Source organism: Brugia malayi (genome assembly GCF_000002995.4).
Source record: "Brugia malayi strain FR3 genome assembly, contig: Bm_v4_ChrX_scaffold_001, whole genome shotgun sequence".
Taxonomy (NCBI): Eukaryota; Metazoa; Nematoda; class Chromadorea; order Rhabditida; family Onchocercidae; genus Brugia; species Brugia malayi.
The window spans coordinates 4,552,209-4,608,683 of record NW_025062479.1 but is presented as its reverse complement, the minus strand read 5'-3'; the positions used below and the strand labels follow the sequence as shown (position 1 = coordinate 4,608,683).

Genomic DNA, 56,475 nt, shown 5'->3' with positions numbered 1-56,475 from the left:
TTTCCCCATCTGTTACAATTCCATCAAAAAATCAACAGAAGTTCAGATCATAATCGTAATTATTATTAGCCATATAATTCTTGTTTATAATCATCTTAAGTATTAATTGTATGGCATATTTATTGAATGCTTTGTTCTCGAGTTTTAAAACGTTTTAACTCGAAAAAAAAAAGTTATTTGACAAAAAGAATTAATGCGAAGAATAACAGAAAAGAACGACGCAAGAAACGAAGCGATTATAGCGTCTATTCAACTTATTAGATGCTTCGAGTAAAAGTTTAGAAATTGTTTCAATCTTTAGGCATTAAGTTTCTGATATTCATCTGGTCGTCGGCACTTACATTCCATCATCTTACTATCATCATTGTCATCATCAACATTATTATTATAATTTTGCTGTACCGCCATGTTGCATCACTCACTTTCAAACAGAAATATTCTAAATTCTTTCTGCTTTCTATTGCAATCACTTTAAGTACTGAAAAGAACTTTGCAATTTTCAGGAAGGAAACAAAAGATTATCGGTGAAATCATTCAGTTCACTGAATATCAACCAAAAGAGTAAATCGTATGGTTGAGTTATTGTTGGCAGTGCTAGACTAGTTCACACAAAAGCATAAGAGAAAATTCCCCACGGGATTTTAGCTTGCAATTTCTTGCGTCTAATCAAATCTATTCGGAAATGAAATCTTAATGCATCATAAATACTGACCAATTTTAATATTGGCCTAATCACTGTATATGATCATTGTTTGCAGAACGAAGTACGAGATAACTACAGCTTAAGAATCACCTGAAATATATGAATAAAAAGTGTTCTAGGAGTCATTCTCGTCACTGTCGGAAAATCGAAAAGTGAATAAATTTGAAAATAGGGAATGTAGATTTTCGGTGATACATGTTCTAAAAATGATAAGAATGCTGCATCACTCTACATGGACATACTAAGAAATCTATGACTTTGGTCAAGAATTTCGAACAATTAAAAAGTGAAAGAAATTGTTTAAGAAAAATAAGGTGAAAATGTAATAACCTTATCCTGCACTCTAAATTTTACCATCAGTTAAATTATTTTAGACACAGTAATACTAAAAAACGGATAACTTCAAATGCATAATTTGAACAAGAGGGTAGATGAGACGGATTAGGGCAAACATTTTATTTTTATATGAGATTCTTCTGGCCGTTTAAATTGCCTTATTTCTTGCAATGAAAATATATTAATTATTTAAAATCAGAAAACCATAAGCAATGCAATTAATGAGAATTACTGAGAAAAAAGAAACAAAAAGAGTTATAGGTAGTAATTGAATCTGATATAATCACTGAAATCTTTTTCCTCAGATTTGCTTTTGTTGTAATTTCTAATGATAAGTTAGGAACTAAAAATTAGCTATTACTGACATATCGAATGGGAATATTTCTAATAAAAACGGGTTCGTCACGGGATCTATAAACGCAAACAGACAAACAATATCGATCCAGTGCAGAAGTTTGTGTTTCAGAAATATTTCTAAAGAAAAATATAATAAAACTGAGATTTAAGATTGAAATGTTTTATATACGGTTTATAAAAAAAGAAAAAGAAGATAAGCGCAGTTATCGTGACGATGGCACTTGCTCTTCTACTAATATTGAATTGACAAGTGATTTTTTTATTTGAAATGCAATTTCAGAAAGATTTGATTTGCATATTAACATAGTGAATGAGAGTAGAAAGTGATGGGATGAGTGATGAATAGGAAGAGGAGACAGAAAGGAGGGAATGATGTGCAAAAGAGGGATAGCAGCCAAGAATGGCAGGCAGGCAAAACTGAAGTACTGCGCTAATGTCGCGATTGCCTAGATGGGTTCTTCTTAAGAAAACTGTCACAATTCTATCGGATGTATAAATCATTAAGATTAATATAATGAGTGAATCATTGCCAGTTTGCAACGAATCATTTACCATGCTGTACCACCACTTAGTGCAATCTATGCGATTAAAATTTGAACTCATACTTTCCCGAAAATTTAAGTAATTTTTGAAGTGATAAGCTCCTACACCTTCCCATCATCGTCTTCTAGCTCTCGTCTTCAAAATTTCTAGGTCTTGAATTGGAATGTTTTCAAAACACCTCAAAATGTTTCTAACAAATTTATACACTGGATTAGTGGTAAAAAATTTTGAAAACAGCTCATATATTTTCCCCTCAAACGATATCATGAAATTGACAGGAACCAAAATAAGACTAAGAAACGGCCCCTACTCATATGTAGTCACCAACACGTTTATAACTTAATAGAGATTAGCTAGCCTCAACGAATAATTTCGCATGCATATATTAATCACTGCATGGTTGAAAAAAAAAATTGATTCTCTTTTCTTGACCACTGACATTTGGTCTGAACGATAATATGTAGTATTTTTGCTCTTCATATTATCTATCAAACATCTACTTTTGACCTTTCGCCCATTTCTAAAATGTTAAAGCTAACTTGAAAAATACAAGATATGCATCCAGTTTCTCCAGATAAATCATGTTTATTCAAATGACAATTATTGTCTTATCCCATTGTTGTGACTAAGTTACATACCAAACTTTCCTAATTATCAGATATGCTGTCGTTCTATTAAAACCTCACGTGAATTACCCTCTTTCGAGCAATAGTACTGAGAGCTTATTGTCATAATCGTTATCCATCGTATCACATCCAGAAAAAAGGCAGATAAATGCACTACTTGAATGTCCAGACTTTTCTAAAGAATAAAATATAGCATATTCCGTTATGGATCCTAATTTTCGAGCAGCTTGGGATTCTTGAAAAAAGGGCTAATTTTTATTAATAATTGGGTCATCCCAATTTATACAACATTTGATTATCTACGATTAAATGAAATTTTTTTTTTTAATGATGTCAGTACCTAGATTGGCTTCAGCAATACTAACAGCTACATTTTTGCATCCTTTTCTGTTATTTTCATTTTCTATTTTAATGAATTAAATTGAATACTACATATTATACCACCCAAAGCATTATTATTTAACGAACACTACTGTCAAAAAGTAGGCAGAGTTGAGAAAAAAAAAATGCTGTTATGATGTTGAAATGATGAATCTAATTAGATAATGAAATAGTCTATGGTAAAAATCAAGCTGATAACATGATATTCCTAGTCTGAATTAAAATGAATTGAACTATATCAACTACTTTTTGCATATCATATTAAATAAATATTACATCCAGTAATTCAATATAATTCTGACAATCGTGTGACACTTATTTCCATAAAACTATACCCGAAATAGCTCAATTCCGTAGCAGAAATATAGAAATGATAAAGGTACACATAAGTTATTTGCAAACTGTATAAGATTTAAATTAATGGTTTGGATTCTTGAAATGTACTCATAATATTTGAATGAGTATATATAAAATGCATTTTTAACTAAATGATATCATTGTATAATGGAATAACTTAGTGATTAGTTATCGTCTTGGTGACACCTTGCATCATATCGTTAAAAACTAATCTATATTTAATTGCATAATCAGACAGCTTGTACGATAAATTCATGTAGTCCAATTATTTATGTTGTCGATATGATCGTGTATGATATCCAAGCGAATATATGAGACTAGTAAAAGGAAAACCAATTGTTCTAATAAAGAAAGAGATTTGAAATATTAAATCAAGACGGTAACAAGTTCATGATATCGTCAAGAATGTAGTATATCAATTGACGGTGATTTTTTGTTATTGTTGGTTGTTTTTGGCATTTCCAAAAATCATCACATGCATGCTGAGCACAGCACAGAAACTTTGTCACTTTCATATGGAATAAATTCATCAGCAATTTACATGTTAAGTTAATAAATATTTTCCGATACATAAAAGAGTATTATTCGACTTCTAAATTTATGAATTCGTAAAATTCATGTTGGAAAAGATACTTGCTATACAATATTGCAATGATCATAATTTTTCCTCTACAACAGTACCATTTAAACAGCTCAAAGTTTATGGTTATTTGCAACACTTATAGAAAGATTATACAATAGGTCGACAGGACAATGAAAAGAAAGGAATTACCGATGTTATCGAAGAAAATGCGCTTTGAGATGAATGGTGACACATGAATCAAAGAGAATAAAAATTGGCGCGCGTGTAAGATAGTTGTATTGTGAAATTGTGGCGAGCAACATAGTACATTTAAATTAGGTACTAAATAACTGCGACAAATAACAATTCGTTGTTTTTGTTAATCGTAGTCAGTTCCGCTCTTCTACAAAGCAAGTCTTATTCAACAAATCTGGATATCTTATCTAGCTCTCCTTCTGATAGATCTGCTTTTGCTTCAGCACTTGCAAATTTCTTGCAACACAACGACCTTCTCATCATGTGCTCTCTTTGTTCACCTCATCGATAGCCATTTCCAGTGAATACCGAGAGGCCGTCCAAGACAACATCGTTATTTTAAGTGTCGAAAATGTCCCATTGTTATTTACAGGACCTGATACCTGCTGGAACTGATTTCGTTATCACAGAATTAAAGATCAGGAGCAGATTTCTTTATTTTCTTGAACCTAAATGTTAAAAAACATGGTAAAAAGAAGTTTCTTTGAAATTAAGATATAATGAAGATAATATCCTTTCGGTTGGTTCAGATAGAACTGGTTCAATGGAATCTGGACGAAAGAAAAAACTGATCAAATATGCATAGGTCGTCCATCTCGTTTCTACATAAGCTCCCTTTTTATTAATGAATTTTTCTGATTGAATTAGATGTAAAGACAAGGGTTAAGAAGAGAAATACAGGGAGAAGAGAAGGAACGGTAGTGACTTGTTTCATATTTCCTTACTTGTAACCATTATTTGTTTATCTCTTGTCCAATGACTGTCAATCGATCAGGACTTAGAAATAGATCCATAATGCTTTATCAGCTGCAAAGAAAAATGAAGTGAATATTAATTATAAGAAATTTTTTTAGGATTAAATGCAATAGATTATTAATATCATTTATAACTTTTTGAACTATTCTAAAGAATTTTATATTAAAAAGGTTCATTTCTTCAACTTTTAGATTTTGCTTCAAATTTTTCATGGTAGTTTTTTCTAGATAATGAGTGGATTCCTTCCGATTTATGCTGGTAAAATCAGAATATTAAACATATTAGGATGATATTTTGGAATATTGAAAATGTTAACATCGTTGTCACCAAGATAAAATATTTGGATTAAGTATATTATCATTATTACTTCCATTTAAAAACCAAAATTTGAACGATAATGATATAACAACATTTGCCTTTAGTGAATGTGTGCAGAAATGTGTTTCAACGTATACTACTCTTATATTGACATAAATCGAGCCATATGGGTCATTTCGCAGTTCAAGTGACCCTGTATAACACACAACATGCATTTTGCCTATAATTTTTTCTAAACTCCAGGGAAAACACTTCTTCACTAACTTTATTAACCTTTAGAATTCTTAAGTCATACTTAACTCCAATTTTCAAGTTTATTATCGGTTACTCACGTTGTACTCGTGAAAAATTAGGAATAGGAAAGCTACCAAAAAGCAAATGACCTTGTTACAAGATTTATCTAATGATTTTCATTATTAATTTTACTCTATATTGAAGTTTGCTTCATATATAATTCATTAATGTATAATTAATAGTAATAAAAATATTAATAAATAAATAAATAATAACAATAATAAGTCTCTTCTTTAAAGTATTATACCTTCCACTGCAGTTGGTATTTCGCTGGATTATCTAAATTCTCACATTGCTCTAACTGTTTTTGCAAACACAGTTTGGTGCCCACCGGAAAATGCACTACTAATATTTACATAAAATTCTTTTACAGAAGATCATAACAGTTAATATAAATGGTGTTTGGAAGTTATCAATGCTTCCATTTTATTCAAACGTAAAATCGTCCAAAAAGTTTCGGAATTTTTTAAAAAAAAAATCTATTTTATTATTGTGTTAAAGTGAGGGGAAATATATTCTGGAACGGTTAGAAATTTATTTTACGAATGTATTGTCAGGAAGTGAATGTCATTGTATAGAAAATAAGGATGCGACAATGATCAACTTTGTCCCATAGAAAAAACAGACAACAAAAAGACATCCTTAATGTCGAAATGTCCTAAAGCTTTAATATTATCGTTTCGTTTGTATAATCACGAAATGAATCACAATCGAAGATATTTTTTTGCAAATATATCACCAGTTTGAATTTTATTAAAGTCCATTTATGGTAGAAAAAAAAAGACCGGTTACTATTTAGATTCATTTCAAATGATAAATTATTCAACAGTTTAAATATCAACCAAATTCTTTTTGCCAAAGTGGAAACAACCAAAGAATCTTGTGAAATAATTAAGTTCACTAATAAATCATGCATTTAGAAACTGCTGACGCAGTGCAAAATAAAAATTTTTGGGGCACACGAAGGTTGAAACACCATACCTATCGTAAACTGCTGCTATGTGACGATCGATCTTTATTTGGAAAAATGTCTATAAGCCATTACTTTTGTAGTAAAATTTTGCTTATTTCGATGGTTTTTGTGTCAAGAATCTAAAATTAATAGTTCAGTACACGAAAAAGGCAATTGGGAAGATAAGAATAAGGAGATAAAAATGCTAATAATTAAGACATATTAGGTTTAGTTCAATAAATACTATAAATTCGGCACAAACCTTCGTCTATCTTGACGCACATTGTATAAATTGTTGGGAATTAAACCTCGAAGCTCAACAACTGATGGTATTTTAAATGTTTGACCATTTTGAATATATGTACAAGAAATTTCTGCATAAAAATTGTTTCGGAATTTTCCAGCATGCCATCCAGGTAAATCTCGCTCTTCCGAAAAAAATCAATTTTAGGACTGAGAAACATGGAAAAAAAAAGATGAATCAGATATGTTTAAGAAGCGAAAGTATGGAAAATCAGTCATGCTATATGAAAAAAGTGTGCTGTAGCCACAATGGCGAAGCTATAACCTAATGAACAAAGGCTATTGTTTTAAATGATTTTAATCCACTTTGTAACCTTAACACCCATAAAATCCCTCACAATTTTCTTCCTTACAAAGCCATTCATCGTAGTTCCTTGTTTGGTATGGCTCGGTTGCCAGGTATCTAGCTTGCTTATATCTTTAAATGTTTTATAATTTATATTTGTGTATTATGTACCACCAGAGAACAGTACCGCACTGCAAACATGACAACTTTATGAAACCCAACTCAAAACAAAAAGAACAACGATGGGAAGATATTATGAACACTATAGGAAAAGAACAATTAAAGGAGGAGGAGCAACTATATGAAGAGGCCCAAAAAGAGGGTTTTCTACACACACGAGAAATCGGACGCGATGCACTGTTTACGTTAATATCAAATGTACAACGACTGGAACAAGCTATACAAACCACTGATAAGGAAATAGGTAATATGGAACCTCCAACTCCAGTTCCAACCGCACCACTTGTCAGTCAAATGCAACTTCCAAAATGGGAATGAAGACTTTTGATGGCACCCTTACTGCATGGCCATTATTCTGGGATTGGTTCCGAACCGCCGTACATGATCAACCAATCCTTCCGCTAAATAAATTAACGTACCTTCGGGGCTGTCTTGTGGGAGCAGCAGCCTCAATCATAGAACCTCATGCGCTACGCACCCAGAATTATGAAGTAGTTATCACAGCACTAAAAAAGCATACGAACGGCCAGCAGCAATTAAACAAGCCTTATACAGACAATTGGAAAGATTACCTAGGGCGAAAGAAGGTAATCTACGAACCATTATAGAAGCTATTGATCGAATAATAAAACTACTTCGATTTCAAGAGAAAGATGTTAATTTAATCCATATAATCTATCTCATAAAATAAAAGCTTCCAAAGTCCATATTGGAGAAAATAGAATACGAGAAATCAGAATGGACAGTACCCATCTTAAGAGAACGCCTAGCAACCTTTGTTATTGCTGAAGAAAATGTGGCAAATATATTAGGCTATGCCTCAAAAGAACCATACAGTCCGCATTGGGACACAGTGGATGACATCAACGCTAACAGCAATCAACACGAAACATAATCCCCCGGCAAGAAAAAATGAGGCACCCATCTAGAACGAACAGAATGTGTCCACATCGTGCTCATGAATGCCGAAAATTTTCTACATCTGATGAACGCTCCAAATGAGTGGTAGAACTATGTTTTCTGTGCTAGAAAGAAGGACATAGATCAAAAGATTGCAAGGCTTCACAATGCTTCAAATGCAAACGAAGGCACCATCCAGCATTATGCTCACCTACAAACAACACGGCAAGAAAGTTACGAGGAACACTCAAGCAATAATGAATTTTTGTCCTTTGACCGTAACTGATGACGAGAATATGCAGCCACTACGACCTATGGATTTTCTCAGCTCACAAGGATACGCAATATCACCACTACCTATCCAACGAAAAGAACTGTCCACCGATTCGCATAATCGAGATTCTGTTGAATTGGAAGGAAGGTGCAATAATAGCAGATAAATTCGGGGAAAAGTGGCAAACGCAATACCTTCAAACACTACGAGACCGCAAACAAAGAGAAAATAAGGGACACGCGCAGACTAAACGCATTCCACAAGTGGGAGAGATTGTCTTGCGCACAGGAGCAGTACCCAGAGGATGCTGGCCTCTGGCGCGTATCACAAAGTTAGTAGTACAAGCCGGTAATATCCGAGCGGCACAACTTAAAATGTCCAATGGACACATTTGGGAAAGATCATTGAACCACCTCTACCCCTTAGAACTGAGCATCAGCCAAAACAAACAGTATCAAGTCGTGGACCCGAATATCGAACTAGAAGATAACGAAGATGAAAAAAAATTATCCATCCGTCCTCGATTCGGCGGAAGGAAAACGATGCCAAAGAGCTAAGAGAAGACTGATAACAAGTTCAGTCATTTTGTTTGCTACTCGAATCGGGAGTGTCGCCACAGTGGCGAAGCTACAACCTAATGAACAAAGGCTATTGTTTTAAGTGATTTTAATCCACTTGATAACCTTAACATCCATAAAATTCCTCACAATTTTCTTCCTTACAAAGCCACTGATTATAGTTCCTTATTTGGTATGGCTTGGTTGCGAGGTATCTAGCTTGCTTATATCTTTAAATGTTTTATAATTAAGTTATATTTGTGTGTTATGTATCAATTCATTATTGTAATGTTGTATAATTTTTAATGTTAGTCTGTGGTTTAATTACCCAAGTTTGAGGTTTGAATAATAAAGTATTTCACGAGGACTTCCACAGTACACGTACACAGAACGGAACCAGTACAGATTCGAGATTCTACTAGTATCGAGGACAAAGAAGTCAACGATCTGAACCATCAAGAAAGGAAACCTACTTTGTTTCACAAGGAACATGGCAGTAAGAAAGAAATTCTAAATTTGCTTTTACATATGCTTATGATGTTATGTTTTTTCCTTTAGATTTATTGATTTTGTAGGAAAATATCTCAATTACCGGTAGATTTGGTAGTAATGATTTTTCAAAAGCAATTTCACTACTGCTATATATATATATTTTTTTCTAAGTATTTACTTTGGAATAAATTAGTTTGATATCGTTTAAAAAAAAAAAAAAAAAAAAAAAAAAAAAAACTAAAGAAATTACTAGAGCATCAAATATGTTAAAAATGAAAATGTGGAAGCACATGGATGGTAATGCTGACTTTTAACCACTTTTATTGGCTTTACTAGATGACAAATGGATCTAAGCAGTCAATTTATTCACTTTATTGGATCACAAAGGACAAGAACTTTTTATACAAATTTACCTACAGTCATTTTTTCAATAATAAATCTGCATTGTTCCCGGTGGTCTGAAGTTGAACCTTTCACCTCTGCTATGTTGTCTTTGAAATATATTCACATCCTTTGTTGATAGAAATATCTTTTAAGAAAAGAAAAATGCAAACTTTATGAATTTTAACTAACATGTGCTATAGTATGGTAATTTAATGGTCGAAGCAAATAATTCTTTGGTTTCCTTCGTTCTATTTTGTTATATCCACTTAAGACGCTTTCCTACATGATTTCTAATGGTGGAAGAAAAAAAGTATTCTGGAAAAAATATTTACAAGTAGTGTCATTCCTTAAGTTTAAAAATTTTGACTGGCGAATAAAAATGAACAAGTAAAACAAACCCAAAAGTGGGTTGCAAAATGTATACGTTAAGTTCGCCGGTTTAATTGCCGCTTGAAGAAGAAATCTCTGCTGTTCCGGTAGTGTTCAAAAAAATTTCGGTTTCATTTTCATATGACGTACTATTTCCAGTACATCTGATTGGAAGAGTTTTTTTTTTTTTCTTGTTAAAAAGTAATGATGGAAATTTAAAGAATTGTATTTTGTGCTAAAGAGTCTCACATGATCCGACAATAAAATCAGTAGAAATGGAAATATTAACTCAGAGACCGTTAATTTTATTGAACGATTATATATATATTAAATGTCATTATCTAACTGATAAAAACTTATTGAATGATGAATTTACTCTGATGCTTCTGTCGAGAATTTATAAGATTGCGACACTCTAAAATATTATATTAAAAAAAAAAAAGAAAAATATGTCAGCAGTAAGCTTTATCTGAAAACAAATGAAAAATGATAAGGGAATGTCATCCTGCTTGATGGTCATATAGCTAAGCAACTGGGCATAAAACCCAGTGGATATGGCTCACTATTCGATATAAGTCACCTCGCACATAACTCATTGTTCGATTTTCGAAAATATCCGTAACGACGGTAATTTTGGTGAACTTTAGGCAAAAGATCTTGTTGTACGAATTGCTCCATGGGAAAACAGGGAGATGTGATGAAGAAAAAGATGATTCTTGGATTAATCTCTGCTGAGTCTATTTGAGCTTTTCAGCTTTTCTTCGCAACTATGAATTTATCCTATTGAGATTTTCTGATACTGTTAGTTTATTTAAATTTTAATTTAAGCTGTTCGATTAAAATCTCATACTTGAGCCTGAAACCTCTAAAAAGCTTTAAATGCATGAATGAAAAGAATTAAAAAACGGTCCACTTCAATTTTATTTCAGTCCATCATTCCATCATTCCTTTAACATCAGTTTTATCCCGAAGAGGAATGCACTTCTACTTGCTAAGTTCATTTTTAATTCGATGTAGTAACAGCCATCCACAAAGTATCACTGCAGTTTTCCGGTAATTTGCTACGAAAATACCCAAGCGAGCACGTGCTAAAATAACAAATTTAGCTGTTTACAACATAACCTCTCCTAAAGCCGAGAAATGTGATCTTTCTTTCACGTCAAACTTGTTTGATTTGTTGACAGAATGGAAAGAGAAGAAAAGGCAACAGAGTTCTCATATGACTGCATATATTTCTAAAGAAGGTCTGAAACAATCAGAATGATTGAACTCCCATTTCATCGGATTTTTGCCAGACTTCTAAAAAGTTAATCGAATTCCTCATGAAAATTGAATTTCTCAAATGCACTTATTAAACCATCAGTATTTTCATAGCCATTTAAAAAGTAATCACAATAAAATAATGATCAGCGTAACCGAAATGGCAACTGCTTGAGAGTTTCTTCAGCCAAATATTTCCTTCATTCTGCAGTATCCTCTTCTCGACACCTTTATTTGCTTTTCGATGAGCTGCAGTTGGTGTGTAATTCATGAAATGTTTAAAATATTTCCTTTAAAAACTATCATTATGTAACTAACATAATGATTTGAATTTTAAGAACCATTAATCGCAAATAATTTGGTGAACTAATTGCAAAGTGAGAACATCTAATTATTCAAATTAATTTGATATGTTAACTAGTAATATCATTAGAATCTAATTTCATACTGTAAAAAAAAAAAAAAAAATCACACAGAAACTGATATGCAGAATCATGATGAATGTGTATTTTATTTTTGAAAATGTATGTTTTTGCTAACTTTTTTTTATAGTCACGAAATTTGACAATTGTTCCAGTTCTTAAACTATTGCCACAAAGTGAGCATATGTAATTTCTTTGATACTTGTGTAATTGAGTTCTCTGATATAATTCACTATTTGATACCTTCTTCATTAGAGTTTAAATTAAAAATTTTACGACTAAACTTCTTCCATATTTCCAGTTATATGTTTTGTCAAAAAAACAAACCTTTGATTTTTATATTTTTACATCCCTCTTCTGCAAAAAGGTAAGCAGAAAAAGATCTAACCACATCTATTTACTCGCCTCCCACAAAGTTTTCTGTTGACGTACCTCCTCCCTTTGCTCCTCCTGTTTAATTCACCAACTATTATTATATTACACCAATTCTTCAGTTGTACACGAACCATTAGTCTTGGTATGTTTTTTCTGTATATCTCATTTGTATTTTTCATTACTTGAATACAGCACTCACACCTTTTCAATAAGTTTTTCTTTACATACACAGATTTAAACCTCTAAAATTAGCATAGATGGCGCTTATTTTGTCTCCAATAATTTCATGCGGATTTAATCATCAGTTGTATTTCATTTCCAAAGCTGTTGTTTTTGAATCATTGAAAGGTCGACTTGTATCATTCCTGAGCAAGTAAGATAATTTGAGGATTACTGTTCGTATTACGCTATTTTGCTGTAATATAAAAACACATGCTGAAAATGAATACACAATTAGCTGCTGCCTTTAGTGAAATGGTGCTTCATCTAGCTAGCTAACTATCTTACTAAGCCAGTTTCATCTAACGAACTTCCAATCTGGACCAGTCTTCGTCAACTTTCCCACTCTATTTCTCTGGGTTTTCCTATGGATTCTTTTTTCTTCAAATAAATTTTCCATCTAAAAATTCGACCCCATCCCTCTTTTCCATATTTCTTTACATCTCCTTCTAATAACCACACGTGTCTGCATGCTTACACAGCCCTTGCTTTAGTTACCCTAAGTTTGTTTAATAAAAAAGCCTTGCGCGCATTTCTGGAAATGCATGCCTTTTATGAAACTCAGCTTCACAAATGGATTTATAACGAACCGCTCAATGGCCTTATTTCATGCAAGTTTTGCCCAAACAATTTAGTCACCTTAAAATTTTCAGATTTGGTGCGATTTCTAATCCTCCAGAAGTTCTGTTGTTACAGCAAGGAAGACGCAACTGAAATTAGGCAGCAAGCGTGATGAGCGCAAGAAGTGTACGAACCCTCATACGCAATTCTTCTTCATTGCTTAGTATTGCTTGTAAGTTATTTTTTATAAGAAGTGTAGAAGAAAACAAGGCCGAGCCCTCAACCCTCAATCCTTCATTACTTAGTATTGCTTGTGTGTGTATAAGTTATTTCATGAAAAAAGGATGGCCAATTGTTCTAAGGATAAAACAGAAGCGAAAACATTTCCAAATTTCAATTCGAAAATAATATTTTCAAAATCATATAAGTCATTTAAAAGCAGCACTGAAAACTTGGTTTGAAGCTTAGAAAGATTAAAGAACCACGCTAAGTTCACTGCTGTTATGTGCTTTTTTTCAAAAATATTTCATAATTTAACTTTTCTTTTCTGCCAGCAAAAAAAAATTTTTCCTCAAACTTTCTTTTAAAATTTAGAGCCATGTTACTATATTTTTTTCAACAGAAACATGAATGATCTGACATTGTTAAAAGAGATAACATGGTTCTAAAGTACATATTTAATAAAAGTAATTTATTTAAGAAAGTTGTAGTGAAATCTTCTTGTTGAAATGAAATCGTTCGCACACTTAATTGTTCATTGGATGAATTACTTGTATTGAGTTATTTTACAATTCCTTCATTAACTGTTTTGAATTCATGAAATAAAAATCCAAGACAATATCTATTTTAGATGAATATGGACGACCATTCCCATTTACTTCCATACAAAAACGTCTCACTCGGCGTTCAATTCGTAATGACCAGATGTTTACGAGTCATTTTGTACAAACAGTTGCACCTATACGATGTCAAAAAAATGTGTGTTGATTTGTTATTTTTTTAATTCATTGATTTTATTTGTCTGTTTTGAATTCTAAGTTTTTGGTAACTGACCATTGAGAATTATGCTAATATTACTCTGCCAAACTGCGGAACAAGAGAATGAATGACTTGACTCATGAAAACGTAACTAGTTCAGAATGATACAAGTTCAACTATAGCATGCAAGTGACAGCTTGATTTGCATATTAAACAGTTAAATTGCCAAAAAGTTATAAAAAGTTATTTCGAGAATTGAATAAATTTGCTTAGCATGAGGCTCATTTTGCTGACATCAAGGTAACATAAGCTCTTAAAAGATAAAATAATGATAGTAACATAGCTATTTATAATTGTCGGAAATAAAATAAACTAAAATTTGTTGGAAATGATTGGATTTCGCTTTCAGAGCAAGGCTTCACTTGTAATTTTCGACAAAGATGGCACTTTAATTTGTTTTCATTCCACGTGGGTTCCATGGGCGATAAATGTGGCCAAGAAGTGATTCCTGGTTTTTCTTGGACAGTTTAAATTATTTGAAGTTGCTCAAAATAGTTTTTAGCAAAAATTTAAGGCGGAGAAACAAACTACAATTTATTAACATATTCCAGAATAAGTGAAGCAATAAATATGAATGTTGAAAAAGAAATATATTCATTGCTGGGCTTGCATGAGAAGGAACAGAAGGTGAAATCTGGGCTTCTCGCTGAAGGAACTATGGCACAAATACGTGATGCCATTGCCCGGTTGCTGATTAATCGCGGAATTGAAGCTACTGATGCTGTTAAAGTCTTTGTTTCCTGCAATTCCAAATTTAGATTTGGATATTTTTTTTGCTGAGATAATTTTCCTCTCTCACATGAAATGAATGTAACAGGATGATTTTTTTTTTTTTCATTTTTCAATTGTGCAAAAATCGTTATCACTTCGATTTTATTACTTTTTTATTAAAATGGCATTATCGGTTGATTTGCGGCCTAAAATACGCTTGCAGCATATTATGGCAGCAATCCTAGAGTCGAATGAATCCAGTGGTCAAGCTGCTAAAGAAATTTCTGATTTGTGTTCATTATTCCGGCAACTACGAGAAAACGGAATCAAAATAGCCATTTGCACCTCAGACAGCCGGTGAGTTCTCGCGGCACTTACATTTTTTGAAATTTCTGAAAACCAACTAAACTTCTAATGATAACTAAAATTCAGCTCACGCATAATTTAGCTCACGCATTCAATCGATTACAAATAGAAAATCATTTACACTGAAAGAGTGTAATCATGCTGCTGCTGCATATTGCATAGAGTAACGTAAACAGTTGTTGTGGATAACTTTCGTCTGCTTTATGCATATCCTCTGATGACATTATTTAATGAAAAATGTGCCAGCATAATATTTCCAGCTTTTTATTTTCGAAACTTTTACTTGTCAAATTCAAGTAAATTTTTCCTCAGAAAAGGGACCTTAACTACATTACGACGATTACAATTGGAAGATCATGTTGATGTAGTAGTGTGCGGTGATGATGCTGGTTCCATACCAAAACCGCATCCTCATAATGCACTTTCCATATGTCGTGCGTTGGATGTTGATCCACAAGTAAGCTTCATAAAATTGGAGGTTCAGAAGTTTTTCTTTATTTGTTTTATTTTCAATGAAGTTTCACTTTCATGAAAAGTTCGCTTTAAAGTATCACCTACAATTAATTTGCTAAAAATAGAATGGTGTCATCATAAGGTCTGTACCAGATTTTGAATGAAATTGATTACACTTATTTAGTGTCCTAAAATCTAAATTATTTAATTTTCATACAATATGGGAAAATTATTTTCAGGATACACTTGTAGTAGGTGATACTTTAGCTGATATGGGTATGGGACGTTCCGCTAATCTTGGTAGTACTGTTGGAGTACTTTCCGGAGTATGTGACATCAATGAACTGCGACCACAAGCTGATCACATTGTAAGAACGTGCAGTGTGAACCATCTTATCAGATTATCAACTAATTGATTATTCATTCAATCGTTTTAGGTTCGCGATGTTAGTGAGCTGTTACCCATTGTACTGGATATGAGGAGATGGTCACTGTCATGATTGCTGATATCCGCCTTTGATAAATTATTCACCAAATTCTTTCACAGTTTTCCTTCTTCCATTAATATATCTAAATGAATTAAACTAAAAATTCATTGGAGTTGATTTGTTAGTAACGTAATTATAAGACACAGTATTATCATTACGCCACTTTTTATTTGCAGTCTCACGATTTGAAATGCCACTCGTTCCAGTTATGTCTTGAAATGCTTTTCAAACTGATAATACTTACTTGCTTTATATAATCTTCAAGTACTCTATTACGACACGATATTCTAGAATTGCTTAGGAACATCAGTGATAGAGGATCATTTAGTCACCTGAGATGACTATTTCTTGATGGAAATAACTACGACAAATAGTTATTATATTACAATAAATAGTTGTAACAAATTTTCCTCTGCACATGAGTGATCACTAAAGAACAAGTATTACAATAAGTAGTGCAAATAACTGTATATTCCGGCAGCACATTTCGCCTATTGCAATGTAATTCCTACACACTTTTTTGTTTGTTGCAATGAATTAATTCCAACAAACTTCGTATTAAAGATTGTGACACATATAGTGATCAAGTAGGATTTAATAAAAAGTACAGGTGAAAAGCAAATTTTGATTTTAAAATATTCTTAACAATTAATGTTATTCCTCTCGAACTACTATTATCAAAACAACTTGATTAGATAGTCAAAACACAAATGATATCTCATGCAAAACGACAACATATAAAATCAGAAATTTAATGGCATTCTTGATTCTGCTTTAAAAAAGTCAAAACAGAAGATATCAGTGCAAAAAAAAACGAATTCGTCAAATGGTGTTTTACTACACAAATGATGTTTTAAAGCTAATTTGGTATTTTTAATCAGCTGATTAGCTGATTTCTCAGATTTCAATTCCTTTTACACTACTCCAATTTCTTATGTTACAACTAAAAAGTAAAGTATTCATTTATCTTGAAATCAAGCATCCAGATACCTCATGCTAGTAAGACTTTAAAAATTCCTCATTTTCTCACAGAGGGTATACAGTATGAGACGTGAACTTGTAATGCAAGTAAATTAACCCAGTATATTTATTTAGTTATATTCAGAATTTGCAAAACATGCTAATAAACTTTTATTTGATTAAGTGGAACATTGTCCTGCCAAACAGGTTATTCCTCATACTCTAGCAACTATATCTTTCTGAGCGAAAATTGTTATCATTTGGCTCTTTTTCAAAAAAGTGAAGGCGGAGAGACAGCTGTAATGATATTGCTTAGCCACTATAGTCGAAATATATATACATAAACTTTAAAGACATCAATAAACATACACTGCAACATCAGTAGACATATCTGCATTAACTGAATTATTGTTGGAAAGTTAATTGAAATTGTGACGATCGAGACCACCCACGAAGCTTTCATATAGGTCTATGTGATGTCATTGTCTCTCGTTGCTGCAAGCTACCTACATCAGACTATTGCTGTTGATTACTGTAAAAGAAGTTGAGATTATTTGAAAGTACGCCGGAAATGTTGCGTGAATGGAATGTGGAACATGATAACACTGATCTAATCACATAATTTGATAAGAATCATTTAATATTATTAATTCAATCAGAGCATTTTGGAATGTTTAGAAATGCTAGCGTTTTAATATTTTATGCTCCCTCTGCTACAGTATTTTGATGGAGCCATGCGTAACATGTGAGATGGTTGTGAGAGAGACTGTTGTTTCAAATGATAATTACAAAACTTCGAAAACATATGCTTTACAGGTTGTCAAGCGACTTTTCCCTCGCTATGAAAGTTTCTGACCTCGATGTGTTTGTTCTGAATTCTTTTCTTTGGATTAGGAGACCCCGTCCGACCAAGCACTGCTTTTATTGCATTGATTTCCATTAGTGTTGCATTTGCTTGTTATAACAATCTAGCTAGAGGAAATTTCAACAGATAATCAAGATAATGCATTTTACAACGTATACAAAAAAGATTTATGCATTGTACGATATGAGATAGGAAGTTTGTAAAATGAACAAAGGTTGGCGACATTTAATTTATGCTTCAAATATCACCAAATGTAGTGCTAGAATTACATGCAGTTATCTCTCTCACACAGTCACTAGAGTTTAAAGTACACATCATTGCAGAAGTTAGACCACAAATTTTCTTTTTCCTAACATTTATGGTTGATGACAGGCTGGTGGCTAATTATCGACCCTGTATTAAGCGTACGCGAGTTTCAATAACAAAGGTCTAAAAATCTCTCAAGCCTTCCCCTTTTCCCTTTCGGCAGAACAGCCTAATCAAGAAGGGATATATTCTTCACTAGCTTTAACTCACTTTTCTCACCTCATAATAACATTAGTTACTTCACGTGATCGGGAACCAGTTTTTCCATCGGACCTGCTTAATTTTAGTTTGAAAGAATAATAAGATCAATATTTTATAGATTACATTTGCAGGATGTATTTGTTTAGGCAGGCCTTGAATTAAATCATTTGGATGCACACGTTACTGCTGAAGAACGCTAATACTTCCATATAACGTATTGTCCCCTGCAGACTCTAAAGTATCATAAATCATAAGGGATTTTTATAATAACGACAAATTTCCTCATAACTAATAGGCCTTCCATTCCGGTTTTTCACAATAACGTGGTACAAATATTTAGGGTCCCGGTGAATGGCCTGTATAATTCACATGTGCTCCCATCTCCGTCTTCTCTTGCTCGTTCGATTAACTGTTACCAATGATCTTTGTCCATTCCCGTGCTCTCTTCCGATGTATCAACTTCGTGGTGATATAGAGGATATGTTACCTGCTAGCAGTAGCTGAGAATCATAAGGCAAGATGCCTTTTGTAGCACAAGCAAAAACATTTAATAAATATGCATTGCGGTGTGGCACAATACTTTTTTTTGCAAGCCTTTTTGCAATGCTGTCACTAGATTCCAGCGTCACGCACTGGAATGACACCACTTGTTGTGAAAATAGATGTTCGTTCATAGAGTGCAACTAGCTATAAATATTTAAAAATTTCCAAGCGAGAAAGGTGGCCGGTGGCTAATTATTTATATGTACCTCAAATATCGACTTTTTTTTTATCCTCAGCGCTATGGTTCAGCTACTTTTAAATGTGAGTAACCAAAACTGTAAATGTTAAAAAAGAAGACGTAGGGCAGACAGTATCTAAATTCTTCCTTGTCTATTCGACGTTCTATATTGTCTTAAAGACTTATAAACGCGTTTCAGCTTGTATAGGTAAAAACCAGAAGTTTTAAAAAGACGTGAGGTGTACATAATGCAAAAATTTAAACATGAGACGCTAAATAACCTAAGTTTTTTACCATTAATCTGCAGACATTGTGAAATAAATAGCTTCAGTCTCATTATGAGATTAACAGCGAAAGTTGTCAAGTAGTTTTTTTTCGCATATAATAAAATTAGTTTGGTACGCGAAGAGTATATTAACACTGCGTTTAATCTGGAATAGTGGTAAATAGCAATGTTTAAAAGTATGTTCACCTTTTTTTTTAGTTTTTTTTTACAGCTATTTCAAGAATCTCAGAGCTAATAAGGGATATATTAATTGCAATGGTTATCGGTGCAACCCCTCTTGCAGATGCACTTTTCTTTTCGTTTCGCCTTGCCAATCTACTTCGAGTGCTTTTTGCAGAACGAGCGTTCACTCTCTTTTATATTCGCTATATTCAGCAGAACCAGATGATAATAAAAAGGCATTTAGGTTTGCGAATAGCGCAATATCTCTCACGTTTAATATTTTATTGATTTTTTGTCTTATTGCGCAGACTTCCTTTCCTTATATGATTCAAGTTCACTCCTGAATTTGACCAAAGTAAACTTGTCCTCATTGTGACTTTATTGAGAATTATGATGCCTTACATAATTTTTGTTTCAACAGCATCACTTATCGGGGGAATATTGCAAATAAAGCAACATTTCGCTTCAACAGCTATTGCACTGATCATTTTGAATCTCTGTCAAATTGTTAATTTATTCACGCCTTACATAAAAACACCAGCCCACAATCTCTCCATAGCTGTCCTGGTTGGAGGGATTTTCCAATTATTATTGATGCTATTTTTAGTACATCACAAATTAAAGGCTGCATTTTTTAAACATAAAATTGAGTAATAAAGTTTTTTAAGCGGCCAGCAATTATCAGCAACTGTAACTCAAATAAGCCTATGGATTGATATAATTATGGCCAGTTTTGTACCAAATGCATTGTCCTATAAATACCGCAAAGAGTAATTGATACTGCAATTGGTATAGTGCTTCTTCCTTTAATTTCAAAACAAGTAAATGATACTGAAAAAACAGCCAAAATACAAAAATCTCAGTGTAGAGTTAATACAAATTGTGCCAACAACTGCCGCCTTTACTATCATTCCTGACATAATTTCACTTACGCTTTTTTCTCACGGTAAATTTGATCACTACGCAGTACAGCAGACTGCTGCCACATTACTAACCCTGGTTCCAAATTTTATCTATGCTTACACTACTTTTGTTTCGCCCCTTTTCCAACTCACTCTCTCTCAATCCTTTGTTTAACAGAACTCTACGGTGATTCCTGTCAAGATGGGAAATACGAGTGTGGAGTAAAAACGATGGCAAAGAGCAAAACCTATTGGAACTAGTCTTAAAAGAAATTAGCCCGAGAGCTCCGTAGCGTTTCGATACTAGAACTATGCGGCTGGCGGCATTTTGAAACTGTCCGTCTCTCTTGGCGAATCAACCTGTTATGTTATTTCTGAGGCAGTGAGGAAGGGAAGAGAACTTGAGGATGTTGTCAGTTTTTGTTCGGAAGAACTGGTTGGTAACAACGACAACTCGAAATTACGGATGGGGTCGGTACCATGGCGCCATAGATCCAGAATTGGGTGACAAGAAGCCAACATACATCATCATCGGAGCTGGTTCAGCAGGATGTGTTCTGGTATATCTTTAACAGACTTGACAGAAAAGTCATATGGCAGTTACTGAAGAATACACAAAGGAGTTATAATAACGTCCTATTCAGGCTAATCGATTGACAGAAAATCCTGCCAATCGAGTGTTGTTGGTGGAGGCTGGGCCACGAGATTCAAAATGGAATTGGAAATTTCATATGCCAGCAGCACTCATGTACAATCTGTGCGATGACAAATATAATTGGTAAATTCCATTCTTTCTACCATAGAGTCAAACTACAAACAAATGTACCTGATATTGCATCTCATTTGGATGTAGAAGTGATAATACGTAAATACTACTGAAATGTCTCTGGAAATTCCAGGACATTTGATAAGCTAGGTCATGGATATATTCATATAATAATGAAAAAATACTGTGAACGATGATTTGGGAATATTATTTTAAATAGAACGTTTTCTTTACTTATTATGCATGTAAATTTACAGGTTTTACTACACTCAACCGCAAAAAAATATGAATGGCCGAACAGTTTACTGGCCTCGTGGACGTGTTTGGGGAGGCTCTTCCACTCTTAATGCGATGGTATACGTCCGTGGACATCCGCTTGACTATGATCGTTGGGAGCAAGAGGGGGCTACAGATTGGTCCTACAAGTATCCTTAAAGTTCATGTTCTAGTTTCAGATTAAAATTAGAGCCGGTTTATAACAATTCGAACTTCTCGCTGGAGAAACTCATCATTTCAGGAATGTACTTCCTTATTTTAAAAAGGCTCAGACTCATGAACTGTCAAAGGGACCATCAGATCTTTATCGTGGTTGGAATGGTCCACTTCATGTTACGCAGGGAAAATGCGAAAATCCGTTGCACAAAGCTTTTATTGAATGCGGTGATCAAGTAATAATATTTCAGTTATATAATGTTATTTGCAGTTTCTTCGTAATATAGATTTCTGGACAATTTTGGACTCAAGATATAATGAATAATTTCTTCAGTTTGGCATTGGTATTGTGGATGACATGAATGGATACAAACAGGAAGGAATAGCCCCAATGGATCTAACTATTCATAAAGGCTTACGGTGGAGTGCATCGAGGGCTTATTTGTGGCCTGTATGTAAAGAAGTTTTCACTTGTTATTTGTGTTGGTGTTTCTACGAAAATAAATAACTGTTATAGGGATGAATTAATTATACTCCTTCGTATTCTCTTTTCCAGGCACTTTCGCGCCCAAATTTACATACCTCGTCGAATATATTGTGTACACGCATATTATTTGATAGGAACAAAGCAGTTGGTATCGAGTTTATAAGAAAAGTGTTTTTTTCATTATTTTCTTAGCATTTTGATAGATTTTGAGGGATTGAGTACGGGGAGCAAAGCTAACTGATAGTAATTTAGTATTCTTTTGATAATAAATAGTATCTTAGCTTCAAATATTTTATCCAAATTCATATACGAGGTCAGTTTTTTTTTTTTTCTTTTGTGTATTTAGATCTGGTGAAGCATAAGCAGAAGCAATATCAAAGAGATTAGAATGTAATAACTTTGTGAAGTTAAGTATTTTTAACCTATTTTTGTCATAAAATGGTAACTGCACCTGAAGGTTTTCTATTTTGCAGAATGGTCCACTTACCGATACTATCAATTCGTGGAATCGTGAGAAAGTATATTGTGAAGAAGGCGTAATTCTTGCCTGCGGTGCAATTAATACTCCACAGCTATTGCTTCTTAGTGGGATTGGACCGGCAGATAACATAAAAGTAAAATTTTCAGTTCATGACTGTATTTAATCGGATTGATTATATTTAATAACTTATATTTAATAATTTCAGGCTCATTCGATTCAAGTGGTCGAGCATTTGCCAGGAGTTGGTAATAACTTGCAGGATCATCTTGAGGTTTACGTACAGCAGGTTTCTTTCCTTAAGATCTCCATTTTTACTGCCAACCTTCGACGCTCGTGTTTTTAGTGTAGTTGCAAAATAGATGAATTCAGGTAAATTGAAATTCAAGTTTCAAGTATATTAATGATGCTTAGCAATGTACGCAACCAATTACACTTTACAACAAGAGTTCCTGGCGTTACCCTCATAATATGATCAAAGTTGGCTTGGAATGGTATTTATCTAAGACTGGGCTTGGAGCGAGCAGTCATCTGGAGTCTGGTGGTTTTGTGAGAAGTACGCCAAGGGTTCGTTCGTTTTCTTCTGTATGTGTTTTTCAGTGCTTCACTTTGTTATTTTCAAATGAACTTGACCAAGGTGAATTTTCTAGTAATTTTGTTTCCAGGTTTCTCATCCAGATATTCAGTTCCATTTCCTCCCTTCTACGGTGCATGATGATGGACGCAGTACTGGTAAATGTCACGCTTACCAGGTAATCATTCCATTCCTAAATTTCTGAAAATCACTTGCTTTCCATGCTTGGAAAAGTCAATTTTGTTATGCACTATAATTCAGTGTTTGATTAATTTAGGTACATGTTGGTCCACTGCGATCCAAGTCTAAGGGTACAGTAACTCTGGCTAGTAATGATCCCAGGCGACATCCGCTTATGAATCCAAATTATTTGGATCATATAGACGACTATGTCGAATTTAGGCTTGCCGTACGAATTGCAAGGTTTTATTTGAGATTTTTTGATAAATAACTTTATGCTTTGAAGAAATCAAAGTAATTTAAGTAATTTAGTTATTTCCCTAATTGTTCTAGAGCACTGTTAAGTCAACGAAGTTTTGATAAATACCGCGGCGATGAATTATTACCCGGAGAAGATTGCCAGAGTAACAAACAGGTACGATAGGCTCTACTATTGCACTGATTGTGCTGACGGATTCATACTACATGAAATGTTAGAGTTTCAAGGTACCACCATGTCAAATATTTTGACAGATTGACGAATTTGTTCGAACGATGTCTGCTTCTGCTTATCATCCATCCTGTTCATGCAAAATGGGAATTGAATCCGACAAATTAGCTGTGGTTAATCCGAAAACAATGGGCGTCTATGGAATTGGGAATCTTTATGTAAGTTTGCTGTTTCCACTGCAAATGAAAAGACGTAGAACTACAAATCCTGATTAAAGAAACAATTCAAAAGTAATCAGTTGAAGGTAGCAGACGCATCAGTAATGCCATCAATTGTAAGTGGGAATCTTAACGCTCCAGTTATTATGCTAGCTGAAAGGGCAGCAGATTTAATACAAAGGAATGCACCACTGGCTGAGGAAAATGTACCAATATGGTCTTCAAGTGCAGAAGATTCAGCGAAACATATTTCCACAAACAATTCATAGTTCAAAAATCATTACTTTGCTCAGTTGTTAGACTGTTACCGTGGTTCATAGCTTTTAAGTAGTTCATAGCTTGTCTTATTTACTAGTTTGTCATTGGTTTTGTGTTGTCTCGAGTTATTAAATGCCTGATTCTCCATTGATTTTTTAACTTAATCCATGTTAGCCCTTCTAGTCCTTGGAAATTAAGACTTTATTGGTTTTTCATGATAGCAAACATTATTATATTGTAAATAGAATATGCAGATATCCTTCAGAACATTTCCTAGTTGCTGCGAATAGTGTTTTTCAAAAGTAAGTTTGTGTTGGTTCTCAGAACAGCATTTCCGGACACCAAACAAATCTTCAAATCAAATCAGCAGCAGTAATGTCATTTTTTTTCTACCTAATCGGAGACTCGTATTTTCGTAACTCCTTTGTTTTTATTCGCATTTACTTCTTAACCATTCTTTTCTGGAATCATTGCATCCTACTATATTAATGGGTGTCCTTTTTGATCATTTCAATCATGCATATATAAATATACTGTTATCCACACCTTATATATTGTGTTTTGTCGTCTGATCTCAATGATCATATGGGTACAATGCATTTTGTTATATGGTTGTTTACAGACACAACTTTTTAACCTTGACAGTACAGATTATCTGCTGAGGTTAGGCAGGTATCGGATTATTTTTATCAAGGATGTGGAATTAATGTATACAGAAATATTTCATCTTTCTTATAAGTTATAAATGATCTCGAATATGTCATCGAATATATAGTACAAGACAACTGTCCTGATTTTCATTTCAGTAAATAAATTATTTACACTGAATAACTAATGCAGAATGTTTGGTTGAAGTCTGTAAATCTAAGCAAATCAGTTTTTAACATTTGTCAGCATGTCTTCATTTATCAGCGTTTTGTCGTTCAAACAAACTAAGGCACTTGGAAAAATCTTGAGATTAACGGTGATCGAGGCACCTGCAATACTGTAATGTCCAACATTTTCACTTCAATCGTCTAATTTGTATTCTTTAAAATATGGTGGATGACGTCATTTATAAATAGTAAAATTACACCATAAATACGGTCCTGTCGGTTGGAAGGCTTGCAAATATTGTGGTGCGCCTGAAAAGTTGCTGAAATTCACCCTTGCATTGGTAGTACTGAGAAATACTAAGCAAAGAGTTCGCTACAAATTAAAGAATATTAAAAGATGAAGCCTACATCATTTATGTGATAGAAAGCGCCTCGTTCCAAATAAGCACTTTCCGGTGGCACTAATATGCCTTTCTGACGCATTATAAATGGCGCTTTCTCCGTTTCTGCCACCGAACTTATCACGGGTACTGTATCAATAATTTTAAGAAAATCTTGATGAAGCTGAAATAAAGCAATTAACTCGCTTACCAGGGATTTGCTTACTCACATAAACTATGGACACTTCAGTAATTACGGACTGTCTGTACCTGTCTGTTTATTGTACTCTGCTGGTACAAAAGTTTTACATCATCAGATGGCCGCACGCCCAATGGTGCATACATTGCATAGGGACTGCCTCGGTGCGGCGTTGCCATAAAAAGTATCCCCATCGTGCTGCGACGTATTTCTGAATCATCTAATAAAATTCGCTTCACTAACAGTCCACCTGAAAGAGGCCTGCAGAAAGTAGGAATCACCTAAAACAACAAACAAGTATGATAAACTATCGTCAAAAAGAATTCAAAATATTTACCCATGCTATGACAAATGAACAGAACAGGTCGATCACCAATACCAGCTGTTCTGAGTTCCACCGCAAATTTTCGAGCCCTTGTGCTCAGTGTTTCAACAACTCCTACAAAATGCACAAGCGAGGACAAGTAATCAATAGCAAGTATTCGCATTGGAACAGGAACATCCTCTGGAAGCCATGCCTGAAATAAGCAGCTACAAACTATGCTATCAAGGATTGCTAATTTATATCAAAAAAATTCTCGTAAAAATTACCCTTGGCCAACATCGGGAGCGTAGTGTCTTTGAAGAATTATCTCTTTCTCGCCAGGTCCAAAAAACGCTACCGCGGATACCATGAATTAGCACTAGATCGACTGTCGGTGGTTGGTCATCTTCAGGACGAAAAAGTTCATATATATTAGTTTTTAATGGCTTTCTACTGCTATCAAAAACACTCAAACCATTATTGCAGATCTGGAAACTTGGCTAAAATTATAAAAAGATTCTTGTGAAAATCCTAAGCGATATAATATTCAATGGCATATAAATTATATGTGAATTTAAACAATTATGGAAGCGCATAAAATGTTCTAAATATGCATATTCAGAACAATCCAGGCACTTCCTTGTTATCATGAGATAAGCCAAACTCTACAATATGGATGATTTATTTTCCTATTGTATCCATGCTGAACGTTGATTTTGCTAAACAAGATGAATATTATAAGCTTTCAAATTTATCGGAAGAAAAATTTTAAGTAAATTTATTATAACAGCAATACGAAGTCTAAAAGAGGGGTAATATAATGTACCTTCTCAGCCATTAGAACTTCTTCAAAAACCTGTGAATTAGCCATAGCAGCGAGCACTGGAAGCCATTCTGAAAGTTCAATTTCATTTTTTAAACCAAGAAGAAAGCAACTCGGTTTAGTAAAGTAACAACGATGGAAATAACCTGAATTTGCAACTGCTGTTGCGCAGTAATCATTCTGCATGACAATGTTTGCTAATATTTTCAATGTATTTAAATAAATGCTATGATTCGTCTCTCGATAATGGTTGCAAAGTTCCAACAGTAGTGCAAGAATGTCTTGATTAATAAGTTCCCTTCCAAATCCAGTCTGAAATGCAAAATTTCGAATTAGATAAATGTGAATTTCACACTAATGTTTAACAGAGTGAAATAAATAATTAGTACTACGTGAAACTCTTGCTCAAGGTACTTCATCAAAACTAATAACTACTTCTGGAATAGAATGAATAGCGAAATTTGCAACAGAAGAAAGTGTTGAATGAAATCAAATGTGAGAAACTGTTACCAAAAAATAATAAGAAATACCTCGGTTATGATAACAAGCTGGGAAAGAAATCGATTCAAGCGTAGGTCTTGAGATCGGCGTCTTTTTAGAAAGTATTTATAAGATGAAGGATCATCTTCGTCACACATATGCGGAATTAACCATTTTACAGTTTCTTCCCACTTATCATCGATTATAAGCTACAACTTTGAGAGTTCTTCAAAAATTACGTTATAAATACAAAAATCCAACCTTTATTTTTAATAAATAGGGTAGTTTGCGGTATGATGTGAGGTAATAAAGGCTTCTAACCCTTTTTATAGCATTTTCCAACATTCCAACTGATTTAACAGATTTCTCAGCTAATGTTGTAGCAGTTCGATTACATAAGGGACTACCACGCAATGCGAGACGAAATCGAGCTTGTGTATTTAGGATGCAGAATTCGACGTCCGCTTCTGGAATATGTGTGGACTCTTCATTTATCTTTTGAATTACAATGGTTAGTAAAATTTAACTTGTTTTTTCGAGATACTCCACAGCCGCTTTAGTGTTCTTATTTTGGTTGAGCATTGCGATGGCTTGAACAGTATTCTGGATTTTTTCATCTCGACGACCTTTGAGTGTCGCGAACAGACTTCTGGGAAAAAAATTTTTACTCTCGAAGCATATGCTTAATTGCATGTCTATCTGAATTATGTCTCATTCCTTTTCTTTTTTCGAAGAGTATAAAGTAAAATAAATGAAAAGTGCTACTTAAATTATAAACAGAATTTAACAAGTGACGAAAAATTACCCGAATCTGTCCTGAAGTCTTTCTTATTTACTTCGCTGAACCTCGTTTTCTTTCAAAATTCAATTCAGTTGTGGCTGCAAAATTTGGGTACACAAGGTTTGAAAGGGTAACTCACCCGAGCGAAAATGGAGCGACAAGGCGCATCAGCATTTTCAACTGTTTCGGTGTGTATACTTGTTAATCTCTCCTTTTAGTTCAGAAATTTCATGATCTAAAATGACGGCTAATGGAAATATTAATTCAGAGTAAAATAGATTGCAGTAGAACATTCAGACGAGAATGTTCAGCAGCGACCTTTCAATATCATTCGCAACTGCTCTGTGGCTCCTGGCATAAAACGGTCATTCTCTGACTTGAATGTAATACACCCAAACTCCAGCAATTATTTGACACTTAGTGCGTGACACATGGCGCTAACGACACTCACGCATGCAATGATTGCAATGGTCAGAATGCAGCAGGAATGATAAGAGTTGAAGAACGTTGTGCAACTATCATTCTACACAACACACTATTTCTCTTCACCGTCAATTTCTCATTCACGTCTTCGCATTATAAAGTCCCAGTCTCTATTGTATCTCTGATTTTATATATTCAAATAATAGCACTGGTTCGTGAGTTTTCATCTGCATAAAAGTATGAGGCGCTGAAGAGAGTTAGAGATTGGGAAGTGCGAATGATGGAGAAGTGAGGAGAGAGAGAGGGAGAGATAGAGGGGACTTTCGAGGATCAGTAATTATTGTACCCTTAGTTGTTTTGTCCAATTATTTTCCCGCTCTAAACCTATTCGACGTAGTCAATTTTTCTTTTCCCTGATCGTATTCTGATAATCAGATGGTATTTTTTAAATGCTATTTCCGGAAGCGATAATTATTAAACTGTAATTGCTGACTAGAAGTTATTTTACAGATGGTGATTGCATTTAGCATATGATAGAGTAGGAAGAAGTTATAAGCTCTTTTTAATCAACCAAAGGAAGCAGAGATGGAAAAGAGACTGAAATTCAATATTTCACCATTTGTTACCAATTTATTTCATGTGAAGTGGTGCTTAAGATCGATACACTCCAAATTTTTATTACTGATGATGATTCCACATCTATCCATCACTACCGATATGAATAACTGAAATGATCAGTGGAATTCTTCACATCAATATTTCAGTTAAACGTAACTTATCTGGCATTAAACTTTTTTGAGAAGTGGTAAAGAGCAATATCAAAACTGAAGTTTTCTTGAGGTGTCAGCTTGGAAATGATATCCTGCATTTGATATACCTAAGTTGATGCGCAGCTGGCGTACTGAAACGAAACGTATTGAAAAAAAAAAAAAGTGGCCTGGGGATTAATCCTTCTTGTTACTGGAAAGGTAATCAAACTTGTTGAAGTCATACATGTTCAATTTCGAAAATTCGAATTCGCAGCAGGTTAAAAGAAACTTTCGATATGCATTCATCCTCAGCTACACTCTTACGGATCATCTCCGACAGGAGTAGCAAGCTCTTTGGATCGTGTCTGTGTTTTTGTGATTCGCTCCTCCTTTAAGTAGTTGCATTTGCCCACTTCATCGATAAGCTTCTCTTAGGCACTTACTCCATCCACCTATCTGTCTGTCCATCCATCCCTACTTTTACTTCCACTTTGTCTATCTGAATGTAATCTGCTGAGTAGCAGTGATATATCACTAGCTAATTAAGCGTATGACATCACCTTAATCATCATCCTTATTTGGGTACAACTTTTCAATACATTTCCTTGACCATCTCTCGCTCTATTATGAAAATCTTTTTTTTCTTTGTTTTTCTGTTATAATGCGCTTTTGACGATTATTGTGAGTTATTGCAACTATCTTAGGAGATTATCAACATAAGCTGAGTATGGCATCCGATGGGGCTTATTATCATCAGATGTCGTCCTCATATGCCAACAGTGCATAACTGAAAGTTTGCATGCGTTCAGGTAAACACTTGTCAATTTTTTTTTCCTTGACATTAAATTTCTGCTTGCTAATAACAAGTTGCATATTGCTGTTTGACCATTCTGCGTTTATAATCACTGAACACCAGTGGACTGGATGAAGTACAAATTGTGGATAATTTCTAAGTGATTGATAATTCTTATAAATAAGTGTGTGAGTCAGAGTTGAGTTGTTACTTGGTATCCGAATTTCTACAAGTAATCATATTATCTAGTGATTATTCAATGGCTGGTTTGAAATGTTATCGGTGTCCAATAAAATAATCAGATTTTCTAATTTATGACGATGAAAATTAAAATGAATCACAGTTTTTTTTTAATACATTCTTGTTTCTTTTGCATCATAAGTAAAATTAATAGAATAATGTACACTATTGTATACAGGGCTCCTTGCATTTGAAAACATTCTCTTTAACAATAGAAGTATTGCATTCATTCTTATTTAATCGGATCTTATAAAACTTCCCTCTTCTTCCTCATTTCTCTTCCTTCATACGTTCGAAAACTTTTATAAATATCTCTCCTCGAAATATTTACCAAAAGGCTTTCTTCTAATCACGAATTTAGTTGATTATATATATATATATATATATATATATATATGGGAAATAGTAAAAATGCACATTCAAAGAAGAAAACTTCTTTGCCAGTTCATCTTCCAATTCCGTTGGGGAAATCTCACAGCCAGCTGCTCTGCTATCGCCACTACCGAATACTCATTACGAGCTTGTGAACAAAGCGATTTAAAGTGCCAAATAGTAAAATGTTTCCGGATGAAGTAATGGAGTCTAATCTCATTCCTTTTTTCCAAACCATGTGAAGGAATGTTGATATTAGATGGCAAAGTAACAGATGCTAACAGATCTTATGCTCATTTATAAATTTGAATATTAGTATCAAATAATCTCTCGAAGAACCGTTAAGTAATATCTGTTACAAATTTTATAAGTGAATAAGCCATATTAAATTGTATTTTCATAGTAATTGTAAAAAAAGCTGAAAACACAGTTTTTGGGGTTGGTATTGAAATGTTGTTAGGGACAAGTAATTTCCATCTAAAAATATCTGAAGATTTTTTAGGAATATTTTCCTCTTTAATAATTTTTCGTGAAATATTGCTTTCTTTTTGTGTAAAGATCGAAGTAAATTTTTATTCATTTTTTTTTTTTTTTTTAAAGACGATCGCTATTTATTCCTTGATGGTAGTGGTAGTTGTAGTAGCAATAGTAAGAGAAATAAAAATGATGAAGCGGTATTCTCCGAGCGAAAAGTTCAGAAAAAGTGTTATTATTAAGCGGGGAGAGGAGAGGGGAGGAAAATGTTATTAGTTGAAGTTGGCAATAAAGACTAATGCAAGCCAAGAAGTGTTTCCGTTTTGTGTGTGGTTGTGAATATTGTTGAAGAGATCTTTAGTTGGTCTCCTTAACTAGGTCCATCATCATCTGTTATGGGGCAGTTCATTCTTTTAAAAAAGAACTGATTCCCTCAAGCCTCATTAAGCACGTAAGTACATCATGTTCTGTATCTCATCATTACTTGTTTCACTTGAATGATGACTAACTTTTAATTTTATGTTGCTGTTCACATTATAACTGGGAAAATTTTTATCAGTGATATCAACATCAAGCATTTACCGTAACGAACATTTAATCTATTAATGCTTATTATTTTCGCTATTGTCATTGCCATCTGTCATTAAAATCGTCTTTGCACTATTTATTCAAATGATATCGAAGCCTTTAGGTATCTCTTATACGAATTTTTGATATAAACATCTGAACATTTTAAGGGCAAAACTTAAAAAATTCTGAAGAACATTTAGATTGATTCAAAAATTTGCTGTTTTTAAAAAAGTGATGTTTCGAAAATAAAGCGCTCTACTTAATTATAGTTGAGAGTCTAGGTTTTGATTTTCTCAGCTAGGAAAGAAAGTGTAAAAAAGTTATCGAAAAGTTTAAATGCTCAAATGACTGATACATTTTTTATGTTAGATTCTGAACAAATGATCACAGTGACGTATTTAAGTACAAAAGGAAAAAGTGACCGTTATTATTTTGAAAGCGATTCCAAATGAAATATGAAATAATACATATAGCGAAATGTTTATATAACTCTATGATGAGTATTCTTTAAGCTCATATTCATTTTCATGCTTGCTTTTCCTTGTAAGTGCTGTTTTATATTTCGTTATTTCCTTCTAGGTCATTTTGGAAATGAAGTCCAATTCCCTTTCAATGTTCCTTCCAAAAGTTCAGAAATCCGACAACACTAAATTGCAGAAGTCAAAGAGAAAATGATTGAGATTAAAAAATATCGATCACAGAATTATATAAATGTTCAACTAATACTATAAAATCCTAAACAGCTATTCAAAGTTGATGTAACCATAACCACTTAGTTTGCTTTTCTTTTGTCATTTTTGTCACAAAAGATGCAACATTTCATTAAGAAATTAGTTCGTCTCACACACTGACTTCATTTCATCAAAACTTTTAGCCAAAATCACTAAAATGCATTTCCTCCATTAAGATATGTTCATTTATGATCCATTCAGACTGACACAGTGATGCAGTAGATTAAAGAACTTAAAGATTTAATGTTAATTATTTATTTTGAAGCTGGAAAAAAAAGCAGAATATAAAAAGTGAGGGAGACAGGTTGACAAAATTTTCTCCAAAAAATTAAATTGAGATCTTACTACTTTTATAGTGAATTCTTTCTTCATATTTTACATATAAATTAGATAAAAATATCTGTACTTGCCATGAATTCTCCAAAATTTACGCTTAATGGTATACTCTAGGAGATGTATAATGATCTTTACTATTAGAAAGTTTGAAATAGTCAAAAAAAAAGTAGTGAAACTGTTTCAAAGATCAATCAAATTGTCGGTATCATTCGTTTTGGACAAAAGTCTGCATGAATTTATAAGAAAGTTAAATTAACAACTTCGGAAATAATAAGTATGAAAGAATTTCATATTTCGTTTTTTAAATCTATTTATTATCATTATATTATCATTAATTTATGTTGCAATATCACAACTACATTTCTATTAGTCATTTCGAATATCACTTGCGTTCAAAAATTGTTTGAAATTATGAGTTATATTCATTCGTTTTGAATTTAATTTCCATTTTTAATTTACTTGTAGACGAGTTAAATTATACTGAAAGGCTTTGAATTAGGGTATTAGTTAGAATGGAACACATATCTCCTTACTTTTCTCTATAATCAAATTTATCTTTCTTCTGTACACAGCAAATGAATTTTATAGTTTATAAAACCTAACTTTTTTAATTATGAGAAAATATAATTCAAGCAATGTCATTTGCAGAGCCAGTAATTTGGTTCATTGTACAAGCAACAACGTCTATAACAATTGTTGCCACAGCGCTTGGCTATTTTGATTTCAGGTATTTTGATTATTTCGGTTTATTTCAGCGTTAAATAACGAATTCATTACTTAACTTTCTAATTAAAGATTGAGGTGCTTGACTACATAATACGATAGTCCATGAACTTAAAAACTCAAAAAAAAAGAGCTTAAATTCAGCAGAAAATCTTCTATATTACAATAAATTGATTTCATATTATATTTTCGCATCATTTAAAATTTTATATATTCAAGATTTTCAGTTCATCTGGAAAGTACTGCTACAGTTGTATGTCGGAAGCATTTCAAAAGCACTGGTCATTTCTTAGTCAAGTAATTTGTCTTTATTTATGAAATTTTATACTTTTTCTTAATTTATAGATTAAAGCAATTTTTGGTTTGGAAAACGCTTTTCAGTGATTTACGTTTATATTTGATTATAATTTTATTATTATAAATTTTGACTCAATTTTCTTCAAATTTACTTTAACTTTCATATTTCGAAATCTTTCTATGTTAAGACAGCAAAATATTTATGTGTGTTTGCAGCGTTACGACTTTTCATTATCAGATTATTCCCAAAAACTTTATCCTCAAAAAACTATCAAATATTTCGATTGAGTGTATGCATTTTTGAATTTAATGCAGTTTGGAGAACAGAAATACCTCGCATCATAAGTTTTCAGTAGGACAGTTTCTACAGACTGTTTGAACTGGGTTAAACTAAAGTGAGAGTTTGAACTTAAAAATGTGTCGCTAACAACTGACAATTTTTTTAGAGATTAAATAATAAAAAACAGCGCTGATTTTACACACCTTTAATTTTATTTTCAAAAGCATTGTGACTTTGTCAACAAGTCATAACATTGCAACCAAATAATCTCTTGAATTAATTTAAAATTAGGAATAAAAAAAGTTCTCAAAATATATCCTGCAATAAGAATAGATGTGTTTAGCAATGAAACTGTATTTTTGGGTCGAGAAAACTGAATGCAAATTTAAAACGGCATCTATAGAAGTAAAGAGAAATGTTAGAGACGACTTAGTGTGTTGGTGAGGCGTTTTTTATGCTTCCATAATAAAGAAGTTTTCAGTGGGCAAAGGAGGAGACATATGTATTTAGATCAATTCATAAAGTGAGCAAATATGGACTTGAAAAGGAGATAAAGAGATCTGATTTATACGACTGAGCAGTGAGGTACTTTTGGACGTTCATCCAAAATATATAATGTTGATGTCTCTAGCATTAGGACACTAAATCAATTTAAGCCTAACACTAATGCTGCTAAATCCTATTGTCCCATCCTGTTCATATAAAAATCGCTGCTAAATATGCTTAAATTTAAAAAAAGAAAAAAAAAAATAAAGAAATTGTTGATTTGGGAAAAACCCATTTTCGTTTTTCTGGAAATTTCAAATTTCGCATTTTTCAAATATTGGTGGAAATAGGATTTTTTTTTTTCCATTTCACATGGTAATATAAAGGAGATTATAATATGATATACAACAAAAGGATTTTTTATAGTAACAATGCTTGGGAAAGCAAATTGCACCAAATGCTGCTGTGTGATTGGGGATAGAAGAAAGCCTATCGGTTCAGTTTTGCAAGTAATTGAGTGAAGTTTTTTGTACAGTTGTTTAAGGATTTGAAGACATACACATTTCTGATTGGAATAAATAGAACATCGGAATTATAGAATTTGGGTGCAAAGTTATCAAAAAAAGCTGGAAATAAAGAAGCTGTAACTTTTTTTTTTTTCTAAAATTATGTGGCTTAGTAGAAAAATAGCTGAAGAAATATTTTAGAAAATTTTGACTACTTTGTGAAATTTTATGCAGTTATAATTATAAGCAAATGTACACGGAGAAATGTATACTCACACTTACGATGATATATAGGTTAAGTTAGCGATCATATAATTTTTTTTAATCGTTATCTTGGTTTGCACCAAAATATTAAAATTAATCACTTAATTTTGGCAATACGAAAATCTCCCAAAAATTCTCCAGCTGTATGTTATTACTTACTGAAAGGGAATCAGCTGAAGATTAAAGGCATTGGTGTTTGAACCCTTCCAGTAAGCCAAACAAGTACTGCCATGTGACAGCAGCATTTATGATCAGACGATCTTAATCATTAACTGTATGAAAACATTACAACTGCAGCTGAAAAGTAAAAAGAAATTTAAGTGTATTGAAGATAAGAAGTACTATTGCAAATAAAAAAGAATTCTTTCGTAAAAATGTAAATTTAGTGGGTTTTAATTTCTAGATTTACTTTATGCCGATGAATTTTACCGATTACTGCTACGATATGCCACCCAAAGTACATATAGGTGTCACAACATGCAGTCATTCCCTATGTGTTACTGTCATCGAACCTCGTATTTTGGCAGGTTTGTTTTTTGTTTGTATGATAGAAATTTTGAATCATCCATTTTTGAAATATTGCTTTGGAATTCATCAAAAAGAATGCGTTTATCAATGACAGATATGTTTAGTCATATTGTATTTGAGAAATTTCAGGGCATCACATTGGAAACAATGTTATCCGTGGATGCTTTTCTTCTGTGTTTAAATACGGCCCCACGCCATCCAATGATGGCTTTTCTACTTCAGGTAATTTTTTGCCTGTTCGCAAGTTGAAGTCTTTTCTTATTTTTAATTTATGCAAATGAGCTTGACCTTGATTTTTGAGCTGTAAAATTTTTTTTTTGAGCTGTAAATTTTTTTTGATTAAGTTTTGAGGAATCATGACTGTTTCGCCACTGTGAAGTATTTTAAATTCACTTTATTTATTCTGAATTGGTGTAATATACTTCTTAAAGAAAAATATCCTCTTATAGCCAAGAGAATCATCTTTTTATTGCTTTGTATTAGGGTGAATTCATTTTTTATGAGAGGAAATTTCTCAGTATTTCCTTGCAGAAGAAACTAACCGATGCACTTTATTAAATTTAGAGTAAAAGAAAAATTTTTCTTTCTTACTTCTTATTCAGTTCTTTGATTATTGTAGATACCTCGTGTAGTAGGATGCCTGCATATAAACTATTGCCGCCACACTTAGCAAGACGCGCTTCAAATCGCACTGTTGAATTGTGCTGGTGTTTTGGGCAGTTGTGCAATGACTATCCGTCAGCTGAATCTGCTGGATTCAGGAAACAGCTACCGTTGTCTTCATCCGTTTTTGTCTTAGCATTTTTGGTACAGATTTTTTACTGGAAATTGTTGATATGACAAATTTGTTTACTGGCAGTGTTGAATGAAAAAATTTGTAGATTTCACCAGTTCAAATGATAAATGTTTGTTTCAAAGAATTAGAGTAAATCAGTCTATCAGATTCATCGTTGGTCAGACCAAATCATTTAATATAGCCGATTTCTTAATTATTTTTAAATTTTTGTTTGAAAATCTGAAGTATTTTTTCATTTTATGTACTGCCTTATACGTTTCACAAAAGAAAACGGAAAAAGCAAAAACGCAAATTATGCAATTAATATCTCCCCTACATCGTTTTCGTCATCGTATGATCTTGTCCAAGTCAAGAATTAAGTACCTTTTTCTTGAGTTGCATGCAACTTCTATTCCTTAGTTAAAGATAATTTTATTACTAAGAACAAGCGAGCTCATCGAATTTCTTGAATAGAATATTTTTTGTTTATATTTAGGATATGTAAAATCGATGCATTTATTAGTGCCTTTCCCTTTGTGGATTTTAATTTAAAAGGAGGAATTTCAAAGTACTTTAGCTAATTAAACATTTGTATTTGTTCTACAAAAGATGCAATAGTTTCTGCTGTTATAAAATTGAATGAATCTGCGGTTTTTGCATTTGCATTGTATCTTTTAGGCAATTCGAGTAATTTTCTTCCGATAAACACGTAAAAGAGCGAAATTGCTTTCATATAAATTGCAGGTCTATTAATTTAAATCTAAGAAATTTAGTATCAGAAAGAATATGCCAGATTTTAAACAGTAAATTTAATTGATAACGATTTCGAAAAAATGTTCGAAAATAAAAACTGCTATACTTAAAAAAAATCCTTATTATACTTTACTTGAATTTGAAGGTCGCTTTACTTGAAATACCAGGTCATGTATTAGAAGTTTACACGAAACACCAATACCTCTTCAATTATTCAATAAATGATAATGAAATATTTAGCAGAACTATTTGAACTGCTAAAGTAAAAACGCTGAGCACACGATATAGTGAAGACAAGCAAAGCATTGCTGTAAAGTTTAATAAAAATCTATAAAGATAAGTTCCACTTAAATGTCTTACTTCGTTCTACTTAGAAGTTAGAATAGGATTAACAGTCAATTTTTTTTATTCTATCGAAAAGTTTTCAATCTTATTTTAGTAGTGGCGTCTTTCTATCTGGGTACAGGAATGTTTAACTGTCACTATTTTCTTACTGATAAGTCTATCTGTATAGGTCAGCAACAAACTTATGGCAATTGGTAACTAGAAAAATGGGGAAATAAGGATGAGTACCTCGGGATTAGATTTTTGCTAAATCTTGTATATTTGAGCATATTGAGGTGGAATTTGACAAGAGAGCTCAGAAAATTTTTAATTAACTAAGAATAAAAAAGCGTAATTTAACTTTCAAATGTTAATTTTTGTTCTAAGCTGACAGGCATTATTTAGATTTACTCAACTAAAAGAACAATGTGCAATCTCTAACAATATTGCAGTGTAAAGATTTCAGTGGTATCTATTTCAAAGTATAATTTATTCTACAAATTACGTCTGAGTTTTCAGCAATGATGAGAGTCATCAAAGAGAACAATAAAGTATAGAAAAACAACAGTGAAGAAAATGATAACTAGAATAAAGAAATTAGCAAAGAGTTGGAGAACTGATAGAAATAAATTTTGAATTTAAATTGGAACCATTTTGTTTCCAGATCATAATGAAATTTCCTTGACTTTTTTTGGTAAAACAATGAATGTAAATTGATTAGTTCCTAAGATAAATGAATTCCAGATCGGTCGTCGAAGACGAGTGTTCAGATTTCTCATGCTACAACGGGTCTTTAAATTTATATTGGCTTCTCTATGACTTTATTTTCTTTCCGCAAAAATAAGTAAAAGGATGATTTATATTTTAAGTAACAAAATTTCTTCATGCCATTAAATCATCACTAGTTTGTGGAGCTAAACAACAAAATTTCAAAATCTTGATTTGATCTGGTGACAAGTGCTAATATTATAAAAGATGGATCTATATATGATTAGTATATCACAGATGTCAACAATAATTTTCTTCGTTGCTTATGTTTCTTATTATCCTTCCTTCTTGTTCTACTCATTTAATTAGTTTTTTTTTTTATCCCTCAAATAGTTTCATTGAATAAGACTAGCAATATTTTCACGATTACCAATATCGAGAACAATATAATCGTCATTTATATTATTTCTTTAAATGATAAGCATTATCTTCATCACTGCATCATAGCAAAACAAGATATTCTATTTAAAGAAAAACACATAATAAATGAAGAATATTTTACGTTTCAATGCGTTTTCAAACGCTTGGATATGTCAGACAAATGAAAAATTGGACAGTCTTAACAAGAATAGTTAGAAGTCAATTAATTAGAAGAACTGAAGAAATCCAAATAACTTTGCTAGAAACTTATCACATGAGTTTATGTTTTCTTGGACGAACTTAAAGTGTGTTTATATATCTTTGAGAATTGGAAATCTGATTTCTCTTCGATGAAATTGTGGTAAATTGTTAAACAGAACTGTTAAACATTACGGAAAAGCAATATTATTCATACTTTAGGGGAAAATAATGCAAGGGAGCGAGAACACTAATTATTTGAAAAACCGTGAAGTGTGTACTTTCCTGAAACTTCTAATGCTTAAACTAACTTTCTAGACTTAGAATTGGTCGGTAATAAGCAAAAATTTTAAATGCAAAAGTTAACTAATCATAAAGTGTATATTACATTAATAATTCAATCTTTATATGCATAACTGACCATAATGTGGAATAAATGGTATGAGAGATAAAGTGTTTATATTGTTTTTAATATTAATATTTATTATTGAAGTCGCTTTAGAAAGAATTCGAGATGAGGTAAACTGGATGACTTAACAGGATCGAAAGCCTGATTTCTTTTACTAACTTGAAGTTTGCGGTACATCTGTAATGATGAAAAATTTGCAGAAAGAGAATGAATCGTTCGCCATTAATATAATATTATATCAAAATAATGAGTAAATTAGGTTGTTTAAAATATTACTTTATAACTACATTTTGTCGGATAAAAAAAGACGTGAATTTTTTTCTAAAATTTTTTCGACAAATAAAAGAAATTATTTGACGGAGAAAATCATTCAGTATATGCAATTAGAAGCACAACATTAAAGGTCGATTGATTACTTTTTAAGTAATCTTAGAAGTCTAGCGTTTCCTAGTTTCCTTAGTTTAGCGCTTTTTTTTAGTTCTCAGTTTTTCATTTTCTTTTTTCCTAATCAATATTATTAATGAGAAGAGAATTTTCTTTTTCCTTTTCATACTGCATTGCAAAATATATGGCTTACTCTGGTTACAACTAATAACAATCGTTATTTTGAATTTTGCATCAACTCCTTATGTTAAAATTGTTAAATCTTTATTTATAAGTGAATAAACAAAAGAAAATAAATTTTCCATCCTGGTAACACCAACTGAAAATTTTTGACATAGTTACTGAACAAGCAGTCTGAAAATGAGAAAGTTTAAAAGTGATAATGGATTAACAGAAATTAATTAAAAATTAATTATAGTTTACATATTGCATCTTTCACCTTTTGTGAGACATTTTCTCAAACTGATATAAATATTTGATTCTCAGCTTGCTGTTCATTAATTTACCCAAATATTTATTGAAATCTGCCATAATCTAGCAGATAAAACTTTTTAAATAAAATTAACTGAAATTATAATGGATAAAAACATCCTGACGTAGATTTGGTATACATTGTTTTGCTCAAATGAATTAATCATACAAACGACTTACAACAGAGTGAGTTAATCACAATTATACAAATAGCATTTCGACTATCAAATCATCAAATTAACCAATAAGATAAAATGATAAGCAATTCTTACTACCTCACTATTTAATTGATACGTAAGTTTATCTAAAATATAATGGAGTTTTCATATTACTGTGGGAAGAAATAAGAAATAAACGTGACGAGTTAAAATTCTGCACCATCAAGACAAAGTGGCTGCAGTATTGGAAAAACTGCAATAGTCGCAGCTTGTTAATATTCAGACCTTAATTTCTAGAACGTTGATATCTTTCATAACGGACATCGTTTGGATGATATGGTCCCATACGAAACTCTCCATTCCATTTAAATAAAGTGCGTGTGTACCTAAATTAATTTTATCTTCCAAAAACATTGTTATTAAAAGTATTATATATTAATCAAGCATTTGACTCCCTGTTCAGATCGTACTAATCTTAGAACAACATCTCTTTGAGTTAAATTATCAAACAGAGGGTTCATTATCACTACATTTCGTCTGTATCATATTCATCCCAGAATACAACATCGCGACCATTTGTTTCTTCAACTCATTCCAATTTTCATTTTAAAATGCTTTCTGGATTTGGCTTTAGAGAAGTACTTCAATTTCTTTTCATAGAAAATGAATTCAAGAATTAGCCTCTGAAAGAAATATGAATGTTTAAAACTAATTATTTATTCGAAACTGTATATACTTACCAATCAGGCCATTCATGCGGTGCGTATCGTCCAACCGTACCGGTCATAATCCTTGTTCTTGGATGAGGTCTTGCATATTGCTTCAATGACTCATCATAAACGTATGTTTGTCGTTTTGAACGGGACACTGTACTTGGTATTGCACCGATGAAGCACATGTTACCTAAAACACAATACGAAGTGTAACATACAAAGATAACGTGCTTCCTTACTGGTAAGTGTATACAACAAGTGTCAACTTAATTGCAAATCCGAATAAAATTTTGAACTAGAAGATCAACAGGACCAGTTTTCTGTTCATCAACAGCAGAATAAGTCAGGATTGCAATAATCTCTTATTAACGTGAGTGAGTTTGTATGTTGTATGATGCATCTAGGCGTTTATGATTACGTATACATGCATCTATGTATACACGAATGTAGGTATGCATGTACGTACGTATATATTTGTATGGGACAATTGCACTGATGAAACAATGCTGAATTGATTTATGTTTTTGGATCATATTGGATGAAAAGTCATACCATTGTTTTCATTATTTGGGACGTAGTTTCTTCTGCGAATCAGTTGTTCACTAGTGAAAGGAATTCAAATACTTTGTCGTTATAATTGATAACATAGATAAAACAACATTCTGATTTATAAATTTCTCAAATTTTACCTTTTTTGAAATATGAAAAATTGAGAAGTTTTTCCAAAAAACAATTATTAATCGTCAAGTGTGAATAACAAACTGTTATTTATGATCCACGAATTCATAATTTAAAACTATCTCAATGTTACAAGAAAATTTTTGACGGTGAAGCAGTAAATGGTTCAGTTATGTTGTATCAGCCTTATCTAAAGCATTTAAATTTTAGGAAATTTTCTTAAGGAAGTAAAATTGCTTAAAAACATATCAATCAAAAAAGCTTCTAAGCAAATTTTGACTAGTAGCTATCATGAATTAAAATTTTTGAATTAAACAGGATTGAGCAGCAGTATCGTTGTGAAGTAGCAAACATATTGCGACAAAAAGAATTTTTGCTCAGTAGAAAAAACGAATTCGAAAGTTGTTAAATAGATCTCGGTAAATAAATATGAAGTTTAACATTGAGGTATACACTAAAATACTAACATTATGCGAATAAAACTTCGGTTTTCAGCTGTTAAGTAAAACATCAAATAAAATGAACTCGTCATGAAAAGATGTTAATTAAAATGTTTAAGTATGCATTTAGAAAGCGCTCATTTATTTAGTTGTTTTGGAATAATTACCTTTATCAAATTCATTTATAATTGGAACGTGTTTGAGTAATTGCCGATTCATTTAAAGATCATAAAACTTTTATCTGGTGTGTGTGTGTTTTTTTTTTTTTTTTTTGAAGTAAATCCATCGGCATTTCTTAATAAAAAAAAAACACATACCTAAAATAAGAAGCAGCATGGTAGTGTGCAGTTGGTTCGAAGGCATGTCTATCGACGATCTGTTGGTGTCCGTAGGTAAGGGTTTTGGGTGGGTTATCTCCCTTCTCACAATTCAATTCTTTTCCGGTTAGTAGTAGTAGTTTCTGTGTCAAAGTCAGTTTGCTACCCTTTCAACGCCCTTTTTTATTTTTCTTTAGGGTTATATGAATGGCATGTACATACATACCACTGCTTCTGACGTGTGCGATCGCTGGATAATGGACGAATAAGGAAGCAAATGGGCAGGTAAATGAGCAAGTAGTAAACGAGCAAATAAATTTCACATTAAATTGTGGAAAAGACTGAACCTTGTACATCTAATTCGAATCTCTTTGAAAGGAGAAACTGATCTTTTTGTATAATGATGATTAAGCTGATCGTCAACATTTAAGATAATTTATTTGTTCATTTATTAAGGAACAAGATACGGAAGAATTTATATTCTGCGAAATTTTATAAGTTTTCCAAATTATATGAACTTATCCAAGTAAAAGAATATTGAACGCAATGCATATTAAGAGTGGTGAGATATTTTAAATTTCAATGCATGCAAAGGAAGTGTTTTTTATTTTGACACGAATATTGCTGCGAATTTGTTCGACTTAGTGAGATGAAAGTAGTCTACAATTTTCAACATTATCTCTGCAATTTCGGTTACTGTGTGAGGAATTATTTCAAACACGATAAAAGAAATTAGCCGATAAAATCAATTAATTAAAATTGGCAATTTCCTGGAATTTTTAATTAATGAGCAAAGTTGCGTCTTTTTTTCTTTAATTAATCCAATGGATAGTCTTCTAAAATTAATGGGTACCAGACAAAGATGGCTTTGTGTTTTGAGAAATGTCTGGATTAATGGTTCTATTCGTCTTTGTTATCCCTCAGAAAAAAAAAAAAACTGGATCCCTATGGTTATATAGGTTATGTGAGCCAGCGACTCGTGTCATTTTTTTTTTTAACTTTTTAATTAATAAATCCTTCGAATTCTTTTTAATTAATAAATTCATATGTGTTGGCCGATAAATTCAATTAATCATTAATTTTAGAAGGCTACCCATTTTGGATCAATTAAAGAAAAAAAGACGCAGCTCATCAATTAAAAATCCCAGGAAATTGCCGATTTTAATTGAATTTATCGGCTAGCACACGTGATTGGATTTTTAGATACAATTTTGTAGAAATTTATCTTTAACTGAGATGATAATAATTTTCCAATATGTACAAAGCGGATCCATTAGAAGTGGATCAAAAAGAGAATCAAATAGAAAATTCAAAATCTAAAAATTAAAATGTAGTCTGAAGACAACGGTTGAGATCAATACCATCAAGTGTGGAAATTTAAAAAACTTATTAAAAATTTATTTTCAATAGCGTTGGGAGGTGTTTCGGTTGAGAAAGTGTTTCAACGAAAGAGGCAAAATATTCATCAGAACCAAAACACAAAGGACGAACAACGAAGGGGGAATGGAGTAATTTGATTATGGAAAAAAGTAGAATTCTTTTTTGAAGCTGGCATTTTAGTCCTCTTTTTGCTTTTCTTGAACTGATGGGTGAATTTTCTTCCTTAATGTGCGCCACTCAACCCAAAAGTGCAATGATTTATGCAAATGATACTATCCCTCCGCAGAAATGTTGCCATTTTGGAGCACTTCTTTATCTGACAAAGCTTTTTTTACAGCAGCGATGTTTGGCGTACCAGTTACAGTGAACGTTGAAAGACGCAACAGCTCATCTGTAGCTTTACAGCACAAATTCTCCTGATTCCAATCTCTCATGCGCAAATTATATTAGCCTGTCGGTCTGCGTACTTTTTTTATTGTTCATTTATCTGTATATTTTAATTTGATCAAACATTGAATGACTTTTTCAACTCAAAATTTGTTCAATATTATCAAAAATCATAAATTTTTCAAGTCATTCAATCACTGAAGGATTAGAACGATTACTTTGTGTTGTAGATATCTTTTTCCTGGCATCCATCTTTCTTCATTAATTAATTACCAAATTTGGCTGCTTTTTTAATGAAAATATTAAGTAAACCTTTACTAACATGTTTCACTTTTGTTCGCTACCAGTTTATAAATTCAAAGCAAGCAAAAACTTTAACAACAATAATAACTTATAAGTAGGAAAGTTTGAGCTTGGATGATATTTGTTGCCATGTAAGAAAGCTTAAGTTTCCCCGTTTTAAAAGTAATTACACTCCATTTATTTCGTCAAGTATGCTATCAGCTATGTTTGCAACTTTCAGAAGTTCTTTATGTCTTTTATTTCTTTTTCCAGAATTATCGTAATTCAACTACTGAAAGATTCAGATGAAAAGATTCAACAAGTTCACTTGTCTTTTTGCCATTTGCGCTTTTGAGCTTACAGTACTGATACATTGTAACTGGACTCGGTGTTCTTATTTAGTAGATACCGCTATAGTAGACTGTTCTGGACTGAATCTTGACGTAAGTCTTCTTTGCACTTTTCCCTTCATAAATAGCTTATTGTATTATTATAAAAAATGAGAAATGAAAAGAATGAGAAGAAAATAGTTAAATTTGAATTATAAAAGTTCTTTAACACAAATATTTTGTCTGATTGTTCCAGAAAATTGCGCAAACTGCACAACTGAAAGCACCTACCTCCGAATTTTATCCAAGCACTATTGGAGGTCAGGTATACTTGTTGAATTTGAGTGGGAACGCTTTCAGATCAATCAATTCCAGTTCTTTTTCATCATTAAGACATCCAGAAACCCTTGAAATATTGTAAGTTTCAAATTGTTTGAATCTTCATTTGCATGGAAAAACTTTTAAATAATTCCTTTATTTTTAAATACCACAAGAAAAATCACTTTTTCAGGGATATATCTCACAATGCAGTCATGTTCATATCTCCTGGTGCCTTCAAAACTTTATCAAATCTTAAAATTCTGTGAGTGCTACGAAGTACCTACCAAACTGCGTTTTCTATTTTTTATAATTATATTATATTCCTGAATGTCTTGTATTTCGAGTTATGATTAGGATAAGTTATGATTAAAACTTAAACCCATAGGAAATTGTCAGGTCATTATTAACCTCAAAGGAATTATTTCATTAATTCCAGTATTAGTTATCATAAATTAACTTATCATCGGAAAAAAGGTCTAAAGTCTCTTATATAATAATAATAAGTTAATTTTTCTTCAGCTTACTGAATGACAACCAATTACATGCACTTGATCGCCTATCATTTGTTGAGTTGGAATCCTTAGAGGAGCTGGATTTGGATTCAAATCCGCTCTCTTCGTTTCCGGATGGGACTTTTGCATCGCTTAGCAAACTTCGTAAAATAAGTATTATGTCGAATCAACTATCATGTGACTGTCAAATAGTCGACTTGCTTCGCTTGATTAAGGTTGAGCAAAAAATCTCTTCTCTCATCCGCTTTATTTCAGACCTAATTTAAAGAAAATTGCATATGACGCTAAAGTTTGTGAAACGATTTCTTTAAATTCCAATGAACATTTGCGACAGTAAATACTGTTTAATTTCAGGATCATCAAGTGCAAGTTTCAAATCGGACGGTGTGCATATTTCCTCACTCATTGCGCGGAATGCAAGTTGCAGGGTTGAATGCGAAAGCATTAAAAAGAAGTTGTGGGAAAGGTAGATTTGTGACCAAAACATTTTAAAATTAAAGAGCGGAAAAAACTCTATCCTGTAATAAAAAGTTTTAGGCAACTTTAATCCAGCTGTGTTCGATTTGGAGCCTACTACACGATCAATAGTCGTGTATCCGGGTGATGAAAAGAACATCACATGCAAAGTATCTAAAGCTAACGACGTGCGGATGGAATGGCTGAAAAATAACGTTCCCTTGGTTGATTCTTCACGTTTATTCACCATGCATTATAATGATAGTGAATTTCTGTATGTAACTTTATAGTATATATGCGAAAAATTCGTGCGATAGAGTGAAATATTATATAGAAAATTAGAAATATTTTCAATTTGCCAGACCATCCGCCTATTCTTCCTTTGATTACTTTAAACTTTCTCTTCTAGTTCCAACATCATTTTAGAAATAATTGACATGCATATCGGTAGTTATTACAAAAAATTCTTTATCCTTAAATTAGAAAGCCTAAAAAATAGCTGCAACAAAGTACAAAAATTCGACTATTCTGATGGAGTGGGAGAGAAGTATTTTAGAAACTGAATCCTCTCTTCAAACTGAGATTGTTTATGAAAGTTTTTCAAAATGCATCATTTTATTTGACATGCATTAAAAGTGCAGAAATTCCATTTATTAAAATTTTTTCCTTCAAAACTAATTGGTTCTAAAATTTCAGATATCTGAAACTCTGTTTGAATCCGGTAACATGGGAAGACGAAGGTGATTGGACCTGCTACGTGGAACAGGATCGATCGGCGTTAAGAAATACAGTACGTATGACACCAGTGTTAGTTAACACTGTTCACTGTGTACAGGTATTTTTCCAGTTATGAGTAGTTGAAAATACAATTTTCGAGACTTTAGATTTTTAAACATTAAAGTTTTCAGGAATGGCAAGCAGATGAAAAAGGCGAAATAATTTGGGCAGTTTCTAAGCAAGGATTAGTTACGGCAAAATGTCCCAACGGTCCGACAAATGCGAAAGCATATCGGCGATGTAAGCACGGTAAATGGGAAACACCAGACACAAGTCGATGTGCCTACACTTCTCCGCTAATTAAATATTTCCTAACTTTATTACAACATAAACGAACGTCTCAGGTACGTATAGTTTCTGTCTACCTTATAATTTTTGAGTAATAATGATGAGAAAATACTTGAAGGATGTTGTTGCAAAGAATGAAATTTGAACAAGCAACCAAAAATGTCTTCGTTAAGGCTTTAATGAATTATCTACTTTGCCTTGTCAAAGATCTAAACATTCTACAGAAGAATGCACAATCTTTATGTTTTCCAGTATATGGACGAATTACTTCGAATAACGAGGCGGCCATTCGAAATGTCCGCCTATGAAACTCGTCTTGTTGGTTGGCTGATTGGTAATGCAACAGGTTTATCCAGTCGACAAATGCTAGCTGCATTGAATTTTGTTTTACAGTCTGAATTTGCTCGCACTGAGCTTAACGGTGATAGTTGCACTTTTGCTGTTAATTTGCAAAAATTTAAAATAGCTAAGTTAAAGTTTTTTTTTTTTTTGGATTTGAATATAAAGTCCTAAGAAAATAGTGATGAAAAACTACCCACTTAAGCTTTAGATTTTCATAAAAAATGGAATTTATGAAATTTTTATAAACTATTTAATCAGTAAATCTCTTCTTTATCTCTCTTCTCTTCTGTTTCGAATTTTGGAACACAAGATACTTTTGTGGAATAGGAAATACGGCCTAGTTTCCTTATTTGATAAATATTCCGCCATTTCCAAAGTAAATTAATTCATAGCAACTTTACTGTTCTTATGTTACTCTCTCTTAAAAAATACATACATACTTACTGTTACTGGCTCTTAAAAGCTTCTGTTTCAATTCCGCAATTTTTTTTCTACACTTTTTTTAAAAAAAAAAATCAAGTCGAGTAATCACTGGAGTGAAACACAGTCCCATTTTTCAAAATCACCAAACAATACAAGCATAATGAATGAAAGAACGCTATACTATTCAGTACATATTTAAACTACAGTACTCGATGACGACTCCTTAGCCAAAAGAAAACCATTTACTAATGAGTGAAATTGTCGAAATCAGCTGTCTTTTTCCGCTTCGTTGCTGCAAGCTCGGACCACTTATAATATTAAATTACTGGAATTACTGAAAAATTATCAACCGATGTCTTTCCCCTCCTAAAAGATATTATTATCATCAATACATGTTATTTTTTAGCGACGATTAAAGTAGTTAGGTCATTTTTGGATTTAGATGCCATAAAAATCGAATTCGCAAAAACTTTGCTTATAAGTAGTGGGAAGAATGAAATAAGAGCTATTGTAGAAGCAAAAAATTTAGGTCAAATTAATATTTTACAAATTCTGCATAATGATATACAGAAATTTTTATATGTCGAATGAGGTCCAGTTTGTTAAGGATGGGTCATTCGATGATCACTAGAACATCCTACAAATACTCATTTTTGGGAAATCACTTATGTCCAACTTTCTAGATTTATAGCAAATCAGAGTTAAAAGCTTTCCTTGATGTTTAATGAGTTATGAGTTCCAAAGTGTGAATGAAAATATATTTGAAAATGCTTCTAAGATTTTAAAACAGTTCAGGTAAACTAATGCGCCAGCACCTGCAGCATCTACTCCTTGGTGATAAAGTTATCCAGGAAGATAATTTAGCAATATGTCAACATTTGTTTGCTAAAGGTTATGATGGTACGCCGGCTGAAATTATGAAGGGTGGTTTCTTAACCTTACATGATGGTTCGAAATTTTCATGTCGTGAACAGCAGTTCGTTGAGCTATTACCGAAAACAGGTTAAGATTATCAGTTCGACTTAGATTTACAACAGCTTTAGATTCGGAGTAAAATTGAAATTACTAATTTATAGGTGGAGCATCACTTCGCATTCCTCGTCACACAATTGATCAGTTTCCATCATTAACCATTGTTCGAGTATTATGGCTATCCAATTCAAAAATTTTTGAAAGTAAACATACCTCAGATGGGAGATGGACTGTCATGAGTGAAGTATATGGTGTCGCCATGAAACACATTCCTATCAGGTCTTCAAAATCAAGCAATATTGTTGACGAGGTTACATAACTTGTGTCATAAAAAGTTAATTCAATAGAGATTGTTTTGATTCGTTATTCAAAATCCAACGTTTTGTCAATTTTATAGTAAATATATTGTATTTGGATGAATTTTGATACTTCTGTTTTTAGGCAGCAGAGGCCAGGAAGAATGATGATTTTTATGGATTTTTAATCAATTATCAAACAAATAAGACGGCAAATGAGGTATGCTTTATTCTTCCAATAATTAAAAAATATTCATGGAATACTATGAAAATATTAGAAGATATGAGTAGTAAAATGTCAATGTCATTTTGGAGTTCATCTAAGGAATTTATTACAGAAATGGGAATATTACTGGAATTCAAAAAAAAAATTTTTTTCGATGTAAATTTTTGATATAAGCGTGCCATGAAGTGTACATCGGTGATGAAAATAATAATAATGCAAATAGACAAAAAGACTGACACTACTTTCCAAGTGACAGACTAATTTATTAATATGTAAAATAACTATGAAATTCTTCCGGTAATTCTTGAATGCTGTTTTGGTTTATATTACAAGGTTGTCATAAGGCAGTGAAATGAGAAGAGTTCTTGTTGTATCTGGATATAAGGAGGCTAAACTGTAACTTTTCGGCTTCACTATCTTTCAGATTCAGTTGGGTGTATGGGATGATGAAGAGGGATGGAAACTAACCAAAGAGACAAATTGTTTACTGCGAAAAGTGGAACCAAACAATATTCTGTTTACTTGTTCCCGAATGTTCTTTATCAAGAATGTAGATGAAAACATCAAATATTTTGCAGCTATGCAAAATACGTCATATGAAGAACTGTAAGTCCAATAAATCATTTAATTATAAAGTTTAGGAGGTATTTTACTAATTTTCTGTTTTTATTAGTGTTATTTGTTTTTGTTGCTTTCTTAATATATAGTGACAGAATTACTTAACTAATGAGGAAAAATATTACAGTCTTCAACAAGAAACATACTTTAATGATCAAGTGATTTTTAGATTTTCATTTTCAAAGATTTTCAAGAAGACTGCAATACTGTTGTAACGGTACAGTTGCTAAAATAAATTATTATTTAAGATTAAAAATGCAAAAAAGTGCAGAATTCAACCTATTTTTAGAATTATCTCAACAAGAAAACCAATGAAATTAACATGGTATATATGTGCATCATCCGGTTTTTTGGCTTCAATAATGCTTTTGACCGTTACTATCAACGTGTACTTATTTTGGTTTCTATTCTTTTTTTTTTATTTCTAGTTTGCTTTTACTGCTTTCTTAATAGTTGTTAATGAAATGGTAAAAGTTCAATTAAGTTTTTGGTCCTGAAATTATTTCCAAATAAATTTCAGTGCGTCTAACTGTCGTTCACAAAGGAGTCAACAAGTGGTTGTTAATATGTGTATTTGTATATTTGTACTGTGCGTATTACATTCGTTTATTCACAACGAAATTTTTGATCCGCACACATGTCGAGCAGTCATTATCGTTCAATATTTCTTTTTTCTTGCTGTTTACTTCTGGATTATGCAAGCTTTTAGGTATTAAATAAATAGTAATTAGGCAAGAGTTTTTAATGATAAGTTTCATATGCAATTCAGTTACAATCTAATAATTAAAAATTGAATGAAATTCAAGTTTTAGATTGCTACAAGAGAAACTTAGAAGAATAGTACGAGATTACAGTCGAAGCAAAAGTGATGAGAAAGTACACGCAGAAGTTGAAAAGGTGTACTCATTTTACATTTTACAATATTCATTTTACGAAATTAGTTTATGGTGAAAGAAGCTTGCAGCATTTTTAGTATTTAAAACGTCCAGATCATGGAAAAGTGGCTATTGTAGGTAGCATTATATGGAGCAATTATGGAAATGTACTTCATCGCTTACGGTATTCCACTGATTGCCATGTCAATTGTGTTGGCTACTGGTACCTTATCATACGACGGATCACCAAAATTGTAAGATTCAAAGTGTTTTGAAAAATCAGTTTATAACATTTTACTTTTTAGATTCTTTGGACTTGATTTCGAAAATGACCAAGGATTAAAGCTGTTGTTCTGCTTAGTTCAATCTGTCATTAAAAATTGGCTAAAATTGAAGTTCGGGTTGTGAAATTTTAAATTTATAGCTACTTTCATTCTTCAAAGATGCATAGTGAAGTATTCGCGTATGCCGTTTATGCACCCCTGCTTATTTGTTCCATTCTTATATTGGCGATTATTGTTGTCATCTTACGTCTACTTATCACAGCTAGGCGCATATCTGTTGAATCTATATCTCAACGTTAGTCTATTAATGATAAAATTTAATTATAATCAAAGTTTACAAACCTTCCGTACTGAAATTGCGATATCCTTTACGGCACATGTAGCATTAATGTGCAGTTTTATTGCAAATCAGACTTTTTTGCAAGTACTAATTATTGCTGCAAATCATAAAATATTGTGCTTCCGTTGCTGAATGCACGAAACCACACTAAAGCAATCGTCATTAAACTTTCTCGGGAGAGGGTCGCAATTTTAAATCATTTTGTTTAATTTAACAACTCGTGGAAGAGTATTTCTAACACAATTAAAACTTCCGTGTATCTTACCGATTTTTAGTAACAACTGGTCATTGGCTCAGACACACAGATATTTAAATTGTTTTGGGAGTTCATTGGCTGTACTATTTTCGTATTATATTGATAGAATTAAACAATCTTAAAGAGTCGTTTCAGAATATCTGGACAACAAAAGTTCTAAAGAAAACACAAAAATTAGAAATGCGACTGCATCTGCTGAATTGAACAAAATGGCAAACGCTGCAACTATACAACTTTTGTGAGGAAATTTACTTTTAAGTTATCCAGTATGACGAAGCTTTATGGTTTTGAAAAGTTATATTCCATCTCAAAGTAGAATTAGATTTAGATTTGGATCTTTGAAATTAATTCAGGTTTACGACTCCTCAGGTAAATATTGTATCTGGAGGAGAAATCTTGGTTATGTATTTTCCCATGTATCAACAAATTCTTTGAAATTCAGAAAATGAATCTGTATTTCAGGTGGTTACTATTAATAGCAGTACTGTATTCATCAGACTGCTATGCGGCAACCTCTTATATCAACCATTTAAATGACCTGGAACACCCCGCAACACCCAATTCTTACTTCAATGCGTTACTGAACATATTACTCGCTCTTGCCATTTTTTACCTATTTACATTTAAATGGATACGTACGATAACGCTTAAAGTGAGTTATTATGTCATAAAGATAATATGATATTTACAATACAGTGTTCAACAGTTAAATTAGATTGCACGACTCAATAAATTGGACATGTACAGTAAATAGATAAGTTTTATAATAACGTCCAAAAATTGACTTACAAATCAGATTTAAAGCTTCAAACAACGTTTAGGCTTGTGATTCAAGCTGTTCTACATGCGTTACAAAGCAGCTCATAAGTTTACCATACAGTTATCAAGAACGTGTTATGCCACCGGTACAACAAATAGGGTCAATCGCCGGATGTTTTGTTGAAGGAGGAGAGTGGGTGTAAGCAACCTTCTCCCCAAAATATCAGTGATTTCTTTGCTTACTGGTCATTCGTTGTTGTTGTTGTTATCCATATATATATATATTTCAGAAAAAAGCAGCACACAAATAATTTCTATTAAGTTCCAATTCTTATTTAAATCTCATAGCTTATTGCCTAAGAGGCGATTAGCTTTTCAGCATGGATTATCATTAATGACTGTAAGTAATGTTTCAGTTAGAAAATTAAAATAATGCAGTAGGTGAGAATATTCTTGAGGAAAATGGCCACTGCCCTCCTTCCCGCTAACAAGAGCCAACACTATTTTTCCTAAGGCTCTCCAATTTTACCGAAATGCGCGAAATGTGGATGATGATGATCTGTTCTAATCAATTGTTCATCTGTTCCTAATCAATTAATCTCATGTATCTCGAGCGACCTTTAATTGTACGTCATATCATTACATACTACAAACAACAAGACACTTCATCATTAATCCATTTTCTAAGTAAACTGGAACGAAAGAAGCGTTGAATGGACACAGCGACTATTTATAGTTATTGTGAGTCTTCTGGGATGATAATGTGATCCATGTCTCATGTGTGATACTGTAGGTGTTGGACCACCTTTTGCGTTGAAATAATAGCGTCCATACATTGTCCGATCTTTTCTTTCTTTCTTCGACCCAGAAGATAGCTATATCTGTGGTGAAAGCGCAATTGTTGGTTGTCTTGGGACTTGCATTTTTATCGTAAAATGAAGCTTGTAACATGAACTGCTGACTTATAACTGCGAAGTCGTATTTTCGTATGTGCGTATGCAAGTAGCTTTTCTTTGAATTCATCTTTAGACGAAGAATTCCAGAATAGAAACAACCTTCAGATAGACGAGAAGCATCGATGTGGCAAAAAGTGAATTATTAGAATAGCAATTACAACATGAAGAAATATCCTGCTGACTTTTAGATCAGTACTGAAGAATAGGAGGAGTTATTCCCCGACTAACGCTGATAAATTGTGTGGTTTCATGCGATCTTATTACTTTCTCTATATCACTTCCACCTGCTTGTAAAATTTGAACAAATCTAAAATGATGTGCTGTTAATTGGTTTTATCGGGTTTGTAGCTCATAATCTGTCCAGTTAACTCAAGACATGTTTCTTTCCCAGTTCAGTCTAATGCGTTAATCGCCATAGCATTAATTCATCACGCTAAATTAGCTTCGGTGATACCAATGATTAGTCCCTGTCGCGAATTATAATTTCGCGAAAACTTCTAACCAATTTCATAGTATCATAAATCATCTCTCCTTTTTAAATTATAAACAATCCTACGGTATTCACACATGTAATTTTAATCTCCTTTTTGTAAACACCTCCAATTCTTCATGCATGTAATTTTTCTGTAAAATTGAAATTAGCTTTCATTTTAATCTCTTCGTTGTAAACACTTCCAATTCTTCACACATATGATTTTTATGTAAAATTGAAATTAGCTTTCATTTTAATCTTTTCTTTGTAAACACCTCGAATTCTTCACACATGTGATTTTTATCCTAGACACGCCCAATCCTCACTCATATAAATTCAATTCTAATAAACAAAAAGGAATCATTGTCATTATTGTCGACTATAGTCCCTCATCACCAAGTTAAATTTCTTCCGATTTTATAAGATCTATTTCTACTGTTCAGGTTACTGATAATACGTTAAATAAAAATAAAGATTTATTAATCTACTGCTGTATTACAATTATTCGAGTATCAACCAGACAAACCTTTCACAAAAAAAATTTATTGGTGCCACGAGCCGGAAACATGTCAAGCCACATTATTCAAGCTTTCAACCGGCAAAGGAAAGATTAGTCAATCTTATTAAAGAAGTAAATCAACTGGAGATCAAATCTCCAGAACCAAGTATGACAATAGAAGAAAAAAAAGATTTTTATGTAATAAGAAAAAGAGTGTTAGAAGATAAACTTCGAACAATCCAATTATGCGTAACTACTTGAATCTATCAACGATAAATGGTTCACATATACTCAACAAATCGTCACGATTAAAAGAAGAGAAGAAGAGGAAGAAAAATACAAAGCAGTAACAGAAGGTGATCAAGGAATATTTCAATTATTACACGAAGGAAAGGAAGCGGAAATAACACTAACAATGCACCAGGAACCAAAAATTAAAGCAACTCGTTGACGAACAAACAAACAAAAGAAGAGGTAAAATTTACTCCTTCTTCAAATATTAATGTAAATCTTCCTCATTTATCGCTCCCTACTTTCGATGGAGACCCTAGACAATGGCGACAATTTTGGAGCAGTTTTAACGCAGCAGTCCACACACAAGCGATTCCAGAAATACAAAAATTGAATTACTTGTACTCATGTCTTAAAGGAAAGGCTCTAGAAGCAATATCTGGATATGATATAGCTCCAGAGAATTATGAAGTCATCAGAAAACTGCTCAATGAGAAATATGGCGATCACTCAATAGTAACAACATTACTGTACAACGAACTCCAATCAATTAAACGAAATGAAAGAGAATGGATTGGAACAATTGAAAATATAGAACGAGTACTACGCAGTTAGGAGAAAGCCTCGAACACTCAAATATCGAAATTTTGATCGAGAGCAAGTTGCCATTATGGATATTGAATAAAATATATAAACATAAGAAGAAGGACATGCCTTGGTCAATTCTCAAACTAAGAAACTTTTTAACAAGTTTAGTTAATGTGAATGAACAGATTAGAAACTGTCAACATTCACCCACTCAACTCAATATTAAATCTACAACTAACAAACCGGAACAAAAACAACGATACAATCCCGGAGGAACTTCAGCACTGTCGACAATAAAAGATAATCAAAATACTTCGAAAACTACAACAACGAAAAGATTCTGCAATCAAGATCATTGGGATTGCGTAAACTACACGACACTCAATGCTCGACTTAATCGTCTTAAAGTATTAAAGAAATGTCTTATTTGTCTTAGAGACAAAGAGACAGTCACAAAGGACAGAATTGTAATGTAAAAAAACAATGTTTTTGTTGCAGAAGCTTACATAATAGTGCTTTATATAATAAAAGGAATCCACTTTCTTTAAACAATACAATGTCTCAAAGAAATGAAGAGCATCCAAGTCGATCCAAAGGGACAAAAGAAACTTTACTTATGCAAGGTGATAAAAGTCTTCAATCCATTACAACCTCAACTACAATAAAATGCCCTTGCATTATTTGATATTGGATCACAACTCTCCTTCATCTCCAAAAAATTATCACGTCAATTAAAGTTAACCGAAACAGAAACTCAAATTATGAGAAAAGCTCCATTTGGTATGAAGGAACCGAAATCATGTCCCACTGCTCGCATACAACCAAATGTGCTAACTACAGGAAGCGAAATCATACCATTACAAGCAAATATAATTGATTATCTAACGAACGAACTGCAGGTAGTGGAGACATCAAATGAACTTCAAATTCAAAATTTAACAAATTATTGGAAAAAACCTGACGTATTCATTGGAGCTGACTATTTTTTCAAATTTATTAG

The 56,475-nt window shown here is 32.6% G+C and overlaps 9 protein-coding genes across 9 annotated transcripts; 7 read left to right on the top strand and 2 right to left on the bottom strand.

Moving 5' to 3' along the window:
* Positions 1-3,707: 3,707 nt before the first annotated feature.
* Bm1506 (Uncharacterized protein) lies at positions 3,708-4,122 on the top strand (the record flags this gene model as incomplete). Its single annotated transcript, XM_043073632.1, has 2 exons — positions 3,708-3,728; positions 4,045-4,122. Coding segments are annotated over 2 exons (99 nt in total), but the record flags the coding sequence as incomplete, so codon positions are not given.
* A 3,395-nt stretch (positions 4,123-7,517) lies between these two features.
* On the top strand, positions 7,518-8,104 carry Bm10982 (Uncharacterized protein; the record flags this gene model as incomplete). Its single annotated transcript, XM_043073631.1, has 2 exons — positions 7,518-7,796; positions 7,925-8,104. The coding sequence occupies 2 exons, from the start codon at positions 7,518-7,520 to the stop codon at positions 8,102-8,104; spliced, it is 459 nt and encodes a 152-aa protein (XP_042929565.1).
* A 172-nt stretch (positions 8,105-8,276) lies between these two features.
* Bm10981 (Uncharacterized protein) lies at positions 8,277-8,940 on the top strand (the record flags this gene model as incomplete). The annotated part of the gene is made up of 2 exons (XM_043073630.1): positions 8,277-8,530; positions 8,685-8,940. 2 exons carry the CDS (start codon positions 8,277-8,279, stop codon positions 8,938-8,940), a joined length of 510 nt encoding a protein of 169 aa, XP_042929564.1.
* A 4,253-nt stretch (positions 8,941-13,193) lies between these two features.
* Positions 13,194-16,090, top strand: Bm4099 (Uncharacterized protein; the record flags this gene model as incomplete). The annotated part of the gene is made up of 8 exons (XM_001899380.1): positions 13,194-13,254; positions 13,873-14,000; positions 14,410-14,501; positions 14,612-14,789; positions 14,995-15,128; positions 15,450-15,594; positions 15,830-15,958; positions 16,028-16,090. The coding sequence occupies 8 exons, from the start codon at positions 13,194-13,196 to the stop codon at positions 16,088-16,090; spliced, it is 930 nt and encodes a 309-aa protein (XP_001899415.1).
* A 4,798-nt stretch (positions 16,091-20,888) lies between these two features.
* Bm2560 (Uncharacterized protein) lies at positions 20,889-24,315 on the top strand (the record flags this gene model as incomplete). The annotated part of the gene is made up of 14 exons (XM_001899381.1): positions 20,889-21,041; positions 21,126-21,259; positions 21,505-21,672; positions 21,765-21,915; positions 22,014-22,130; positions 22,236-22,334; positions 22,640-22,780; positions 22,853-22,933; positions 23,059-23,211; positions 23,310-23,396; positions 23,496-23,641; positions 23,732-23,813; positions 23,912-24,046; positions 24,133-24,315. 14 exons carry the CDS (start codon positions 20,889-20,891, stop codon positions 24,313-24,315), a joined length of 1,830 nt encoding a protein of 609 aa, XP_001899416.1.
* Positions 24,316-25,236: 921 nt separating this feature from the next.
* On the bottom strand, positions 25,237-28,254 carry Bm3426 (Uncharacterized protein; the record flags this gene model as incomplete). Its single annotated transcript, XM_043073629.1, has 12 exons — positions 25,237-25,281; positions 25,378-25,428; positions 25,528-25,683; positions 25,770-25,948; positions 26,036-26,216; positions 26,290-26,490; positions 26,829-26,896; positions 26,972-27,137; positions 27,356-27,514; positions 27,627-27,772; positions 27,833-27,954; positions 28,226-28,254. 12 exons carry the CDS (start codon positions 28,252-28,254, stop codon positions 25,237-25,239), a joined length of 1,503 nt encoding a protein of 500 aa, XP_042929563.1.
* Positions 28,255-30,057: 1,803 nt separating this feature from the next.
* Positions 30,058-36,698, top strand: Bma-hot-8 (Uncharacterized protein; the record flags this gene model as incomplete). The annotated part of the gene is made up of 6 exons (XM_001899383.2): positions 30,058-30,067; positions 33,423-33,501; positions 33,725-33,794; positions 35,734-35,857; positions 35,988-36,080; positions 36,478-36,698. 6 exons carry the CDS (start codon positions 30,058-30,060, stop codon positions 36,696-36,698), a joined length of 597 nt encoding a protein of 198 aa, XP_001899418.2.
* Positions 36,699-40,744: 4,046 nt separating this feature from the next.
* Positions 40,745-42,652, bottom strand: Bm6968 (Uncharacterized protein; the record flags this gene model as incomplete). The annotated part of the gene is made up of 3 exons (XM_001899384.2): positions 40,745-40,844; positions 41,199-41,361; positions 42,607-42,652. The coding sequence occupies 3 exons, from the start codon at positions 42,650-42,652 to the stop codon at positions 40,745-40,747; spliced, it is 309 nt and encodes a 102-aa protein (XP_001899419.2).
* A 2,308-nt stretch (positions 42,653-44,960) lies between these two features.
* Bm10980 (Uncharacterized protein) lies at positions 44,961-52,932 on the top strand (the record flags this gene model as incomplete). Its single annotated transcript, XM_043073628.1, has 21 exons — positions 44,961-45,098; positions 45,241-45,401; positions 45,496-45,567; positions 45,825-46,032; positions 46,172-46,283; positions 46,355-46,547; positions 46,970-47,108; positions 47,182-47,394; positions 47,591-47,759; positions 48,899-49,105; positions 49,180-49,385; positions 49,517-49,591; positions 50,022-50,203; positions 50,505-50,615; positions 50,736-50,924; positions 51,028-51,112; positions 51,229-51,344; positions 51,515-51,669; positions 52,106-52,208; positions 52,433-52,622; positions 52,792-52,932. 21 exons carry the CDS (start codon positions 44,961-44,963, stop codon positions 52,930-52,932), a joined length of 3,165 nt encoding a protein of 1,054 aa, XP_042929562.1.
* Positions 52,933-56,475: the final 3,543 nt, after the last annotated feature.